This window comes from Phaseolus vulgaris, chromosome 6 (genome assembly GCF_000499845.2).
Source record: "Phaseolus vulgaris cultivar G19833 chromosome 6, P. vulgaris v2.0, whole genome shotgun sequence".
NCBI lineage: Eukaryota > Viridiplantae > Streptophyta > Magnoliopsida > Fabales > Fabaceae > Phaseolus > Phaseolus vulgaris.
The window spans coordinates 27,195,274-27,265,893 of record NC_023754.2 but is presented as its reverse complement, the minus strand read 5'-3'; the positions used below and the strand labels follow the sequence as shown (position 1 = coordinate 27,265,893).

The 70,620-nt window shown below is 29.4% G+C and overlaps 10 protein-coding genes and 1 non-coding gene across 13 annotated transcripts in view; 4 read left to right on the top strand and 7 right to left on the bottom strand.

Moving 5' to 3' along the window:
• Nucleotides 1-1,396, bottom strand: part of LOC137832430 (GDSL esterase/lipase At1g29670-like) — a 2,840-nt gene extending 1,444 nt beyond the window's left edge. Inside the window, exons 1-2 of the mRNA XM_068640591.1 lie at nt 1,080-1,396; nt 1-124 (exon numbers count right to left, since the gene is read on the bottom strand). The exon at nt 1-124 is cut by the window's left edge and continues 1 nt beyond it. Of these exons, the coding sequence (XP_068496692.1) occupies nt 1-124; nt 1,080-1,326 (371 nt within the window). The 5' untranslated portion in view covers nt 1,327-1,396. The remainder of the gene's footprint in view (nt 125-1,079) is intronic.
• A 6,187-nt stretch (nt 1,397-7,583) lies between these two features.
• LOC137832429 (GDSL esterase/lipase At4g18970-like) lies at nt 7,584-11,180 on the bottom strand. The gene is made up of 5 exons (XM_068640590.1): nt 10,571-11,180; nt 9,487-9,611; nt 9,132-9,377; nt 8,129-8,384; nt 7,584-8,019 (listed from the first exon to the last, which is right to left on the bottom strand). Exons 1-5 carry the CDS (start codon nt 10,797-10,799, stop codon nt 7,796-7,798), a joined length of 1,080 nt encoding a protein of 359 aa, XP_068496691.1. The 5' UTR covers nt 10,800-11,180; the 3' UTR covers nt 7,584-7,795.
• A 5,916-nt stretch (nt 11,181-17,096) lies between these two features.
• On the bottom strand, nt 17,097-19,060 carry LOC137832428 (uncharacterized). The gene is made up of 2 exons (XM_068640589.1): nt 18,327-19,060; nt 17,097-17,364 (listed from the first exon to the last, which is right to left on the bottom strand). Exons 1-2 carry the CDS (start codon nt 18,813-18,815, stop codon nt 17,197-17,199), a joined length of 657 nt encoding a protein of 218 aa, XP_068496690.1. The 5' UTR covers nt 18,816-19,060; the 3' UTR covers nt 17,097-17,196.
• Nucleotides 19,061-25,619: 6,559 nt separating this feature from the next.
• LOC137832427 (subtilisin-like protease SBT5.6) lies at nt 25,620-31,880 on the top strand. The gene is made up of 9 exons (XM_068640588.1): nt 25,620-25,830; nt 25,936-26,131; nt 26,238-26,429; nt 26,746-26,857; nt 28,852-29,413; nt 30,116-30,213; nt 30,305-30,662; nt 30,918-31,134; nt 31,264-31,880. Exons 1-9 carry the CDS (start codon nt 25,744-25,746, stop codon nt 31,803-31,805), a joined length of 2,364 nt encoding a protein of 787 aa, XP_068496689.1. The 5' UTR covers nt 25,620-25,743; the 3' UTR covers nt 31,806-31,880.
• A 962-nt stretch (nt 31,881-32,842) lies between these two features.
• LOC137833572 (uncharacterized) lies at nt 32,843-33,301 on the bottom strand. Its single transcript, XM_068641913.1, has one exon. The coding sequence runs from the start codon at nt 33,299-33,301 to the stop codon at nt 32,843-32,845; it is 459 nt and encodes a 152-aa protein (XP_068498014.1).
• Nucleotides 33,302-35,408: 2,107 nt separating this feature from the next.
• LOC137832426 (pentatricopeptide repeat-containing protein At4g18975, chloroplastic) lies at nt 35,409-38,930 on the bottom strand. The gene is made up of 8 exons (XM_068640586.1): nt 38,794-38,930; nt 37,742-37,880; nt 37,596-37,670; nt 37,442-37,512; nt 37,268-37,364; nt 36,337-36,480; nt 35,995-36,207; nt 35,409-35,881 (listed from the first exon to the last, which is right to left on the bottom strand). The coding sequence occupies exons 2-8, from the start codon at nt 37,802-37,804 to the stop codon at nt 35,675-35,677; spliced, it is 870 nt and encodes a 289-aa protein (XP_068496687.1). The 5' UTR covers nt 37,805-37,880; nt 38,794-38,930; the 3' UTR covers nt 35,409-35,674.
• A 1,165-nt stretch (nt 38,931-40,095) lies between these two features.
• Nucleotides 40,096-40,168, top strand: TRNAK-CUU (transfer RNA lysine (anticodon CUU)). The gene has a single exon. It is a non-coding gene; the product is annotated as a tRNA-Lys (tRNA).
• A 7,890-nt stretch (nt 40,169-48,058) lies between these two features.
• LOC137833571 (protein S40-3-like) lies at nt 48,059-48,671 on the top strand. Its single transcript, XM_068641912.1, has 2 exons — nt 48,059-48,334; nt 48,591-48,671. The coding sequence occupies exons 1-2, from the start codon at nt 48,059-48,061 to the stop codon at nt 48,669-48,671; spliced, it is 357 nt and encodes a 118-aa protein (XP_068498013.1).
• Nucleotides 48,672-54,580: 5,909 nt separating this feature from the next.
• On the top strand, nt 54,581-58,231 carry LOC137832425 (transcription factor GTE12-like). Of its 2 annotated transcripts, none has more exons than XM_068640585.1 (11): nt 54,581-54,738; nt 55,162-55,979; nt 56,138-56,198; nt 56,269-56,415; nt 56,494-56,558; nt 56,654-56,705; nt 56,799-56,882; nt 56,968-57,089; nt 57,201-57,267; nt 57,475-57,596; nt 57,682-58,231. In XM_068640585.1, the coding sequence occupies exons 2-11, from the start codon at nt 55,257-55,259 to the stop codon at nt 57,928-57,930; spliced, it is 1,692 nt and encodes a 563-aa protein (XP_068496686.1). In that variant the 5' UTR covers nt 54,581-54,738; nt 55,162-55,256; the 3' UTR covers nt 57,931-58,231. The 2 variants fall into 2 exon arrangements, with proteins under 2 accessions (XP_068496686.1, XP_068496685.1); XM_068640584.1 differs by having other exon boundaries at nt 54,597-54,738; nt 56,509-56,558.
• A 1,298-nt stretch (nt 58,232-59,529) lies between these two features.
• On the bottom strand, nt 59,530-61,810 carry LOC137832423 (eukaryotic translation initiation factor 4E-1). The gene is made up of 5 exons (XM_068640583.1): nt 61,304-61,810; nt 61,008-61,173; nt 60,525-60,650; nt 59,897-59,962; nt 59,530-59,806 (listed from the first exon to the last, which is right to left on the bottom strand). The coding sequence occupies exons 1-5, from the start codon at nt 61,585-61,587 to the stop codon at nt 59,756-59,758; spliced, it is 693 nt and encodes a 230-aa protein (XP_068496684.1). The 5' UTR covers nt 61,588-61,810; the 3' UTR covers nt 59,530-59,755.
• A 1,956-nt stretch (nt 61,811-63,766) lies between these two features.
• Nucleotides 63,767-68,162, bottom strand: LOC137832422 (serine hydroxymethyltransferase 3, chloroplastic). Of its 2 annotated transcripts, none has more exons than XM_068640581.1 (12): nt 67,960-68,162; nt 67,567-67,815; nt 66,942-67,137; nt 66,624-66,798; nt 66,411-66,528; nt 66,220-66,332; nt 65,999-66,121; nt 65,794-65,898; nt 65,564-65,650; nt 64,539-64,646; nt 64,297-64,369; nt 63,767-64,188 (listed from the first exon to the last, which is right to left on the bottom strand). In XM_068640581.1, exons 2-12 carry the CDS (start codon nt 67,772-67,774, stop codon nt 63,914-63,916), a joined length of 1,581 nt encoding a protein of 526 aa, XP_068496682.1. In that variant the 5' UTR covers nt 67,775-67,815; nt 67,960-68,162; the 3' UTR covers nt 63,767-63,913. The 2 variants fall into 2 exon arrangements, with proteins under 2 accessions (XP_068496682.1, XP_068496683.1); XM_068640582.1 differs by having other exon boundaries at nt 67,903-68,058.
• Nucleotides 68,163-70,620: the final 2,458 nt, after the last annotated feature.

Here is a 70,620-nt window from a genome sequence, read left to right as displayed (position 1 = left end):
AGTTGCTGTCCAGTTTCATCTCTAATGCCGGCAGCTGCAGAAGCATAATTGACTCCCCTAAGTATGTCTCGACCTCTAGCTGTTGCATAGGGACTTATGTAACCGTTGAACCCCAAAAGCTCAGCTGTTAAAGTTCAAGACAAAGTTAAGTTAGACAAGAGTACAATATTTCATATATGCAACTATTAAAGACTCCATTTCGTCCATTTCTAGAATACACAGCTCCTACTTTCCTCTTACCTTCTTTTTCTTTTTATTATTATACTATATCAGCATTTGGTTAATTTTTCTAGCTGCTGCTCTTTCCCTCTTTACTTCCCTCCTCTACCACACCAGTTAGGTCTTAGTCCAAGGACTACACCAGAACCAGACTGTCTTAAATTGCAAATTCAATGCAGCCAAACCAACCCATGTGCTTCATATTTGAGGGGTAGACATATAACTAAAGTCAAAGAGGAGTAGTAACATGCGCACAGTTTGAAAAACTTCACCAAAGTCAAATTTTTAGTTTCTGACAAAAAAAAATCTCATTTTATTTTATAAACTTTAATTCTAAGTTGGCACCGTGTAAATATTAGTGTTCACTTTAGGGTTTAATTTTGTTTTCTGATTTCTGTGAACTACTTTTTTTTATTCGATTTTATATTTTCAGTGGCAAGTGATGTGTGACAAAGATAGTCTGTGTCTTAAAGGCCTTTCTTAGTTAGAAGCAAAAATTAATATGCTGTGTTTTTTTTGCGTAAATTTAGCATCAATGCATCGTATAATTGTCGTCCAAGTTATTAAAGGTAATCTATGATCGAATACAAATGCATACATATTTATATAAGTTGAATTGAATTCACATGTATACCTGTCTTGACTGATTAAATAAAAAAAAGGGGAAAACAATATAAAAACATTATTGACATGAAGTAAAATCTTAAGTTGGATAAAGGGTGACCGAATTCTGCTCTCAAGTAGCATATGCAAGTTTGATAAGCTAGTTAAAAAGTGTTTGAACTTGAACAACTTATTAACTAGTACTATATGAAGTAAAAAAAGGAAAATGATTATTTTTGATAAATTAAGAAACTCACCGACTACATCAACAGTAGTTTTGCCATTGGAAAATCTTCCAGTTGGGCCACCACTGAAGTCAATCCCATAAGGAAGGTAATTAGCTTTGGCCAATGAGTTGAGCCGGTTGTTGTTGCCATTATCCACCAAAGAGTCTCCAAAAATAAAGTAGCAAGGTACTTGTTGTGCAAATCCAACCCCATTACTCCATAAAATCACAACCAACATCACTAACCCTATATTCATAATGTGCTTCCCAGATGCCATCGTCGCAAGAAATGAAGCTACAACTTGCGAACTATGTGGTTTGGGATTGAGTGGATGATGAACTTCTTAATGAACAAAACTATTTATAGTAGGAGATGGAAGAGAAAGGACCAAACTTGTAGTCTTTTACAGTTGGGATATTATTGTTACGAGCATTAAATTCACGCGGATATGTATAATGTGAAATTCAATGACCACAATCCCCTGCTTTATCACTCTACCCCTCCCATCATCTCTTTCTCTCCTCTTTCATGTGGAATTAATTGCTTTTTTCGTAGTGATGGGAATTTCGTTACCAAATATCTATATCAATATTACAGATGCCAAAGAGAATATTATAATACCCTTTTACTTATCTCTTAAAAATAATAGATAAATATAGAATTAGTGAATGTATTAAAAAATAGATTTTAAGCCTAACAGTTGTGGTCTAACACTTTCTCTTCACGTTGACACTGTCAACTCGTTTGATAACCGTCTGATAGTGGGTGATTTGACAAGATCAACAAACACTCACAATAATAAACTTAAAATGACTCTAATATCATATTAAGTCATATTAAGAAAAGAACTTTAAATCTAATTCAACCTCGTAAAGCTGACTTATAAAGTGAAATTTTCATTCACATATATAAAATGTAATAATCTCTAATTTATGGATCTCCAATAAATATAAAACTACTGTATCATTTACTTAAGTTCTAGAATACAGTTTATTAGGAATTTGTTTGAGTGTACGTATTTATCATAAGTATATTACTCACTGATGCCTAACTTGCTCTTAGATTACGCACACATGTTTTCGTAATAACATCTGCATAACTGCACTCGTGATGCGTGAACTGCAAGCACAAATTCAAATCCAAATTTGTCTGCAATTTTTTTTTATACAAAAAAAGTTCAGGTATATAAATCTAAGATCTGATGTAAGCTAGGCAAATTAAATAAAAGTTTTTTTTTATTCTATGGTCCAAATTATGAATGCAATATAGTGTATTAGATAAAGTGGAAGTAAATTGAGGCAAAGAGAAGGCCTTGTATATGAAGCGAGTCTCTTTCCTAATTAAGGGCATTCAATGTAAGGTCTGAACTTGTATCTTGCTTATTGGCTGCGTTCAATCGATGTAAGATATATGATAATGTGAATCTAAAATCAACGTCAATCATTTTCTTCCTTTATTAGTTTTATCTCCCTCATTCATTTCTTTTTCTTTTTTTATAAAACTGTCTGGATCTAGCTAGGTTACTTCCTTAAAAATTAAATAGAAATAAGATTGAGAATAATTAAGGAATTATTGAAGATATAGTTTAGATCTAATCATAGACCTTCTCTGCCACTCTTCATGCCTTTACTTTCTCTTCTGCTAGCTGTTAGCTAGTAGAAAATGGAGAACAGATAGTACTAATTAAACAATTTTGAATTTCCGAAAGGGAAATAAATGCTGATAAGAAAATGAAATGAATGCAGTGTCGGACAGCTTCATCCGGCTATGTCCCTAATCTACTCCACGTTTCAAAAAAATTATCCACAATGATTATTCAGAAGGTATTACTCACTCTTCTCCGTTTCACAAGAAATTGTTAGTATTCGCTTGAACTATTCGCCTTGGTATAGGTGAAGGTTTGGTCGTGAATTTACGCAAAGTCTCATTGTGCTTCCTTCGGGTATTCTAATTGGGTTTTGAATCCAGTGAATTGTATGATGATGATAATTTAATGTTTTCCTATAGTTAGTTTGGTTGTTCCTTAGATAGGAATATGGTAAGGTGTTTTGCTCTTTATGTATAAGGGTTGAACCGTCCCTGAAGTGGTTTACATTTATTTATTTTTTATTGCCGATAAAAAAAAAACAAGAAATTGTTAGTTGCTTTTAGAAAACATAATTTATATTTTTTATACAGATTTTATTTATTTTTGTTCTGGTTAAAGTTTTTAAAGGACAATGAGATCTAACTACTATAATTATATAGGCTGGAAGCATATTATAAAAGTATATGATAGGAACATATTATATTATATTACACAGTGGATTTTAATCTTAACCCAATCCTATAAAATCAGCTCATGAGGTGAAGTTTGCATTCACTTATATACAATGAAATATTTTTATTTCTAGTCGATGTAAGATCTCCAACACATCCCTCACGTCGAGAGTGACAATTCGTGCGTAAGACAACATATTATGGATGGTCCAATAACGACCTGATAGCGGGTGACACGATAGGCCCAACAAACACTCGCTAGGATATACTTTAAATGGCTCTGATACCATATTATAAAATAGAACCGAGATGAACAAAAGAGTAAAAAGGAAGGTAAAAGATATGATAATGAATATGTCTAATATTATTTCATTGAGATCAAAACAAATAGTTTGAATATATATAACCAATACACATTGTAGGTCTAGCCAAAGAGAGAAATAATCAATCAATAAATACTAGAATCATGACGGACAAAACAAAATAAAGGTTATTCACCACTATAAAGAAAAACAACTAATAATTATAAAAAACACAATTAATATTAGGATCTTTCTATAACTCTGATATCCATGTCCTTTAAATATTATATGTAAACCACTTTTTTTATTATTATTATTATTATTATTATTTGGATAGAGATAAATAAAGAAAAATAAGAACATATCCTTTTCGAGGATATAAGTATCACAAGAATAAATTTTAGTTTTTTCATTTTATATTTTTTGGATTAACAAAATGTAGAATTTGTCTTTTTTTTTACTTGGGTTACATTTGAACTTATGAAGCTTAAAAAGAGTTCCGAGATACGAACACGTGAGTACATACAATAAAGAAGCATGTGACTCATTCAAACTTAGTATATAGATCTATGATATTTTTTGCCAGAAGTAAACAAAGTTAAAGAAGAAGTGAGAGCATGAATGTGTGACACAAACATCAAAACATGAAGTTAATTCTAGCCTTTGATGTAAATCTAGGTTTAAAACTTATTTGAATCGGATAAAAAAACCATATGTTAAAAGTTGTTTGAATTTACTCTCAATAGAAGAAATAGACAGATATAATATATACAAAATATAATTAATTTAGAAATAATCTTCAATTAAATAAGTTATCTCTCACCTAACAGTTTTATTAAAAGGTTTTTTTATTAAACTTAACTCTATATCCTTTTCAACAGTGATTTCTTTGTTAGATATTTACCAATTAAAAATAAATTGTGAAATGTTCATTTACTTTAGACAAAGCAAATGACCAAAACCTGAGCAAGTTAAGCTACTAAGTAAGGAACCTTGAATTGATTTATCAATTATCACTTCTCATGTGTATTAATTCTTTGGTGATAAAAAAAAGTGAATTGACAGTCAAAAGAAGAAAGAGAAGATAGATTGTGATTAAAATCAACCTGAAGTCTACACTAAATTTTGCTTGAAACACCTCTTAATATTTAAAAAAAAAAAATCATTTAGTGTTGATAAAAAAGAAATAGGTCATTTCTAAAGAAGAATATAATACCTTAAGTTTTGCCAGTGATTTTTCAAATCATGGAAGTGATTGGGAAGGGACAAATATAGGTGTAGTGGTTTATCAAATCAAAAGTATGAAACTTTGTAAATTTCCTTTGCTTTTTGAACTTTTCTGGCCTGCATCAATGCTGATTTTTTTTATAAGAATTGGTACAATTGGACTTTTGTATTTTAAACCTTTTCTTTATATGGTTGAAGTAGCTTCAAATACTTCAATTTATTTATTTTATTTTTAACTGATAATTTTTTTTATTAAAATAAAGAAAATGAGAGAGAAAACTGTTGATGATGATTCAGTCATAACACTCGATATTTGAATAGTTAGTTATTTGGAGAATTAAAAGTAGGAGTAGGAGTATTGATGATGGTGGGTGGATAAGGCTTGGAAGATGTCAACTAAACATAAATGGCAGAAGATGGTGAATTCAATGATTTTTTGGCTTTCATACCGACTAACATAACAAGCTTGCATTTTTCAACACTCACTGCTAATACTTTATTGTTCATTCGGTCAACTTCTATGCAGCTTTGAGCAAGTTGTCGTTGACTTTTGAGTCGGTTGTGCACCAATTGTAATTGCAATTTGCAGTACAACCGTGTTTGCACTGCATGCTCCACAGGTCAATATAAAATATCGCTGCATCTTAGTAAGCAAAAGATCCTCTGCACTTTACACCTAATAGAAATCCAGTATCAATTATCTCACGGCTTAATCATAGTCAAAACGAGTTAAGTCTAATCCGGTAAATGATTCTGAGAAATTATTTAAGTCAATCAAAATCAGATCAAATAAAAAAATTGAAAAAAAACAAAATTTATTTATGTTGAAAATTCACGATAAAGATTAGACAATTTCATATTATATAAATGAGTATAAATTTCACTTATTACATAATTTTATAAGGTTGAATTAGATTTAAAATTAATTTCTTAATACAGTATCAAAGTCATTTAAAATATATTTTAATGAGAATTAATTAAATCGTCACTTACTATTATGTTATTATTAAATTATTCATAAATATATGATCATAAAATGATAGTTTCATGTTATAAACTGATTTTAAAAAATTGAATTAAATTTAAATTTTAATATTTAATAGTTTTAAGAGATAAATGCTTATGTATTTCTTTACTTAGTTTCATATCGTACCAATGATATAGTAGTAGGTAAAAGTTGGTGATGAAGTTTATCAATAACTATAAAGATGAGATGTTCCTTTGTTTAGAAGTTTTGAATTCCTAATAGGCGAAATTCATCGTGTACTATTGCTTTTATGACTGACTAATTGTGATTTCCTGTATGATATCACTTGCATTATGCTATGCATCATTCATAAATTATCTTTGTTTTTAACTTAACTTTTAGAAAAAAACAAAATCACTTTAACAAATAATCTATTATAATTAAATATAATTGATTATTTTTTTAATATCATTCATTATTATAAATAAGTTAATCAATTATTTTTATTAATATTAAGTTATCAAAAATTGTTTCAAACACAAATTTTACCATTAATCGATTATTATTTAAATAATTTATTAAATTGTTCTGGTTGAATTTTTATATTTAATAATGAATAAAATATTTGATTAGTCTTTAATATTAATTATGTCGAGCTTGATGAAAAATACAAAACTTTCATTTAATCGATTAACTTTCAAAATATAATCAATTAGATTGTTTTTGGTTAAGCTTTTTCCGTTGGTTATCCTGTTTATGGTCATGCAGTAGCTGTAATGGAGGATTTTGATGGGTTGTAAGACTGTTTTGTTATGTTTTAAATATATAAGTGGTGTATACAAGTTTAAATACTCCTTTATTTAATTTTATTTTTTTGTTAATAAAAAAATGGTATATTGAAATTATATTTTCAAAAAGAAAAAAGAATATAATTATCTTTATAAATAATTTATCTAAGTTAAAAATATTCCTGCCAAAAGTACTATTGAAGAGTAGGAACTAAAAAGAAACCTTCTAAATCGGATAAAAAGTTCAGTCTAAACAAAAATAAATTATCTTAACTAAACTAATTTTTAGAATATATATTAATTTTATATTTTTTTTTTAAATCCACAAAAGTATCAAATCTAAAATCATAGTAAATTACTATATAAGTATATTTTAATGGAATCTCCACCAGCTGTCCTCAGAGCATTATTCACCTTCCGCGTGGGTTGGTTTGAAGTAAGAGTGGAAAGCTTTATATTTGTTCTGTAATGTAATTTTTTTTAAAAACTAAATAATTAGTAGTTAAAATTTTGATGGTTAATTAAATACAAATTTAAAAATAATTAATAATAACAAAAATTAATTTAAAAATAAATAAAAAATTAATTTTTAAAATGATTTCTAATTTAATTATTATTAAAACTAATTATTTTTTATTTATAAATTTAATTTCTATTTTGTGATTTTTTTTTTAGTGTTTTATTTTGTTTGCGGGAAGAATTATTTATTGTAATGTTTTAAATGAGGGTCGGGGGTATAAGTAGTAAGTAGGGTTTTGGGTCTTTAAATTGTTTGGTTAAAAAATAAAATAATGTAAGCAATGAGAATGTGTATAACTAAGAAAAAGAAGGGGTTCCATTATAAAAAAAAATTCTTTTATCCCTTTTCTAAACTCTGAACTCTGAAAGATTATTATTATTACAGTTCTTCAATCCTCTTCTTCCTTCACCTTCATCCCTCACTATATAAATGAAAATACCAAGTAATAAAAAACCGAAGAAGGTCCCAGAATACTACAATATTTTCTATTCTCATATTTTCTTCCTATATTTATTTTATAATCAGAGTAGTTAAAGATCTCTCTTAATTAGTTCTCCTTAAATATTTTTATCAAACATTAACAATATAAATATTCCATCTCCTAAAATTACACATTAGAATGAAAGTTACTATGGCACAACTTATTGCAGTTACTAGAGAATTTTGCCACAAGTAGAAGGTCTTTAGATCCGAACTAAGCTATTGATATCAATAGGGTAAGCATCGGATGTAGATGGAGCGTTGTAAGCTCTCCTACCAATGATAGTATTGGCAGCCTCACTTAGATGGTATGCATCCCAAAACAATACCTCGTTCCTGTTAGAGCATGGAGGTTGCAGAGCCACACATGTATATTGACCATTGTTCCCTCCTGCCCTACAGCACCCAGCATTTATCACTCTGAAACCTGAGAATTCAAGAAGACCACATCCCAACAAAATGAGCACCAACTACAACTATGTACAAAAATTTGAGTCCCAACAAAATACCAAATGTTCTAGGCAGAAAATAATTACCAAGGGGTGATGGGTTAGTTCTGATGTTTTGGACGATACCATAAACGTTTACATAGGTGAATCTTGCATTCCGCAACTGGGTGTTGAGTTCATCAACCATAGATCTCAATCTGGTGTTGAATAATTGAATTGGAGAATTGATTCTTTCCACACATGTTATACCATCTGGGCTGTTTTGGGCCAATGCATAAGGGCTGCAACCTATTGGAGCAATCCCAAATAACACCATTTTCCTTGCCCCGTAGCCGTACAGAACCTGAATCACAAACACAACAATCAAGCTTTTAATTTGTTAACCCTTATTTGAGCTTCTTACCTGCACACTTTGTACAACAATCATTTCATTTTTTGTTGTTTCTTTTTACTAGACTTAATTTTACTTTATTGTCTCCTTAGTTTATCAGTTTTTGTTGATAAGTGGAATGTGAATATAGGAGCAGTTAGGGGGTGAGAAAGTAGAGGTCAACTTGTTGGTTTTCGCAGAAGCACATAGATGAAGGATGCAGGGGCACACTGCTGATAACTACGGTCAGAGAATCAAATCGTGAGGATGCAGGGGGCACATTGCTGATAGCTGCGTCCAGAGGATCAAATCATGGTCATGTCCATAATTTTCAAGTTGCCAGCAAGCTTCACTTACAGCAATACCAAAATTGTAGCATTTTTCATCTTGAAACTGAGGGCGTGTACGCTGCAGAGATAGCTCACTACATATTTTGTGATTAAGGAACTGTAATGTATGCTTCTATAATATTTTTGGTGGTAGTGGACTGTTTGTAACATAATGTGTAGGAGTTTTTAAGCTTCAAACACTTTTCTTATTGGATAGTTGTGTGTTATTAAAGAGTTTACAAATAGAAAATTTGCATTTCTTGTCAGAAAGATTGTAGATGCTAAATTTTATGTTTTCCTATTTGTATGTATTTGGTTGGAGAGATTGTTTTGTATTGTGTATAACAATAAGAGGGAAGGTAGTAGAAAATAGGCAAAATGATATACCAACCCTGAGGTATTGAGCATATTGTTGAATAAGAAGATTAGCATACTGATCTGATGAGTACTGAGTGCTGCTGCTATAGATTCGAGGCAAGAAGTAGTTGTTAAGATAATCTTCACTTCCCAATCCGATTGAATAAATGCACCTATTCAGGTAACCTGCAGTTCTGTTCCAATCTCTCACTAAATTTACCATATAGGACACTGTCCTTATGTGGTTTTGCACCTGCCCTCTAAAACTGGTTCGGCTTCCCTACAAAGTTCAGCACAAATCAACAATTATACAAAAAAATAAACACCATAAGACTACCAAATTAATGAAGAAAAAATAAATAAATAAATAAATAAATAAGTATAAGTACCAGGTGCTGTCCAGTTTCGTCTCTAATTCCGGCACCTGCTGAAGCATAATTGACTCCGTAAAATATGTCTCTGTCTATAACCCTTGAATATGGACGTATGTAACCGTTCAACCCCAATAACTCAGCTGTTAAATTTCAACACAAGGTTAGACAACATTTCATATATGTTTACATGCATATGTATCAGCTTTTTTTGTTAAGAAATCAAGGTGTCTGTTGAAATATATCTATCTGAAATATATCTATACCAGAATTAGACTCTTTACTTGCACATTCACTGCAACCAAACAAAACCATGTGCTTGGTTTGTATCGGAGAGTTAGGCAGACACCTAAGGAGGAATGACTCAAAGGGGCAATATGCTCACTTTTTCAAAACTTGAATGATAAAAAATAAAATAAAATATTTTCACTAAATTGTATAATTTTAAATTTCTTAAAATGGGTTCAAGATATAATCTGCGAATATTCTCCCAATCAAATGATTTTTTCCATCAAAATCCTATCATGCGTAATACTAAGCATAATAAGGTACATGTGAGACTGGTTTTAAGAGTTTGTAAGCAGTATGTTTTGGATTATGCGGTGATGTCAATGGCAAACCTTCATTAAGGGCATAATGGTGATTTATAAAACTAACTGAGTTAATTTTAGCATTCGGAGAAGGACTACATTATTGTATTTTTGTATTTTTAAAAGTTAAGGATGTTTGATTAAATTTTTTATTAATATGCAAAATAAATTTAATAAAAATAACTAAATAGTGTGGGGTTATGGATGAGTCCAATAACACGGTGAAGATAGACATGCTACTGATCTCTGAAAATAATAAAAAAATATTTTTATTTTTGGAGATAAACTGCGAAAATTAACTGAATATACAATATTCTAATTAAGACAGAACAACAACTCAATTAGAAAACACAGTATTTTTGCTAAATTAAATGTTCTAATCGAAAACACAGTATTTTTGCTAAACTAAATGTTCTAATCGGAAAACATCCTTCTTTACTAAAATAAATAAACTAAACAAATATAAAAAAGTAATTATATTACAGAAAAAGAGGATAAATTAAGAAACTGACCTACTACATCAACCAAAGTTTTGCCATTGGAAAACCTTCCAGTTGGGCCCTGAGGGTAGTCGATCCCATAAGGGAGGTAATTAGCTTTTGCATATGACCAAAGGTTGTTGTTGTTGCCACTATCTGCCAAAGAGTCTCCAAAAATAAAGTAGCATGGAGCTTGTTGTTGTGCACCTCCAATCCCACTCCACAAACCCACACCCACTATCACCATTACCACTATATTCATATTCAACTTCACCACTAACAAACCAAATTAACAACAATAATTTATATGCTATCTCATATCACCAAAACTATATATAGAAGGAAGACAAAAAACCAACCTTTCACCATTCGTATTTTTTTTATGAGCATTAAAATCACCCGGAGTTAATGTGAAATTCAATGACTTACATTATAGCCACAGTAGCCTTGTACCACTTATACCTATAACTAGTTCAAAACAATTAAAATCTAGTGACTAGTTACTTTTAAATTTTGTGTTTCGATCAAACTCTACTTATACACACTCAAATCAAAATAATATGGAGATTCCCAGACATCAAACTGTATATTTAAAGATACTTTAGAAAGTTACTTAGTGTTTAAGAATAATTTTGTGTTAAATGGCTAAACACCCCATGTATCTTTTTTATCTATTGATGATAAGTCTTCATATTTTCTACATCTTAAAATTTTGAAAATAATTTTTTTTTTAAATATTTTCAAAAATTAAATAGATTCTCACATTTATAGTGTTAAAGAAATATTTTTTTCTCTTGTGTTTAAGCGAACAATTACGGTTGTCAATGAATAAAAACACTAAATAAAAACAAAATAGCACGTTAATCGAAAAAAGTTTCTACGTACAACTTTTTTCCCATCAAAGTTATATTATATATATATACATATATATATATATATATATATATTAATTAATTAATTTTCATTTACCTTTTTATCCTTTTATTTTAAACTTAAATTTTTATTATTTTTATTTAAAATATAATTATTATTAAATAAAATATATAAACATTATAAAAAAATAATTATTATAAAAAAATAATTAATCATATTATATATAATAAATATAAATAATAATAAAAATATTTATATTTTTAATAATTTAAAAATAAATTTATATAATAATTATATTAATTAAAAAAAGTAAAGATAAAAATAATAATTTTATTTAATATAAAAATAATTTTTTATCAAATATTTATAATTATAAATATTTTAATAATATTTTAATTAAAAATAATTATAATTTATTAATAAATATATAAAATTAATTTTTAATTATTTCTAAATATAAGGATAAATTTGTAAACTTACATTTTTATCAATTAAAAAATATATAATTTCAATCACACTCATCATATCATTCACAAACCTTTACAAACTTTCCCCAAACTTTTAACTTTATTTATCTTAATCCAAACACCCTAAGGCTTTGTTTGGATTAGGGAGTGGAAATGAAGGAGTGAATTTGAGATGATTTGAAAAGAAAGTTAAGGTGTTTGGATTAAGGTAAATAAAGGAAAAGTGTAGGCAAAATTTATAAAAGTTTGTGAGTGATGTGATGGATGTGATTGAAATTGTATTTTTTTTAATTGATAAAAATGTAACTTTACATATTTACCCTTATATTTAAAAATTGATAAAAAAAATTAATTTGATTGATTATTTGTGAAGTTTTTATAAAGTTTTTTACTTGATTTTAGAAAAATTTAAAAATTTAAATATTTTGTATACTTATAATTATTTTATAAATTTAAACTGATATTTATAAAGTTTTTTACTTTATTTTTAGAAGAAAAAAATATTAAACATAAAAATATCAGAAAAAATTTAAATATTAATAAAAAAAATTAAGTACTAGAAAATTCATTCAAACTTTCATTAATGAAATGAAATTATTTCATTAATGCTCAATAATATACTCATGTGATTAAGAAAAAACTTTGAAATATCAAAGGCAGCAGTATTCTATTGACATAAATAAAATAAATTACAAATTGACAAATAGGTAGTAGGTGAGGTATGGGTAATATGTAATCTTCTCAACTCAACATAGAAGCCTATTTCACATACTTCGTTTTTCTTCGCTCTCTATTATCCACAAATTCTCAAATACAAACAAGCTATTCTTTCATTTTCAATCCGGGTGAACAATAATCATCCGGATACAAACAGAGGCTAACTTTCTTTACACTTTTCCTTTCAAATCATTACAAATCCACTCCCTCATTTCCACTCCCTAATCCAAACAAAGCCTGAAATAAGTTAGACAAGATATTTTAAAAAAACTAGATTAAATATTTACTTTAAAATATGTTTGTAGGAAAAAATTAATGAATATATCAATTTTAAAATGTACTACTTGATAGCAATAAAGTATCTTTTTTTACAGAATTTACTGTAATTTCATGTGCAAGTGTTTTTATGGGATAGTGTATAATTTTGTTTTGTTTTTAGTTTGTTATCATATTTTTTTCAATTATGTTTTTAGTATAAATATCTTTTAGTTTAGGTTGATGATGGATATCTATGGAAAATCTGATCGCAACTTCAATGGAATGTTTCTTTTCAATCGCATTTTTTACTCAATATAAGCTATTTAAAATTTTTATTATCAATCATACCAATTTATTACCTTTAAAGTTTCTATTATGTGATCCCTTTTGGGAAAGAATTTTTGAAAAAACCAAAATAAATACATTTGATTGATTTAGTTATTTAAATCTAAATATTTCTTTCTTAATCTCCAACCTTACATTTAAGTGTCTGAAAGAAAATTTAAAAAATAGATCACTGGAATGTTAAGGCACTGCGTTTACTTTTATCTTTCGTTGTTATTGTTCCACAGAAATTGGAAAATGGAGTACCAAACCATTTTGAATTTTGTAATGGAAAATTAAAGTTTGGAGGTTGCAGGAGTAACAGGGAATTTGAAACTAAGATCAAACGAACCCTATGCACGTAGGACAGCTTCATCACGCCAAGTCGTTGTCCTCTATTTACTAAGAATAATTATTTTTCTTTTTTTTTATGAAATATTAAGAAATTTAGAGTTTAGTATTCAATTTCGTAATAATCTTTTAAATATTTCTATTGAACTAAATATGCAGATCTAATAATTAAAAAATACTTTGAATATTCCAATAGAAAATAATTCAACTAAATATAATTAGTTTTAAAATTTGTGTTCTTTCAAAACCTTAGATAACCTTTATAACACTAAAACATGTTTTTCTTTTATAGATGAAATATACTTTCTTTTATCAAATATCAGTCTCTTCGAGTTGTTTGAACGGATTCAATAAGAAGTATTTGCAAAAAGACTATTAAATATTTTTTAAATTATTAAATAAATTTATTTAATATTTAATTTTGTATATTGTATATATATAATTATATTAATAATTATAATAGTTGTATTTATGAAATTATCAATGTCATTTCATACACTATTACAAAGTTATATTTTAAGGTTATTAACGTAAAATATTCATATCCAACGTAGACATCTTTCCAATCTTTACATATTTAAAAGAAATAAAAAAAAAGATGTAATTTGCTCTTTTGTTTGTACCCTCACATCCACATGTTCATCCAAACAAGGGATCATTCACTTGTTCATTCACGCTCTCACTACATTAAGAGATCCAAATATAACATATAATAAAGAATAGTGTATATATTTAGTTTTCACTCATTTAACAGAATTTTTATCTGCATGGAGTATCATCACTAATTTTTTATTGGTTATTTTCAAATATGATTAATAATACAAGTGTTTATTAACATGCAATAGGGATTTTAATGTATTAATTTTGTTATTTAAATGTTTTTTATAGACCGATTCTTTCTCATTTTTGTTTCATGTAATGTTATTTATGATAGTCGTTTAATAAGTTAGGATTTTGTTACCAATATCTTTCTTTTAGTTCAATTATAAAATTTAAGATGTTCTTGAAAATATTAGTTAAGGTAAAATGAAAGCGTGGAATTTTGAATGAAAAAGAAATTAATATTTATTATAATGAATACAATAATATTTTATAATTACTTTTTTCAACAATTAAAAGTGTTTTTGTAAAATAAATAAAACTATAGAAAGTAGTTCATACCACTTCATGCTAAACTTTAACTATTTTTGGTTGTGACATTTACTAACAAACTTGGATTTTCAGTATTAATAAATAAACAAATAAATACAATTTTATACTATCACTCTAATAATGTTTCTGCTGAGAAAAAAATAATGTTTCTACATAGAACATTTCTAGTTACACTAATATGGTGGAGTTGTTTAGCTCAGCTCAACAAGTCATATATAAGATTTAAAATTTTAACAAGTATTATTTGAATAAATAATTCTAATTAAAAACTTGTTTTTATCACTTTAAAATTTTGTTAATAGCATTGTTTATATGATAAACAATTCTTAATTTTTGAATGTGAGATTTATAATATTTGAGTTACCTCACTCCACCAAAAATAGTTGGAATGATGTGAGAGGTGGAAATTTATGGTAGCAATAGATATATAGGTATGGCTATAGACTATAGTGAAGGAAGAGAAGAGCAAGGGATGAGGGAAGCGCAACAATTGTATAGCCACTTACTTGTCAACTGCAATTGTAAAGTGTGACATATATAAGACTTGAAGCTTCTTTTAATTACTCCGCAACTTAGTTAATTAATTACATTTGGTACCAAATTTGACCATTTGCAGTTTCTGAAAGATTATGTGCTTCTACAAGTGACTAAGATTTTGGTATGTTAACCCACCCCTTATAGTAGGATCCTTCTCCTAAAGTTAATACTATTAACTATCTTGCAACAAATTCATTCTATGTTTCAACATCTTGATTCTTTCTGATATAGGATCTTAATAAATATATGCAGATAATAACATTTTTTTATGAAAAAAGTAATAATATATACTAATGATAATATTCAAATTAGTATGTAAAATATCAAAATCATACCATTACAATTCTAGAGGACTAATTAAGTTATTTTCTCTTTCGATTTTTAATCTCTCTCGAACTACATAAATAATAGGTATAGGTATGTGTTTTGTAATAAGTTTTACATGCTAAAAATAAATGTTATACAATATATTTTTTAAATTTGGGATTAGCTTCCAAATGTAAAGTTAGTCCCAAATTCTGAAAATACTTTAAATTATGTAATATAGAATATTCTCATAATAAAAAAAATCAGTATAGGAAGCTAATACAAGAAAAAAAATGAAATATTTTTTAAATCAGAATAAATAGTAGGATAAAAATCCTAGGTGAGATTTTAAGATTTATTTAATTTTTAACTAAAAGACAAAAAGGTAAATTACATAATTACTATAGGTGTCGCAAGAACTTATGAGGTTCAGGAAGAAACAGTGTCGGCTAACCTATTGGGAGTCAAGTTTGCCTTACAAGCTGATTCTTCCTCCACCTCCATAGCTTATCTGACATCTCTTTGGTCTTAAAAAAACAATTTTATTATTAAAAAATACATTCTGAATTTTAAAATATGTAAATATTTTTTTTCGATTTACATCTCACAATATTTTTAAATTCTACAATACAAAATATTTTTTTTCTTTAAAAAGATACCTTCTTATTGTCAGATTTAAGATTCTATCATCTAAAAATACCTTCATAATTTATAATGTATTTTATATGTTGGATCATTCATTCTGAAATGAAAAAAAATTAATAAAATAAAAAGTATTTTTAATATTTAAAAAAATATGGGGTGTCACACAAGACGCCATGGAGGTGCAGGAAGAAATAGCCCCCTTAGAAACATGAGTTTGCTTCAGCACTGTTTATTATATAATCCGAAAACCTTTTTTCATATGCATGATTAATTTTCGAATTGCATAATCTGAAAAGTCTTATTTAGCTTCCAGATTATGTAATCTGAAATTTTTTTTCAAATGAGTTTTCAGATTATATAATTCGAAAACTATTATATGAAGATGACATAAAAAGGATAAAAATATATTTTCATGTTGTGTATGGAGGTGACAGAAGAAAAAACAGTCATAGAATAAAATGTGGTGATCCAAGATTTTTAAAAAGGTACAGAAAGTTGAGAAAAATGCCTTGTATTCCTGTTTTTAAAAATTTTGGGCTCAAATATAAGAAATTTCTTTTATTTACTTCAACCATTAATTTTGAGGATTGGCCAGTGATTATGCTATTTATTTTCACACCAAATTGTTTTTGTTATTTTGATAATTATCTTGTTCTTTTTATATGCAAACCTGAAAGTTTGGAAATTCTGGAATGAATAACATTTTAACGTAAAGATAATTTGGGTCCAGAAAAATGAAAATGAAGCTGCGGATTCTGCCGTGAGCTTATTAAAATTTGCCTTAAAAGAGTTATGGCTCCAATTCAATAAAATCCATAACCAAGCTTTATAGAAAACATTTCACATTTAAAATTGCCTCATTCAATCGTTATAACAGTAAAATTAACTGTTAATTCCTGCTGAAACCTAGTATCCTAAGAAAAACAGAGTGAAAGCAAAAGAAAGAAATTGAATTTTGGACACGTATATGTTAAGCAGTTACACAATCCTTCAAGATTCTCTATGATCCAAATTCTTGCAAATTCCTAGCTATAGTTCAGAGTCTTTGCCTTGAACAGGAAAAAATTGGAGCAACAAATCTTTGACAACCTGAATCAAAGCCTTTAAATCATTGTTACCCAATTGTAGACAATCCCTGATTAATCCTCCTTCCACCACCTCTTTCTGAAACGTCTCCCCCATTTCCCTCATCACTCCCTGCCATTCCACATGCTAAAATTCATCACTAACGCAATAACCACAAATAATAAGGTTGTATCATAGCATACAACTAAGTTTAGTTACAAACTTAAACAAATAAATATCAAAAAAATTTAAAGGTTAAAGTGTTCTGATCCCTATAATAACCTTCATTTTAAGTTAAGAGTTTAGTCCCCTTTTTTTGGAGCAATTTGTCACTGTTAGAAAGAAAAACGCAGCTATTTTATACTGTGGGATACAGTTCTTTAATGTTAACAAGAAAGACCAAAACTTAGACAAACATACATTCGCATTAAAACTTACCATTTTTTTTCATATATAAACTAAAATAAAAACAAGAATAAACATACATGAGGATTCAAACATACCATTTATATATATGTGAACTAAAAAGGGTCAAATAAATAATTGATTGAATTATTTAATTAATTAACTGTGTTAATAGTTCCTATTGTCCTTTATAGTCTTTTTCTTTATAAAATATTTTATAATTTGTATGCAACATTAATTTCATTGTTTACTTTTATTAAATATTATAAATATGTGTCTTTTATCAATAAAAATTAATTTAATAAGTTATTAACAGTGACAGTACAAAATAACAAACTTGATATATTTACAACATTATTTAAAAAATTCAATGTAATTAACTAAGTTTTTTTTATTAATATATATAATTATGTTTTAGGAAATTTTTACTAAAGATATAAGAAAAATTTATTAAGTCAGAAGTCACTTATATATTAAAGACATTAGGAAGCATATAAAAACATCGTTGCAGTTTTTGTACACGAAACTTATTTATTATACATTTTGAATTTGTAAAAGGTTTAAAAAATTATGTTGATTTTATAAATATGAAAAATATAATTATTATTTAAATAATTTAATTTTTGTCTCAATCACACATTTAGAATTATTAAAAAATGTAAATAGAAGAAAACAAGCTTTTTACGTACCGACTGGCCAAATGCTTTGAGGAGCTTGCTGGAGAGCGATTTTGAGACGGTGAGGACACTCTGGTAATTTCGCGAAACCCAAGCGGACCGTTCCGCGACCGATTCCAAACGAGTCAACTCAGTCAAGCCCCTAAGCAACTCCTTCGTGTCCGAAACGACGCCGTAGAGGTCCGTGAAGGACAAATCCCTCCACGACCATGTCCAGAGGAGTTTCACGAAGCCGAAGACGGTTCCCCGATCGAGGCTGTTGGCGATGGCCCTAGCTCGCTCGGCGCCAACGACGTCGCCGCGCGCGGCCCGGAGGTTGGCGACGCCGATGAGAAGGGAATGCGAAAGGGAGAAGAGTTCTCGGTAACGGAAATAAGAGGAGAAAGATATGCATTGAGAAGGAGATGGTGCGGTTGTGAAGAGAATGAAAGCGACGAAGAAGACAGTGATCGAGTTTGATCGTACGGCTGCCATTGGATTTGGAGGTAAAGAAAAAATCATGGAATTGCGAAAAAGTTTTGTAAATAAAATTCACTGTTTATATCAGATCTGAGCGGTAGGGCGCTGCTTTGGTATACTTTGTCGGGTCGGGTCGGGTCATTATCTTTTCTACTCCTTTTCTTTTGTTTTACGAAATTCTTAAATTCGAATTAATACATAAAATAAAATCTTAACTTGTCCCAACAAATTTGTCATTTTTTATTTTTTCTTACATTACTTTTTCTGTAATTATATTATTGCTTAATCTTTTCATTTCATCCTCTCTTTTTTCATGAGCAATTAATTGTGAAGCTTCATGGTAATTTCGCCACAAGTGTAGAAATTCAATCATTTGTTATGTTAATATTGGGGATAGAGACAAGTTCAATTAATTGCTTAATTACTTATAACACTTCTACTGAACAAGAACAGCATAAGACATACCAATTTCTGAATGACAAGTAGAAGAATAGCAACAAAGGTGAAAATATCGGAGAACTAAAGTGCAAGCTTTTAAGTTCCATTAACTTGTTTAACTTAGAAGGTAGTATTGTCTCTTGGAAATTGTTCTGAGTCAAAGGTGTTTCTGGATTATGGTTTATGATGCGTTGAGTTTATCTTCTTCTCTCACTTTGAACCAGTCACGAATAAAAAATTTCATTTTCTTTCTTCTTAAGTTTCCTTATCTCTAGCACTCTTTTCTATCTTTCTGACACACTACGAACATATACTAGTTTAAGTTTTCAATTTTGTTAGTGTTCATGTTCTGGAAACTAAAAGAATGTTATTAACATTAAGGTTGTGTATGTTACACTGATATACGGTAGACGTGGATTAAAAAATGACGAAACTTAATGAAATGTGAGAATGAATGAAAGATAATTTTTATATCCTTTCACCATGGAAAATATAAAATTATACATTTATTCTTCAGGTTACCTCATAAATTTTTACTTTTATTTTTATGACAAAAAATAACATATATAACGTAAGGAGTAAAAATGACATCAAAATTTTATAATTTATTCTTCAGTTTACCTGATAAATTTTTACTTTTATTTTTTATGACAAAAATAACGTATATAAAAATGAGTTCAAGTATGTCACTACAGATTTTGAATTGATTGTGTTGGAAAAAATAAAAATATTTTAAATATGGATCAAATTAAACTTGAGTCACTTAATTTTTAGGTTAAACGAGTTTGAATTAGATTGGAGAAGAGTTGATTCATAACCCATCAAGACAATTTTTTTATTTTTTAAATATTTTTTTATTGTTTAAATTCTCTAACTATATAGGTTGACAATTTAATTTTTTAAAGATTAGAATATTTCTTTAATAATTTTTTAATAGTTTAGATATTTAATTTATTTGTTTACCTAATAAGTTAATATTTTGATTGTACTGATATAAATAATAAGTAGAGTTAATTTCTTTTGATTATACTATAATAAATATATAAAATAAGTTAGTAGAGCAAATCATGCTTAATTGAGTCAACTAGGAATGAAAAGTGAGTGAGTGTGGATTTGAGTGTCTCATCCATATTTTTAAAATAAATATTTTTTTTAAATATGATATTATTAAGTATTTAATATAAAAAAGATACACGCTTCTTTTTTTCAATATTAAATATCCATGAAAATATTATAATTGTATATCAAATAAGAGTATGAAATAAAAGTTTGACAAATATAAAATATTATAAAAAAAATAAAAATTATGAAATGTATAATATAAGTTTTTAGGATACCTAATAAATTAAAAATATTTTAGTAATTTAAAATAGGAAAGTGTATGAGACGAGTTCTAAGTGATGTCCACATATACTGATTCATTTATTATCTCTATACTAACCCTTAATAGATCAAATGGGTTTACAAAATCTCTAACTCACTAAAAAGTGAATTGAGTTAAGTCAACTCATTTTTAACTCAATGTATGTTAAAATTGATCAACTCATTTTAACACCTCGGTAACATAACATATTAATTATTATTATATAAACATGATCAATTATATATAACATAAGATAATCAATCATATTTATATGACATAATATAATTGATTATATTTATATGGTAATAGAGTATGTTACATTATAATATAAATGAATAAAAAAACATTAATAACTATAAAATAATAAAAACTAAAATAATAATAATAATAACAATAAACTCATAAATATGTGTATAAAATGATAATAATAAAATCAAAATTTAATATTTGATTAAAATTAATTTATACCTTTTTAATCTCTATATTAAGATCCAAAAATCAATTTTATTTCCTAGTTTCTAAAATATTTAATGAGGTCCTAACTATCTTTAAAACGAATTAACTTAGTCTCTTCTATTATATTGTTAAAAATCTGGGAACAATTTTATTGATGTGATCGATAAAATTAATTTTTTAATAAATAAATTTTGTAAAATTATTATTTTGTTTGTGTTTAAAATAAATTTAATATTAATGATTATACCTTATCTACATTTACTATCCTCATTTAGTTAAAGAATTATTCCCGTTTATGATATGCGAATTCGGTTATATATGTAAAAGTGTAGAAAAAGGATTTTCATAAAATGAAATTAAAAATAAAGTAAAATTTAAATAAATAATTATAAAACATTTAAACAAAATTTCAAATTACACAAAACTTCAAATAATATATATATATATAACACAATTAAATTACAATGTAAAATAAATAATAAGAAAAATAATAACAACAAAAAAATAACGTGAGTTTTTTTATTAATTTATTTTTAATATTATAAATTAGGTTTAATTACTATTTAGTCTCTATATTAAGGGTCACAAATCAATGTTATTTCTAGTTTCTAAAATATTCAATCTGATCTCAATTATTTTTAAAACGACTCATTATAATTGTCCTTAACAATGTTAAATGGATGATGTATTGACACAGAGAGTAATATACAGGATAGTTAATTTGGAATACATATGTAGTAGGATAAGATTTCCATTTTATGTAGTTACTATCTACACTTTTTTTAAATAAAATTTTTTATGTTAAGTATCACTATGCAACTTATCTCACTGACACATCAAGTAACAACAATCATTTTTCATCATCATGTCAATAAAATTATTCACATATTTTTAACAACTTTTTCATTTCCTTAACCTCTTCACTCTTACTCTTATTAAAATAAGGTCAATTTTCACTTTCTTTACATTATTATTTTTCTAAATAACGGCTTAAATTGTGTTGAAAGTGACATCAATCTAGCTATTAACAAGGAATCTAAAGTTGTGAATGATGTGAAAAGATTCAGAGTCTCTTAAAAGAACAGTTGAAAACACTAGGGGAAGGGTTGCTTATGCAAGCAATTGTGCCAACTTTGGTAAGAGAGAAATTTGAGCCTCACCACGTCTTTATCTTCCCTTTTCTAGAAAAAAAATGGATAAAATATTTTTTTTCATAGAACGGTTAAAGATAGAAAAATAAATCTATAATTAAATGTGAAATTTGTGTAATTATTCCTGTTATATAATAGTTAAGATCAATAACATTATATAATTATATATATATATAATAGTTTGGAGAAGGAAATGTTTTACTCCATTTAATTTTATCTTATTTCTCCACATTCATTGGACTCGAACCAATTGTTTTAAACTTCAAGTTATTTTCTTTTTTCTATTATTTTTATTTTTGATTTTTCTAGATGGAAAGAATAACATATTACAACCCAGAACCCTTTGTGCCTTCTTTGACCGCATGCCCTGTCAGACCTGACATTAGTACTTTCACCTCTATGATTCTGGAAATATTTTAACTTTGTTTTTAAAGCTTTTGTTTTTTTCCAATTAATTTTGTCTTTTTTATATATTCTCTTTGTGTATCCGAATAAAAAAAGTTAACTACTTTAGGTCTAACTGTTATACAAAATAAAAACTCTCCTTTTAAAAACAAAATTTCAAAAAAAAATTTAAATTATTTAATGTTCTACTTTTAATTTCCTATTTAAGTACAATGTAAAGTAAATAAAATTTTTAAATCATTTAAAATCTTAAATAAATACAGAGTCTAATTTATTTAGTGTACTATTTAAATAAAATATCAAATTTATAAAGTTTTTAAAATATTCAAAATTATAAATAAATATAAATTATAAACTATTTATTTTTTATTTAAATAAAAAACTGCAATATATAAAATTTTAAATTATTCAAAATCCAAAATAAATATAAATGTTAAATTATTTAATATCCAACTTAAATAAAAATATAAAATAAAAAAAAATTATTAAATTATTCAAAATAAAAAATAAATAAAAATTCTAAATTATTTAATTTCTTACTTGAATAAAAATATAAAATAAATAAAATTCCTAAATTATTCAAAATAAAAAATAAATGCAACTTATTAATTATTTAATGTCATACTTAAATAAAAATCTGAAATAAATAAAATTCCTAAATTGTTCAAAATCCAAAATAAATGCAAATCATAAATTATTAAATATCCTACTTATTTTTTTTAAATAAATAAAATTTATAAATGATTCAATAAAAAATAAATACAAATCTTAAATTATTAATATCCTACTTATTTTTTTTAAATAAATAAAATTTATAAATTATTCAACATAAAAAATAAATACAAATCTTAAATTATTAATATCTTACTTAAATAAAAATATGAAATAAAAAAAATCTTAAATTGTTTAAAATAAAATATAAATATAAACTTTAAATGATTTAATGACCTACTTAAATAAAAAAATTGAAATTAATAAAAAATTTATATTATTCAAAATAAAAAATAAATACAAAATTTTGAATTATTTAATGTTTTACTTAGATAAAAAAAAATTAAAATAAATATAATTATTAAATTATTCAAAGATATAAGATATATATAAATTCTAAATTATTTAATATCCTACTTAAATAAATTTTGGAAAAATATAAAATTCTTAAACTATTTAAAATCTTAAATAAATATAAATGTTTTAATATTTTATTTAAATAAAAATCTGAAATATATGAAATTTGAAATTTTTTTAAAATTCTAAATAAATAATTTTTAATTTAAATAAAAATTTGAAATTATTTTTTTAAAAATATTTAAAATTCTAAATAAATACAAATTGTTTTTATTCCTTCTTATGCTTTGTATTGAATATCAAGTATATCCTTGACTTTGTCATTGATATTCTAATATCATTGTGATTATCTGATTATGGTAAAGCAATAAATCTGACAAAGGATTCAAAATGCCATAGTCCTTTGAAGAATTTATTTGCAACTACAAAAGAATTTCTTAAAAAAAGAGAAGTGAAACGTGAAAAGGTCAGTGATCATACATGGGATTAATCCTAAAGAAGTTGTATCTCCTAATTAATCCAAAGAACAAGTTGACATATGTAATGGTGTTAACTAATTAATTTAAAATTTTATTTTATTTAATATAGAAAATATAAAATATATATATATATATATATATATATATATAATGAATAGTTACGAAATTTTAATAATGCTAATACCACATTTTTTCTCTTATTATCATTCTAAGTATTTAACTAATTTTTTAAATTTTTTTTCTAAGTATGTTTAGATTTAATTACATCAAAGAAAGTAAAATTCGATTCTAATTTTGTGACAATATTTACTCACAAATTAAAAATCCTAATAAATCTTAGATAAATAAATATTTTATTATTATTTTTATACCTTAATGTAAAAATTATACATAAATTAATTTTTGACAGAATTATACATTAAATAGATTTTTTTTCTCTAGGTGAGTTTTAGTTATTTTAAAATTAATACTTTACTATTTTTCATCTATACCATTCTTATATCCTTTACAATATAATGCATATATAATGTGCATAATCTTCATATAAGATACTAATACTGAATTACTTTTGATTAATAAAATTGTACGTGTGCATCCATTTCACGAGGAATATAAAGTTATCTATTATCTGTTTATTTTCTTAAGTGTTGTTTAAGATTTTTTTAAAAAAATATTTTTTATTAATCTAAATGAAATATTTATAAAATATTATTTTTTATAAAGAATAAACAAATATAATTAAATAGAGCATTCAAATGCTCTAAACCTCGTAAAAATATGTTTCTTAAAGAAGTTGTCAGTTATAGAAAACAGTTATGTGTGAGCAAAATTACTTATTATAAAATATTATTTTACTAATATGACTTTTACATCAATATAATAAATACATAACTACAATAGCTAATTAAAAACTAGGTGAGGAATCAAGGTATAAATAACAAAAAAGAATAATTAATGTCATCTGAAACTTTGAAAATAATAAATAAATAAAAACTAAAATATTTAAAAAGGGAAGAAAATGAAAATAATAGTTATAGATACTAATTTCTTTCTTAAATTTTCAAGCACCACAAATGGCACAAAATAACTTCATCCCTTTAAAATAATACCAAAAAAAGGACATATATTAGAATAATTTTTTTATATGATCAAAGGGTATAATAAATAGACTCTTTAAATATATTTTATTTCTAGTATGTATTTATGTTTCTCTTATTTACATTTCTAGTAATAAATAAATATGAATTTTATCAAAAACATAGAAATAAAGACGCATCTATAGTAGTTACACTTCCTTTTCCTAAAATACATTTAATCTATTAAATCCTTATAAATGTATCAAATCCTTCTGAATCATGCTAATATACAGGGAATCTTCGACAGAAACTAATTTAGTCCTACATAGTCAACATTTTATATATATATATATATATCACTGATCACGAGAGTTATGTCTTATAAGGAAAGACCTATGAAAATATCATTCCTTTAAAATCTTGTCGTTTAATCCCGAACCATACATTTAGGTTCAAACTCTAGAGATAAGAGCACTGAAACATTTGGTATAACCTCAATATAAATATCTCATTATCAAACTCATTTGTAGACAAATGGCAATTAAGGGCATTATTTCAGCAACTTACTTCTCACTTCTCCTCCTTCTACTTCCCTTGGCCTCATGCAGCAACACCAAGCAGGTCTTTCATTTTTCATCTACTATCCTTCTCAGTTTTTTTTTTTGTCTTCTGGTTTTCCATGTGGATTATAGTCTATGTGAAACAATTTTTCTCGGATTCTCTCAGGTTTATCTAGTTGAGTTGTTCGGAGATCACAGCAATAGTGATAAAACACATGAAGTTGAGAATACCCATCACGATTTTTTGCTTTCTGTAAAAGAAACTGAGGAGGAAGCACGAGCTTCCCTTCTTTATAGTTACAAACATAGTATCAATGGTTTTGCAGCATTGCTTACCCCAAAAGAAGCCAATGAGCTCTCAGGTAAAATTGGATAACTTTTTAACAGTTTTGATTTTAATTTTTAGTTCTTCTTAACCCTCTTTTTAGTTATATATTTGTCTAACTTTGGAAAGAAAAACATGGACAGAAATGGAGGGAGTGGTTTTTGTGCATAAAAACCAGGCAAGGATCTACTCTTTGCACACCACCAGATCATGGAAATTCGTGGGATTGGATAGGCATTTAAATCCAAGGGAAGAAATCTCCAATCACACAAATGGAGACTTGCAAAGCAGAGCACAATATGGGAAAGATATCATAGTAGGAATGATTGATAATGGTAATTTATCAGTATAAATGTCTTCCTTATATGTCTATGGTTTAATCTTGAAAATAATTAAACAAATATTAATGTTATTCATACAACATTTTTCCACAATGTTTATTTCTTTGTATCTCTAACTAACATCATATTACCTATATATTATTCGCATTTTTCTTTCCTTTCTTTCTGTGTAATAGCATTACTCTAATTATGGGTGTGGCTGTTCTCATTTTACTCTATTATATAACTAATCAGTAGCATCAAACCAGTGAGCATGTGAGTTAATTAGTATGTGCGTGTCAAAATGTGATGAGTGTGCTTCTACTTGCAGGTGTGTGGCCAGACTCAAAGAGCTTCAGTGATGAAGGGATGGAGCCTGTTCCAAAAAAATGGAAAGGAGAATGCCAAAATGGAACTGCTTTCGGTTCATCTCAGTGTAATAGGTGACGTTGCTTTTTCTTTATACCAAACCTGAACTTCTAATTTTTTTTTTGTATATATATATATATATATATATATATAATAATAGTTATGCAGACATATATTCAAACGTAAGTTATATTTCACAGGAAATAAATATAAGTAGTTTGATATTATTGCTTTTTCTTGAAGGGTAGTGATGGTAGTTTCTAAAATAGAGCCCTAAATTTGTTATTTCTGAATAAGCTATTAGTGTAGCTTTTTCATTATAGTTACATGTATTATAAAATGGCAAGACAATTGCCTTTTGATATGAAAGTTCTTCAATGAACTTTGGAACCTTTGAATGGTTTTCTTTATAAGTTTAGTCAGCACTAGTGGTCTCTTTCTTCATTTATTTAATCTTGAACTGAACACTAACGAATAGCTTAAATATTACTAAAGTAAAAGTTCAATTCACCATCCGTTGCTGCATAAATTATGATTATGTCATTGTCAAGGTGTATAATACTGTGAGATATTATATTTTTATAAAAAATAAAGAAAAACATATTTAACTGAAAGTAAAACATTATAGACCTACTGTTCTTAGAGAACCTTTGAGAAACATACAACTACATTTACATGGTTTTCTCTCTTTTTCTTTTCCTATACATATAGTATTAATTTTCTGAGAAAATGATAAAGAAGGTATTTTGAAATCCTTTAGCGATAGGTGGGGTTAAATTCTAAATAGAATATCTTAGAGGTTGTTAGTCTAGATACATATGATTTCTAGCTTTTTGTCCTTTTGACTTAATTGTTTTTGGCTTCTTTTATTCTGCATCTCGTGAGTTTCTCTACATGTATACCTGTGTTTGTGTATCTATCTCTTTCTTTCCTTTTTTCTTTTTGTTGTGTCAATGTCTTTTCTCTTGGCTTGTGGTGTGGACTATGCGTACCATTTCCATAGTCTAGAAGAAGATGATTGAAGGAAAAGAAAAATGTATAATTATTGAAAGCTCTACACTGAAATGGTCAGTGCATGCCAAAACACCAAAACATGTGACTGAGAGAGAAAAAAAGTGGCATGTAAACTAGGGGACAACATTTTCATCTGTATGTATTGGGATGATAGCCCTATGAAAATTATGCAGTTCTGACAAGTCTTTGTTTGGTGTTACTCGTGATGTTTCTGAATCTGACTGGGCCTTTTGACTGTGATATATTATATTTTTACAATAAAATCATATAGTAATTTCTGTAACTTTTTTCTGTATTTCTTTTTCCAGCACATTACCTATATAGAATGTCACTTTTCAATAAGAGTGACAAATTAGATAAATTTTATCTTACATAATTCATCAGATAAAAAAAACCATTAATCTATTTTATCCATCCCAATTCATTTCATAAAAATTCAATTTAATCCATAGCATTTTCTTATTGATAAATACTCAATCCATCTATACTATTTTTTTTAATTAAAAATAATTAACACATCAGTAATCATTTATAAATTAAACGGATGTACTTAACTTGATTTTTATATCTTGTATTTAATTAATTAATTTAGGTAGGACTCCATGAATAATGTATTATTATCTTTTTTTTTATTTGAATTATCTCTATAATTATATCTAATTGTGAATATATTTAATTTAATTCGTATTGAAATTAATTTTGATACATTTTAATCGCATTAAAAGATTGAAAATCAAAAGTATAAAAATAATCAAGTAAATAAAATGTTGTTCTCCTATTTACATTATTTCTGTTTAAACTCTTAAATTTAAAAGTCATTTTGGCTTCTTAAAATTTCTTTGCTATAGATTGATCATTCCATTAGTGTGTCATACTATTTTCATCAACTTAGCAAATATATGCAGAAAAGTCACGTGAAAGAGACATCCCATAATATAATAGTATGTTAAATAGTACTAATAGTACTTAATAAAAACAAGAGAGATTCTTAGCCTTTTTCCATGTGATTTTTTATGAATCCGTAATTAACATGAAGTTTGCATATTTGGTGCAGAAAGATTGTGGGAGCTCGTTACTACTTGCGTGGTTATGAAAGTCAATATGGGCCTCTAGATGAAAAAGAGGACTACAAATCAGCCCGTGACAAAGATGGTCATGGAACACACACAGCTTCAATAGTTGCGGGGCGTGCAGTGGCCCATGCCTCAGCCCTTGGAGGCTATGCCAAGGGCACAGCCATAGGTGGGGCCCCTTTGGCCCGTCTTGCCATATACAAAGCATGTTGGTCAATTAAGGGACAGTCAAAAGATGAAGGGAACGTATGCACAAACATTGACATGCTCAAAGCTATAGATGATGCCATTGGTGATGGTGTTGATGTTCTAAGCATTTCCATTGGCTTCAGTTCTCCACTTTCTTATGAAGAGGATGCGATTGCTAGGGGTGCATTGCATGCTGTGAGGAAAAACATTGTTGTAGTGTGCAGTGCAGGTAACTCTGGCCCTACACCTCAAACTTTGTCTAACCCTGCACCATGGATCATCACTGTTGGTGCCAGCACAGTGGATCGCTCCTTTCTTGCTCCTGTTAAGCTCAGCACTGGCACAGTCATTGAGGTAAACAGTTAAGTTTATAAATACTGTGTTTGGTTGCATGTCTATGTGAAGTAAAAATGGGTCAAATATATATACACATTGCTGGGAACACACTTGTTATTGTTTTTATTCGAAAATGGTGCATACACTTCTTTATCCACTTTATGTCTTAGGAAATCTTCATAAATTACTCTTCATTCTAAGATCAAACAGAACATTTGTAATAGAAGTTTGGCCCATCGTTCTTCGTTTTAATCATTATCAAATAAAGGAAAATAATATTACTCGTATACTTTATAAACCCAGATATTAGATGACGTGAAATTATCATTATAATTTTAGTTATGTAAAATTGGGTAGAGTTGATATACTGTTAGAATTTTGCTTTGATAAAAAAAATGAATCTATCGTTTTTAACAGTCAAAATTTTCTTTCAAAACACATATCGGTGAATTTTATCGGTCCAAAAATAAAAAATTTACGTGTTTATATTTTCAATAAAAAAATACGATAATTGGTAATTAAAGAACTCATAGGACCGGTTAAAAAGATTCCGATACTGAAAATTGAAACACAATTGGCCCAACGCTAATTCTATGTACAGAATTTCTCAAAATCACACGATCCATCTTGTTCAATTCTTGTAAAATACAAGATTCGAAAATGTATAGTGTATATGGGGCTACATGATTAACTTTGATTCGTTTTCCATGTTTATATCAGGGTCGATCAATTACTCCACTCCACATGGGAAACAAGTTTTACCCATTGGTTCTTGCTCATGATGTTGAACATCCAGGCTTGCCACGTAATAATTCTGGGTACATTTTCTGCACTTGGTGATTTTCTCTGATAGATTTTGATTATGTGACTAATATAAAATTGAAAAGGTTTGTTTAATTAACCATGTAGGTTCTGCTTGGACAATACTCTTGAACCTAACAAGACAAGGGGGAAGATAGTTCTCTGTCTTAGAGGGCAAGGTGGAAGGTTAAAAAAAGGCTTAGAAATTCAAAGGGCTGGGGGGGTTGGTTTGGTCCTTGGGAACAATCAACTAAATGGAAATGATGTACCCTCTGATCCTCATTTTATTCCAGCCACTGGAGTGTCCTATCATAATGCCTTAAAACTCATTCACTATATCCATTCTACCCCAAATCCAATGGTAAGATTTCTACCAGGAAAAACAGTGTTAAAAACAAGACCAGCACCCTTCATGGCCTCCTTCTCTAGCAGGGGTCCAAATATAATTGACCACAATATTCTCAAGGTACTAATTCCCTCATCATTTCTTCACTCTATCTATGTCCTTTTCTATTGTCTTTACAAAAATACTTTGATAACTACTCTGTCTCAATGTCCTTTGTTTTTTTTGGATAATATATCTGCCATAGTTGTCTCAAAATACTTCACTAAACATTACATTTGAAACCTTGTGTTGTGTCATCATGCAACTGATTTATCTTTATCTCCTGTGCATATATCAAAGTAACATCAAAATTCTTTAATCATTTTTCACTTTCAGCCTGATATTACAGCCCCAGGAGTAGACATATTAGCAGCATGGACCGCGGAAGATGGCCCCACACGAATGACATATAACGACAAACGAGTGGTGAAATACAACATCTTATCTGGAACTTCAATGTCTTGCCCTCATGTTGCTGCTGCAGCTGTTCTTCTCAAAGCCATACACCCTACTTGGAGCAGTGTTGCTATAAGATCTGCCCTCATGACTACAGGTAACTTCAACATGCTCATGATCCAACTCTTAATCTACCAAGTCTAAACTCTAACTTCATCATGCAATAAAAGTCTATAACAATAGCATTCCCAATTTTCCTGATCTGGATTCTTTTCTCTTCTTGCAGCCATTACAACGGACAACACTGGACATCCAATGGTTGATGAAAGTGGAAATCTTGCAACACCTTTTGCAATGGGATCTGGCCACTTCAACCCCAAAAGAGCAGCAGATCCTGGTCTAGTTTATGATGCCTCCTACAATGACTACTTTCTTTATACTTGTAGATTTGGAGAAACTAAAAAACTCAACATTACATATAACTGTCCAAAGTCACTTCCTGAATCCTTTGAACTCAACTATCCATCTATACAAATCCATCAACTCAATTACACTAGGACTATTAAGAGGACAGTCACCAATGTTGGTAGGAGAAGGAGTGTTTACAAGTTCAGTGCCTTTTCACCAAAGGAATTCTCCATTACAGCCACTCCAGATATCCTTAAATTTAAGGATGTTGGGCAGAAAAGGAAGTTCATCATCACAGTGACAGCAAACAGGGGTCAGATACTAACCAACCACGGCCAAGATGATTACTACTTTGGTTGGTATGCATGGACGCACGAACATACCGTTGTAAGAAGCCCAGTGGCAGTGTCTTTTATATAGAACTAGTCTTTGTACCCGTGGTTTTTTACAGGGAATTTAACATTCGTTAATAAAAAAAAATTATATTATATAAAAGTATCATACATAATATATAAAAATATCATCAAATTAAATATATTATATTTTATGAGGAAAATAAATTTATATATATAATAATGAAGACAAAGTGGTGGTATGATAAACGAAATGTGGATATCAAATGGTATGGAACATTGTAAAATTATTTGGCTTGCTTTTTTTTGTTGTTGTTTACACTCAATTTTTTTATATAGTTATATGAATATGTGTTTTGATAATTGAATATGTTAATCTTAAATTTTGCAATAGACAATATTTTGTAGTAGATGGTGAAGATAAAAGACTCATTTTATAATTTTATAATTTGATTTTGTTTGGAATTGTTTAAGAAACTAATTCATCAATATTTACAATATAAAAATAAATAAAAAAGATAATGACAAAATTATTTTGTTCTCGATAATGCAAATACTAAAACTAAATATTTAGATTTTCAATTTATTAAAATTGACTATGTTTAAAAAAAATGAAAAGTATTCATAATAGATTAAAAAATATATTTGCAATATTTATTTGAAAAATATATTTAGAAAAATATGGATTAATGATAAATCGAAAAAATAGACAAATAGAACATTTCATAAACCATCAAGATTTAATTATTTTCATTTTCTATATAATATTAGTTTGATTGAAGACCTTTTAAAAAAATATGTGTTTAGAAGATTAAGTTTAACTCTTGCGATAAAAAAAACTTTTATTCGTTGAGTACATTCATTAGATTGTCTAGCATGATGAACAATGTAGACTGGATGTCATGAACAAAATGTGTAGAAACTCAATTTTATGAGTGAAAACACAAGTTTTTTTTTTCTTATCAGCAATAAAAAATAAATAAATGGGAACTACTTCAGGAGTGGTCCAACCCTTATATATAAATAGCTAGCACCTTACCAACCTCCAACCAAGGAACACTTTCCTACTTAAATAAGGAACAACCAAAGCTACTCAAGAAAGCATTAAACAACCAGCCTCATACAATCCACTGGGTTCAAAACCCAGTTGGGGTACGTAAAGGAATTACAACAGGACTTTGCAAAAATCCAAGACCAAACATTTACCTGTACCAGTGCAAATACCTCGAGCGCATCTACCACGCCCCTGTCGAAGGTCACCGAGTTCCTATGTCTCCAAATTCCACTCACAACATCAACCCAAATCGCCCCCCAAACGTCATTAACCACATCAGAAGCCGAACACAACCTGAATTGTTGGAAGTTTACCAAAGGGTCCTTATGAATAACAAACGACACTCCAAGCCACTCAAAACAAAGACACCACATCCGCCAGGTAAACTCGCAGACGGAAAACAGATGACATGACGACTCTTCCACCTTCCCACACAAACCACACACCAGATTCTTTACCACCACCCCTCGCCTTTCCAAATTTACCCTAGTAGCAATCTTATTCTCCATCACCCTCCAAGCAGTGACCAAAGCGGAAGGCAAAGCTTTGCACCTCCACAACTTACTGTAAACTGGAGAAACCTCTCCAACTCTATCCTACCTAACCTGAAAATAGGCTGAGTTAACCATAAAAGTATGAAACCCCCTTGCCTTCCAAATCCAGCAATCTGCCTTCCCTGATTCCAACTTCGCCCCTTGTAGTAACTGAAAGAACTGCTCCACCAGAGGTTTCTCCCATTCAAAAAAGGGTCTACGCCATTCAAAGTGCCACACCCAAACACCATCAATCCAATTCCCTAATTCAGCTACCTTTGCACCTTTTGTCACACTAAGAGAGAAAATTCTCGGAAAAACACTCTTCAACGCTCCACAACTCAACCAATTGTCCTCCCAAAAAAGGATTTTAACACAAGTAGCACATTAAGTGTGAATTAATTGGAAAATTTTAACACAATGTGTATCAAAAACACATGTCCTAGACTATCAGAGGATGTAATTAGTATTGTAGAAACATGGTTTAAATTATCCAAGATACATGAAGGCATTACAATTTTTTTTGTTATCATGAAAAGCTTTTGGTTCAAGATATTAAAAAAATTACAATAATAAACTCATTATACTATACGATATGATATGTGATACACTAGATCAGTGAAAAACTTGTTAATACTTTTAAATACTTCTTTAATTGAATTCTTTTAATATTAAAACAATAATATAAATTAAATAAAATATGAATTTTTTTTAAGAAAACTTTAATATATTTATTATATGATTTTATTTTTAATATATATATATATATATATTAATTATGATGTTGTCTAAAACTTGTCTTTGTAAAATAAAATCTTAAATAATTTGTAATAAATTGTAACAAATATATAATTATTTGTCCGAAATTAATTTTAGTAAAAAGGCTTGATAAACTCATTCTATTTTGGAGTTAACCCCCTCCATTTCCCCACAACTATTCCTAATCCATTATGGTTTTCTGAAAATGTGGTTACGTAATAGCTGTTAGTTAAAGTGTCTGTGTATTTTGCAACTAGTTCCTTTATCATTTACATTGTTGCTGCAGAGCCTAATTTGAAGGAGTGGACTCTAAGGACAAAAATTTATGACATGTGATGAAACTGTGAGTGTCAAACTTCTCAAATATGTATCATCTAAAGAAAAAAAAAATATGTATATAGATATTGATTTATCTGAATAGTGGCCAATGTTGACCTTACAACCATTATTACGCTCCTCAGAGGTTAGAATTGCAATGGTTGGAAAATACATTGGCATTTCATATGCATATCTATCTGTTCTAAAGGTAACATACTTCTGATATGTATAAATGAAATGATTTGAAATTGTACAAACTGTTTGAAATGGTAATCTTTTACAATCTCCCTCTACCCCTTAAACCTAACGGTATCGAAGACTGTCTCCATGGAATTTGCAAGAAATTATTATGTGTTCTATCTGTAAGGTTTTTTGCCTTCTTTTTTGAAAAAAAAAAAAGAGATATGTACATCATATATTGCTGTAGTATATGTAAATGTTTAGACAACTTTGTGCCTATGTCTGCCTGTTTCATATGAGATGGCATTGCTCATACCTAATTCTGTGTATCACAATTGTTTATGTATTTTTGTATAAAGATTTTGATATATTTAAATGCAAAATATTGCTATAGAAAATACAATAGAAATAGAAGTTTGTGCAGCCAGAGAACATATCACAACTCTTCGTGTCTTAAAACACTGTTCTTTCAGCAGCCACGCACGGTTGTGCTGAAAATTGTATCAACTGTATCATTCTTTAGATTACTCCTAAAAGAATACTTTGGAAAGGACTAAGGACGGCGTTACTTTGGTTTTGGTTGCCTAAACGTAAAACGAAAATCCAACTTATGGAATCCAATCAGTAATCAGTGGTTTGGTTTTAAAAAGTATGAATCGAAAATCAATAGGGATCAGATTTAATCTGTTTGGTACAAGTTCGACACGATTGTGAAGTGAAAAACAAAAACACTTTAATTTGATTCAAATTGTCAGGTTCATTAGGTTGATCCAGTTTCAAGAATATACCTAAACACAAATTAGTATATGCAGAACTAAGAAACTAGTTTCGAGTGTAGATATCAAATATTATATATTCACAAGTTTTGCTCTGAATACATGCCTAGCTAACTAAGTATATATACATTACAACATTGTCGTTTTCAATTTCGGGTGCAGAGCCCCGATCCCTCAATTTAGTACAACCTCTGATTGATCAGTAGCTATGTTAGACCTGGATGAACAGCAATGAATCAGATTGATGAGCCACTGATGCAGCTGCAGTAGAACTTAACAAGTAGTATCCTCATCGGCACATATTGATATACATATTTCAATTGGTTGACTCATTATCTTCATATGCTTCTGTTCTAACTCTCACTCGTTCACGATTGAAGTGAATGTACTTCCATTTAATCCCATATCGTCTTGCAACCAATTTCCGCTTCTCTTCTTCGCCTAGTTCTGTAAAGGCTCTTGCTACTCTCCTGACCGTATCTTCATCAGGTTTTACCCGCAACTCCTCCATGTCTGCAAATACCTGAACTTACACGTGAGGCCGCAATTGTTTAGGCATAGAAGATTCAAGTTAAAATTGCAACAACAAAAAATTAATGCAAGGTGAAGTGAGATTAATGGTTCAAAGAAGGATACCTCTATGATCTTATCCGGCATATCATGATTATCATATATCGAGATCATCCTAGAAAACAGTCTCTTTGAGACAGAGCGCATGTGGGTATGTATGATCATATTCCACAATGATTCTGCCTCATCTACCCTCTGGTCCATATCAAATGCCAGAAGAAGGGTATCAAATGTTCCCATCGTTGCTCCTTGACCTTTGCTTAACATCCACTTCGCTACCTGTGATTTAACGAGGACTAATATCAGTAAGATTCTTTGCTGTCTAATATTCTTAAAAAATTCATAAAGGAAGACAAAGAGCTTGGTATGATACAGAACAGAAGCTCTTTAAAGTAGTTGTGTTCTTACTTGAATTACACGAACCCAATGACCCCTTTTCCTTAAGATTTTTAAAGCCTTAGCTGCTGCAATCACTGGGAACTCTGTTTCCCAAGCTATCCATTTGTCTAATGCCCCATAAACAGCTTCTTTCTCATTAGGGAGTTTAGAAACCTACCATTTCAAGTTCCATAAAGCACAAAATCAAAATCAACATGATACTTTAAGATGAAAAGAACCCTCCTTTGTTCTTTAATTAAATTATTTTCTTGGTACTTTTTTAATCAATTTACTCTATTTAATATATAGAGTAAATTTAAAGCCTTAGCTGCTGCAATCACTGGGAACTCTGTTTCCCAAGCTATCCATTTGTCTAATGCCCCATAAACAGCTTCTTTCTCATTAGGGAGTTTAGAAACCTACCATTTCAAGTTCCATAAAGCACAAAATCAAAACCAACATGATACTTTAAGATGAAAAGAACCCTCCTTTGTTCTTTAATTAAATTATTTTCTTGGTACTTTTTTAATCAATTTACTCTATTTAATAAATAGTTCATTTCCTATCCTGTATCACCAATTTCTCCACATTCATCTGTGCCTCCATATGATCCAATAACATGTAAAAAATGGAGAATCGGTAGAAGAATTGTGGAAAAGCTCAAGAAAACTCCAGAAACCAGAAGAAAAATAAGAGAAAGGAGATAAATCACTGTGTTAGAGGGAAATCGATGTGCCCAATCTATTAACCGATCACAACAGTAAGCTTTTAATAAAAAAAATGTAAGTTACAGTTGAAGATACTAACAAATGCAAACCAACCCGTACTGACAGAACAAGTTTAATTTTGAATCCACTAGGTGATAAAATATCAGATTATGGCAGTGCTGATGAATGTGGAGAATCCAGTAATACCCCCAAATCTAAAATTCTGACTAAAAGGATATAAAAGGGTGACATACAATTCTAACAAGAGTGAGGGCCTTTTGGCCAGACTGAGCTGAATCTCTACTTTTCCACAAGTGGTGCTCTTTCTTTCCTGTTGTCTTCTTCCCTTTTCTGCATTCCAGGTAAAACTAATAATTCACATAAACAAGAATTCTTTGAAAAATAATGAAAAATAGAATAAAACCTACTTCTTCTCCATGGGACCACCACCTTTTGGGCTAAATTTGGATCTCTTAATCAAGCAGTGGATAAAACTTCTCTACAATCAAAAGCAGAATATTACAATATTTCAAAAGCCAAATAAAAGAAATGCAATTATTATAAAAACTCTTTGTTGTTTACCTTCGGTGAGACGGTTATTGCATTTGTTGATAATTTATTGTCCCATACAAGGGCTCTTGTTGTATCCATCTTAACCTGAGTCAGAACAGAAGAATAAGAAATCACAACAAAAACAGCTCTTTTCTTGGTGAAAAGAACAGCATTACCTGACATATTCGTGACAGGAGAATAGGAGAAACAATTGAGCTTAAACATGTCATGGGCATCATGGTTTTCAAATTTGGAGATGTGTTATCACAGAGTCGAACCGATAAGTACCCTCTAGAGTTATCAAAACTGCACTCCCTGCAATTCAACAAACACCATCATTCCTTTTCGTTGAACAAGATCTACTGTAAAAGCTATGGCCTGTCATTTATCAGTATCTCTTCAGTTTCACGAATGCACTCCCTAAACTCATTCTTAGTGCTAAACTTTTTAAAAACAGCAACGAAGCGTGCTTACACTCCTTCAGACGAACACGAATTGGTAGTAAGTTTAAAGAACAATTTTCTTCATATTTCATAACTTTTATGCAGAATCTTTAAGTTGTTTTTCTGTTTAACACCACTATGCTGAGTACAGAACCTAATTATACATATAGCATGTATCTTCTACACATATCATGTTCAAAATTAAGAACTCACTCACTTTACTACCTAAGTATACACATAAAACGCATTAAATTTAGAATATAATAGCTATACACTGTCTGTGTAAAAATTTTACACTGTAAACCAATTAAAAACATCCTTCATAAGACTTCTGTAAGAGTTAACAAACCTGGCTGACATATATGAAGGTTTGTGATTAGAGTGTAAAAATTGTTTTACCCAGACAGAGAATAGTCTATTTTACCTTAAATTTTAAACCTGTAAAATTATCACATTTCAGAATACTTTGTTGTTATGTTTACGCCGAACAATTTAAATTGTCTTCAGTCGACAACCAAACTATTTAAAGATAAATAGTTCTCGCTTTTCAGTTTCATTTATGCATTCCTTCGAACACTTTATAGGCAATATAAAACCAACTCTTACTTATTCCAAAATTAATCATTTTGACAAGCTCGAGAAACCAGTGTTATAGCAACTGAAAATTGATCAAAACAGAAACAGCACAATAAGAACATGCACGAAACAAAATCATCGTAGAAGGAAACACACTTTGACCGACGCAATTGATTGCACAGTAAACTAATACTGCGGCTAATACTTACCCAATAAAATAAAATAAATAAAAAATTATTCTCCTCTGGGTCGATTTTTCCTTGGCGTCAGATATACGAATTTGCACGCACTATGGCATATTCTCTGAACTGATGCACTATTTTCGGCGCGCTGTTCTGTTAATTTCGTGTTTCTCTCTGCTGCAATTCTGCATGTTTGGGTATGGGCCTTTGGGCTCAGTTTGCTCTGGCCTTCTTTCTCGGCTGACCCATAAAAAGTAAAATATTATTTACACCTCCTTTGTTATTTATCATACCACCCTTCTCATAGTTTTCCAATATTTTCCTCCAAACACCCTTTTAATTTTAAAAATCCTCCATTCGAGCTTCTTTGCAAACCAATCTATCTACACACTTCTTTATATTGGATTCATGCCAAACTTCTCTTTAACTGCATTTCTTTTACATATATTTAGTTACTTGCATGCTCTTTTAGTATATTTGGATGAGTTTTTTCTATAAACTCTCCTTTTGAAGAAAAAAAATAGTTTGTCCGAAGTTAATTTATAAAATCTCTCATATAATTTTTCTAAATTTAATTTTTAGCTTTTGTACAAACTAATGTTATTTTGTAGAAAAGTTTGTTCTCTTCTAAAATTACTTAGGGAGAAGTTTTTTCTTAATTTATATTCCTTTTTTTCTGGTCAAAAACTAACTTTTATCATCATTAAATAAAGGTTTCTGCTTTAGAGAATGAATTATAAACCATGTATCATAACCCTTGGGTGCTTGAGCATCTGAAAATTCTATTTTATTTTGGAAATAAGTATAGGAAATAATAAAGATTGTGATTCAAAAAACTGGCATGGCACCACATTTCTTGAGCCTTACTTTAGAATTTGTACTTGGCAAACTTATTTCATGTCTGCCTTCCAAGTAACAACAGCTTCATCAGTTGAAAATTAAGACGTGGTTTTCTTCATAAGCATCTTACACCATCTGTAGTAGTATTAAACTAATATGTAATGTTATATCCCCTCAAAACAAGTGATTCAATGTTTTGGTAGTTCAAATATATTATACAGTACTATATGTCCAGCTCAATATTGAAAATAAAGTCAAACTTTTTGTTTATGTCCAACGTATTAGAGACTCAACAAAGCTACAAAAATAATAGTGCTAACCTTTATATAAATATGTAATTATAATTTAATATTTAATTCTTTTATAGTATATAAATATGTAAATTGGGAAAATGAAATTATATTTATCATTAATTTGAAGTTAAGAGTGTGAAGTATTCTGATTAGAAGTCAACATTCTAAATTACAGTTAGTTCAAATAAAATCAAAAGCCCGTCTAGCTCAGTTGGTAGAGCGCAAGGCTCTTAACCTTGTGGTCGTGGGTTCGAGCCCCACGGTGGGCGATTTCATTTTTAATTTTATAAATCACTCTGAAATTTTTCCTTCATTTTTCTTTCTTAAAGAACTTGTGACAAGTTTCTCCCTATAAATTTTAGAAAAAAAGTTTTAAAAGAAAGTAAGTTACTTATAAATTAAAATTGGTTTACATATTCTATTTACTTTATATATAAATTATTATTTTTCAATTTGTGAATAAATTTATTTTAACTCACGAGATATAAATTTTTTAAATATTTTTTACTCTTAAAAACCCTTATAAATAAGGTTTTGCCAGCACGTGTGGAGTATCTAACGAAGAGTATAAAGAAGGCGAATCCATTTCATTTACCAGTGTCACATGTTCACCATTTCTATGATTGTTGTACTGATAGAGAATACAATTTTAATAGATACCCATCACATGCATAATCAGATAAGCCTTTTTCGACAACCATGCATATTAGATGCCCCAAAGATTAATTATTTAGCACAGGTTAATCATTCACAAAAAAAGGGTAAAAATCTTTTATGTTACAATTATTATTGTCTTTCTCAGTTCCCACGTGCTAAGAACAGTTTTTATTTTTCATTTATTTGCTTAAAATGGAAGAACTTCAACTTTACAATTTTGTTATTTGTTGGCCAGATTTTAGCATTCCATGCAGTTCTTACAATTTTATGATGTTTTCCTAATTAAACAACGATGGTTGCGTTCCTTGAAAAACAACCAGGAGAATTTTAGATTTAATTTAATTTATCATTTATGCTGAATTTAACCTTACGAGATTGACTCGTTAAACAAAGGTTGTTGTTATTTATATATTATAATTTAAAATATGAGGCACTTGGATTATTTATTTTCATTTACATAGGATATAATATCCCTTTTTAAATTTCATGGGACCCATCAATGTGATACTTGCCTTTTTAACCATTCCTTTTAATTTGAAATGACTCCATAGCTTGAGTGCCTTCCTTATGTACTGCTACAAATAATTCATGAATTTGAACTCATAATCCTTTTACTTGTATTGTATCTCCTCTAACTTGTTTCTAACGTATTAATGTGTGACTTCATTAATTTTGTATGAAATGAATTCCCATACAAGGTTGAAAACGATATACGAAATATATATATATATATATATATATATATATATATATATATATATTGTTGTTTGTCTCTTGTCCATAACTTTAATTAAGAGCGCATCTGAATCGAACCCAACTCATGCAAAATAATAAAGTAATAACTAAGAAGTAATTGGATTTTTTTAATAAAATTGGTGTAATTTTTTCCAATTTTATTAAAATGACAAATTTTAAAATGTTACGAAAATAGATAAGCACAAAGAAGACAATTTCAAATTAAAAAAGTGCTTTTTAAAAACACGACTTTAACATTAAAATAAAAATCATACTTTGATTACGTAATTTTTATTTTTATTTCTTTTGTTTTCAGTTAAACAGTATATCTAACACACACAACTTCTATTTTTTTATTTTTTTTTTTAAGTTGTACTCTTAATGCACTGACTTTTTTGTTTCTAAAAAACATGCATGTATGTTTCGTGACAACTATATTTAAGAATTTTAGTAAATAGATTTCTCAATTTGAAAAATTTGTGCATTCAATTATTTTTAATAAAAATATAAGATAAAAGTATAATAAATGATGTATCCTTGAAGTACAAATAGAGAAGAATACTGCTGTCAAAAATAGATACAAATGGGTGAACAAATTAGGGTGTCCCTCTAGAAAGAAAAATCGAGTTTGTAAAAATGCAATTGTTTGTAATAATTGTTTTATCACGACACTACGAAACACGCCTTGATTAGTAATTAATAATTTAGATTTTACATCTTTTCTACGTAATCTTTCTTATCTTAGTTACAAAACCTATTATGTAACTTAAAATAGTTTTTTGTCATGATTAATTATTTAAAGAAAATTCCCTCAGATGAAGCATATACATGGGTTTTTGAAAAAAAATTGAAAACAGAAGTCATGGGTTAACTATATGATTTCGCTAAAAACAAAAGAAATAATACAAAAATGGTGTAATTAATTAAAACATGAGACTTCGTATTTTGAAATTGTATTCTCCAAAATTGACTTATATTTTGTTAAAATTGAAAAAGAAATTAGAGTGATTTTATTAAAAAAAAACAAGTAATTGCTTGACAATGGGGCGTTTGATAGAGTGATTAGATCCTGGGAAATAATTATGAGAAGAGGATTGGGCGATTAAGTTTGCAAAAGCAAGATCCTTGCGGAGAAAAGCAAGGGAACATTGCTTGGAGAAGTGAGTTGCGCAGCATATTAGAGAAAAACAGAGAGAAAACCGAAAAGAAAGTAAGATAAAATAAAAGGATTGAGATAAAGTTAAGAAAAATTGTAGTAGTGTTGTGGAGACTTGCACGAAAACAAAGAAACGACGTGGGGAACGTAGCAGCGAAGCAGGATTAATGATGAAGAGGAGAAACCCTGGGAGCACGTGGAAAAGTGGGGGCGTGACATCAGCACGGGACACGTGTTGCAAAATGAGTGGGCGGTGAGGTTGGAAATCCTGGTACGCAGAGGTGACAGGTATTATGTGGATGAGGTGTGGGGCCCACGGTGGCAGAGAGAGGATTGTGGCCTCGGGAAATGGAGGCTTGGCTTGAGATGCGCGAAGGTGTAGTAAAACACATACAGTTAGCTTTATCGCCACGCTTTTCACCCAATCAATCATTGTTGCGCTTTCCAATGCTGCTACCATACATAACATCTCATTAATAATATACTTTCCTATTTTATATAATCTTATTATTATATGCTCATTAATAACAACACAACATCTCTTTCTACACGTAAATATCAATTAACGTAGGATGTTTTTTTTACTTCTATTCTCAGTTTCTAACAACTTTTAGGTTGACTTCAATCTCGATGCTCTTTCTTCCGCTCTGCATTACCTAAACAAATATTTTCAACATTTCAACTTAGGATGTTAGTTTTGTCCGTAATAAATTTTTCAATTTAACAAATTAGTCTAAATGCCTTTTTTCTTTTCTGTCTCATCACTCATGTCTCATCACTCAGTTATAGACTATTCTATAATCTACATTATGAAGACACTATTGCAACACTATATTATAATTCAAACTTGTGACATAATCTCGTGAAGTCCAAACACAGAAACATTGAACTAAGAAAAAAGTTGCACCACTATACTTACATGAACTGTGTATATCTCAAACAGAGCATAGTGTTCAATAATGTTGCCCATAAATACACATTGAGGAAATATTGTCAATACTTAGATAGAAAAAAGGAAAACAAAGATCTTGGGACCACGGACTCATTTTCTCATCTAAAACGCAAATGAATGCACATCCAAAACATGGAAAGTAAATGCAATCTTTTTTTTTTCTTCTCTGCGATATTTATAAACTAAAAACTTCAAAAGAATTCAATTAATTAATAGTAGGGACCACCTGTGTACTGTTTTCCAAATATGGTTATGAATTATTTGGATTCAAAATTTCTAATTAATTACTATTTATTAAATTTACAAGTATTATCTACAACTATTTTAATTTAAAAAATGAGTAAAAAATATTATCTTCTTAAAATCTTTCCCATACCATAAAGAGTTAGTTAGTGTATCAATGGTGTAAATGAAGAATGTTTTATCCAGTAAGCTTGTTGACATGTATTATAATTATCTTAAATATTATATTAATGATAATTTTTCATTTATTAATATTGTGATTTTTCTATAATTTGGTACATATGCTGCTGATATATACAATATCACTAATTTTTTTTATAACTAGTTTTTGCTGAAAAAATTGATTAATAGTCTTAACGATGTATTATCTTCCAACTTTTTTTATTTACAAAATAAGAATTCAAAATATTATTATTATTTCAGAGAATCAAATTATGTACCACTAGAAGAACTAACTTATTCATAGGAAAATTAAATTTATTATAATAAATTAATGTAAAAAGATCTAAGATAAAATTATATAAATATATTATAACTTTTGGCACTCTAAATTTTTAAACTTTTATATATAGTATATATCACAAGTTAGAAAAAATAAAATAGTTTCTATTCTCACTCGTAATATCATATATCCTTGTATTAAATATGATTATAGTAGTTTGTAAATACATCTAAATATATATATATATATATATATATTTTAGTATTTTCACTAATACACGACAAATTACAATTTAATTGTTTATAAATAGGGATATAAGAATCATGAATTAGTGCATCTCAATGAGATTAAAAATTTGAAGGAAGGGAAGACTCACACTGTTCTCTAAATATGTTAATGTTGACTGTATTAGTGATAAAAAAATAATATATATATATATATATATATATAAATTGAGTATATTATTTTATTTTTTCCGTAATTGTTTGTCAATATTCAATCTTACATATCCTTCATCAAAACCTATGTAAAAGATTATAGCTTATCCATAAAGAGTTATAATATAAATCACATATAATGTAAAACTATAGCAAATATCTCATCATATTAATGGCGTCATGTCTTCAACTTTAACAGATGAATTATTATATGGTTAAGTGATCACACATTGCATTTAGACAAGAGAATATAATTATGAGGTAACTCTTGATTGAGTGGATTCTCGTTGTTTGAAAGATGTTACTTGTTGTATAATTAGTAAGTATTGATTTAACTCGATTTAGACACTTAAATTGAACAAATTAATTTTATTTTTTTTGTAAAATAAAAGGGTTACCAACTTAAAAATTCAAAAATGTTTATAATAAAAATAATTAATTACTTGAAGTTCTTTACCCATGTTAAATGATTTTTGTTAGAAGCAAGAAGTAGTTGAGTGGTTTTGAATCAATATAGAAAGTTTCCTATGAGCAAAGAAAATTGGCCATGAGCAAAACTAAGAAAGAAAACACCCCAAAATTTCACTTCAAAGTGTTAAGAGGAGATAAATGTTGCTAAGTGAACATGTTCTAAACAAATGTGCATTTTGAGCTCAAAATCTGATATATGAGTCGCAAATGCACTCAACACACGGAAGTCCTCAAAATGAAGAAAGGTAATTCGTTGAGCGAGTTACAAATGAGCTTAACACAAATGAAACCTTCAAATGAAGAATTGCAATGAGCTCAGCGAAACATTCAGGAGTTGAGTATAAGAAATCCACCAAAGACAAGTTGTTTGGTAGTATAAGAGAAGTTGTAATAATATAATGCATCTATGAAAAATAAATGCAAATTACTTTTCAAATCTCGTTCAAATCTAAATACATATTAAGGATTATAATAATTACATTAACAATTTTTTTTCAACTATATTATATTTATCTCGGTTCAATTATCGAAAGAAATTATCAATAATCTTATAATTTTAAAAATAATCACTCACCTTAGTTTCTCAACACCTCAACAATCACCTCTTTCTTAAGAAAAGATACTTAGTGCACACTCAAATAAGTTTCATTAACCTCATATACTATACACAATTTAGTTACAACATTTATAATATTTCAACTATCCTATTCTTCACATATCCAAATAATTATCAAACTAATTAAATACTAAAATTAACTTTCCTTGTTTTTTTAAACAGGATGCATACTTGTAAATTTTTTCATTATACTCTTCATAAAACTTAACTATAATTCCACAACTTAAATCATCTACATTAGTAACATAGATTCCTAACCGGAATCTCATAATAAGAAAGTTTCAAGTACAACTAAAAGCTTTATACTTAGTAGTAAGTAAAAAAAAATTCAACTTATTTTGATTTTCTCTTTATTACTTTTTCATAGTTCTATTCTTCCAATATAACATTTTCATGATTTCTAATAAAATAAAATATATAATATGTCTATAAAAAAATCATTTTCCATTTAAAATTTATTGTTAATAAAAATTTCAAATCTTATACCATATGCCAATTTTCTCAACATTATTTTTTTAAATGAGATAAATATATATATTTTTACATAAAATATATTATTTCACTCATAAAATATAGAATTACAGTACTAAGACGTGCATTATCGTATTAAAATGTCTACTAACAACTGAATTATGTAATTAAAATAATTTATAATGGAAAAAAATTGAATTCGTTGTACGATCATTCTGTAACTTTGTACTGTCCTTAACTGTGTACTTGGTCCTTCACTGCAACATATTCCTATTATGACATTTTTATTTTTTTATCAAATAAGATATTAAAATATATTATAAACCGGTTAAAAGAAATGGTCAGATGCATCCAAAATGACTGAAATGACAGGTAAGTTATGTTTTTTTTTTACCTAAAATACTTTCACTAATTTTTCTAATATTTTATAACAATATATTTATTTTTTTATTAATATTACAGTGTTTAATTTTACAGAGCACTCTACAGTTCTTTAATCAATAGTTTATTAAAAAAATTGTAGTTATTTATCCTCAAAGATTTTTAAATTATGTAAATTAATTACTGTTACTAACAATTAATTTTCAAATTATTAAAAAAAGTGTACCATATTTAAATGAATTATTGAAAAAATCCAATATTATAAAAAAAAATCATTGTCCTATCATAATTAAAGTTATTAATATTGAATTATTATTTTTAAAAGGAACATTAAGATTATTTTTAATTATTGGGTATTATAAAAGTTGTAACACTGACTGTACTTCAGAATTAACCTCTATCCATTTTTGTGTACATCTTATGGTACGAGTAATGTATTAAATAGTAAGATAAAAGAAAGCTTCATACTTATAAAAAAATTTGAAAAACATTAATTATCTTAAATTTATAATTTCTTATAAACACTTATTTTTGTGTGGTAATAACTACAACCGTGTAATAGTTAATGCAGTTTCAATTATAAAAAAAATGTTATAAAAGTGTCTATTTATATAATATTTTAATAGTTTAATATATAGAGATTCTATTACAGGATTTAATGTCGGGTCTATTCATCTACTTTGTCATCATTTGAAAAGGATTAAAAAGAAAAGAAAAAAGGTATTTTAGTAATACTTCGGCCAAAACACTCATAGCACATTGATTGTAGCAAAAAAAACAGCTACTTTTTCTAGTCTCTATGTCTTCTGTCAGAAATCTTACTTTGTATAAGTTACTATGGTTTGACACGCTAAGTTAAAATCCGTTTTAACTTTACGAGGTTTAGATAACGATGAAGCAGTAACCACGTATGTAAGCAATCACACTTATCGTCTACATTCATCTTAGTTATAGATAGTTAATTAACCGACAATTATCAATTATGATATGCAACAACAGTTGAAACAGCATCAAACCTTTGTGTATAAATTCATTTGTCTTTGGAAAATAACAGAATTCATAACCGATGCAGCAATCATTGAAATCATGCAGTTAGCATTTAGAAAACCATAAACTCTTAACTTAATTCAATATAGTTTTTTCTGGATAAACATTAAACCTCAGCATTGAACAAAGATGTAAATAAATAATTCATTAGATTCCGAAACATGAAATAAGGTAAAAAAGAGGAGAAATTCAACTTGGAACCACGTGTATAGTTAAGATAAGAGCATTGGTGTGATTTTAAATTGGGATTAACTAGAGAGAAGGCAGGGTAGGAGTTAATTGCAAGAAAAGGAAATGTGGTGGTATTGAAATGAAGAAAACAAAAAGTGGGACCCACAAGGGAGAAAATAAGGAGCTGGAAAATGAGCCGACTCAGTGAATGAAACAATCTATAATGACGCCATCTGACAACACAAACCAATCCAAGTGTACTATCTACGTTTCAAAAGGATCCCTTCCCCGTTCTTATAAATAAAACCCCAACCCTTCACTGTTTCATTCCCAAACCTCATTTAACCCCAAAATAATTCGTAAAATCTTAACCCAAACAAATGTCTGAGGAGTTCACGGAATCCGAGATTGTCTTCTCGGACCACAGCCTCCATCAAGAGGTCAAGTTGGGGGCCTCCCAGCCGCAGAGGGTGGTGATTTCAAAGCCTGTGAATATACCCGATGGAATGGTCCGGCGGGGGGACTCCAGCGAGGAGGAGGAGACGGAGGAGATGACGCCGCCGCATGAGATCGTGAGGCGGAGGGTGGCGGCAAAAATGGCGTTCTCAGTTTGCACCGGGAATGGGAGGACTTTGAAGGGACGAGATTTGAGTCAGGTTAGAAATTCGATCCTCAGGTTGACTGGGTTTCTGGAAGCGTGACATTTGAAGAAGCTGGAAAAACTGAAAGCAAAAACAACAAAACTTGTCTCCGTTCCTTGCTTTTGCTATTGATTGATTATTGGGTTAGCCTGAGATCTTTTTTTGAGTCTCCTTAATTGTTTGTAACAGCGAACATTTGAAGCTTAGAAATAAAATAAATTAATTTTCAGTTTTTAATTATGCTTTATTGTTTAATTTTATATGCATTCAGTTTTCTTCTTCGAGATTGCTTCTGCGTGTTGGATGTTCCAAGGTGTGCGCAGTGCACCCACTTCTTCTTCATCTTCTCTGATAGAAGATAAATTCAAAAGGAAGGCTTTTTCCTTCTTTTGAAGTTCAAACTTCAACACTCATGGTCTTCCCGTGTTGGGTGTTTCGCCATTAAAATGAAATCTTTGAACACTAAAAAGGAAAATTATAAAAAAAGGAAATATTTTAGTTTATAAGCACATTATCTTAATAATACACTTTGTTTTTGTTTTTTTTTATTTAGTTATGTGATGACATTTGGTTCAAATTTACTTTGGAAAAAAATAATTAATCCGAGTGAGATTGAACTCCAATAATTAAATTAAAAGAGTGAAGAACTCCAAGGGGTTCTAGTTTAAAGGTCTTAATAATCATTCAGTCAAGAAATTCAAAATATTTTTTTTTATCGGAGTGCATTAAAAATATACAGAGAATATACCATGGATAGAACTTCAATATACCTTTTTAACAAATACACAGTTATTTAATATTCTTTTAGGACTCATGTATAAAAATAATAATCAATTTTAGGCTAATTACAAAATAAATTAGTATAATTTAATTCTACTAATGATATTTTTTAAAAATATTTTTGGGGCTATATAATTAATTAAGATAAAAGTAATTAAAGTTTTAGTTACATGTAATAGAGTTTTAAGATAATTGTTACCTGTAATTATATATAGAGGCAGTATCTTGGTACAAAGGTGGTCAAAGTATAAAAAGTTATCTACGATACTTCTTTTGCCCTGTTATAAAAAGAAGTTTGATTTGGCTTTTCTTTATTATAATTAATTTAAAATGTTTTCTCAGTTAATTTTTTTTTGTCTATATTCCTTTAAAGTCTTATATCTATGGGAGTTTAACTTCTTGTGTGAAGACTATTTTGTAATATTGCCTTGATTATTCAAGTACATCATGAATTAAACTTAAAATAATAAATGTATTAAAACAAAATAACTTTAAAGAATTAAAACTAATAAAAAAAATAAAAACACGTCTCACTAATGGTCAATAAAGTTTAATGTCACTAATTAAAAAAAACTATTGTTTAATTATAACAAATTAATTAACTGGCTCTTATGATGAGTAATGAAAAAAATTCAGTTCCATTAAACATGTTTTTACTTTATGGATTTGAACATGTAAACACATGGAAAGGAAGCAGTATAAAATTTAATGAGATGCATTATTTTGGGTGGGCTCTTTGAAAAATAAATAGATAAAATAACATTTGGTTTTAATTATGAGAAAATAAACAGTAAAAGTACATGCATAAATTATTAGTTGCCTCTTTTTCTCTATAATGACAAAAGTAGATTCTTAATATATTAATAGTGTGATGACAAAATAGAATGGTTGATAACTTAATTTGGGATTCCATGTACACCCACCAATATTTTTTTTTCTCAACTACAAATTTGTTTCCTAAGCTAAGACATATGTGCTCAGTATAATTTTTGTCTTCAATATAAATTTTGAAATATTTGCTGTAATATTAATAATTAATAGTGTCATCATGTATTATAATTTTTAGTTGAATGAGAAGTAAACATTAAGATTGAGTAAGAGAGGTACACCAAAAAAAGAAGTTGAGTGAACAATGTACCAATTTGTACACTACGTCTAGATACAATGTCAACAATAGTGTTCCTTATCCTTTAACAGTTAACTTTTAATTAATTTTTAATTAAAACTTGTAGTGCATGTATATTGAATAGGTGGTTTAACCTCGTACGGCACATGTGAAAATAGAAGAACAAAAATTGTCTCTTCATATATTAACTATTAAACTATAAATTAGTAATTAAAGTGTCAAATAAAGAGGTGGCATTGAAGAGATTATTTTAAAGACAAATATTCAAAATGAACAGAAAAAAAAGAAAAAAAGTGATGATGATCGTAGAATGGTATCACATCATTGTGATGAAGTTTACTAGCACATCATGATTGAAATGAGATTGTGAACTATGTGGAGAATAGGAATTGCGCGTGACTATCTTTATCCTTGGGGTAAAAGACAAGTTCGATATTTTCTATGGTTACATTTGATTAATTTTTTAATGAAAGAAAGCTAGGACAAAGACCCATGAAGAAAGTTAAAAAGAATCATAAGAATGTTTCGGTGGCATTATCCATTTAGACAAATCCTTTGTTGTCGAAAGCATGCAAATTAAAGAGAATAAGTTTCGTGCGGGGAAAAGTGTACCAATGGCTTGGGGTACTTGGTAGGATTTTGGAAAGGTAGATTGGAAGATGGAATAAAAGTGATTAGAAAAGTTAGGGAAAATGATTTTGACGGACACGTATAAAGGGATTTCGCTTTCGGGCTTCACATTGGGATATGGTTTTCATGGCCCGTGATATTCCATCACATTTTCTTATTTTATTTGTCATACTTGGAGGATTGTACTTGTCTATAGCGCATCAGGGATCACTCTTTCTAGCTACTTCTTACTTACCTTAGAATTAAAGATTTCTTTTTTATGTTGAAATAATTAACCATTCTGAATTTTCATGTCTTTTCTACACTGTAAAACTTATCCTTGCTTATCTCATAACTACATCATAACATAACTAACTACAAACTTAGGATTAATTTACCTTGTAAAAAAGTTTGGCATAACCCAACTTTCTTTTAATACTACTAATAATAACAACTTTGTTTAATAATAATAAATAATATGACAAATATTTTATCTTATTGTTATTATTTGTAACTACACTCTTAGGTTGTATTTGGATGAAGGGTTCCTCAGTTGGCAAAGAAGAAAGATCGAGTGTGATGTTTGTTTGCTTCAAAATGAATGCGAGCGAGTGAAATGATGATTTAAGGGAGAGCGTTTCTCTCACATGAGTGAATTTCAAAGGAAAATCATCTAGGTGTCCTTTTGCATGTAATGTTTCATTTATCAACATTGATTTTGTTATATTTTTTCAACTATAATCGATTATCCTAAACTTTATTATTAATGCATAATTGATCATCCTTATATTTTGAGTTGATAATCAATTATGTCAATTTTTGTACGCGTTCTATGATCAGTAATGAGTTATATATTTGTGATGGATAAATGTTATATATTTTGTATGTTATGACTTTTGTGTATTAATTTTTTCTTAAATTTCATACTCATGTAGTTTTGAAATATTTTCATATTTTTAGATATTATGTAGTTTAATACATTTCAAATTATTTTTAAACATTTTTTTTATAATTTTTAATATTAAAATTTAATTTATAACTGAAAATTTTATTTATATGACAACTTTACATGTCTCGATAATGGTAAGTAACTCATTTTTTTTCAAAAACAAAAATAATTATTCAACGGTATTGAAAATAATTTACAAAATTTTAATTAACTAAAATATACACAAAAAATACCTTTTATTTTATTTTTTAATTATTTCTAAAGACAACGATAAATTTGTAAAGTTACATTTTGAACTTTTTTTAAACATCTAACATCCAACACATTGAATAATTTTTTTCCACAAATTCACTAAAGACATTTTAATCCAAACAATCTGACTTTCTTCACACTTTCTTCTCAACTCACTCCAAATTCACCCCTCAAATCCTCATACATATACTCCCTAATCAAAACAAAACAAATTAAAATTTATCAAAACAAAAGTCACAAAAATGTCAAATAAAAAATAAATTCACTTAGAAAGGGTCTACTGTATTTTATGAATAATTTTTTTATATGTATTATATTAAAGTATTTTATTTAAATATAATAAGGTCAGTTAACTTTAAATATTCGTTATAATGAATTTAGGACTCGTTGACTAAAAGAACTAAAATAATTTAGAAAAAAAATAGTCATGAAACTAAACTAAATATTTGAAGAGAAATGTATATTCAATATTGTATACTCAAAATGCATGTTGTGTGCCCTTTATTTCGGTGGACTACTTGGCTTTTGGACAAAATAACGAGTAAGGTTTAGTTTTTTTTAATATTTTTTTCGTTATTTTTTGGTATTTATTTTGTTATAATAAATTAAGTTGTTTGGGTGTTAAAGATTATAATATTAGTTATACACTTTACGAAAAATATTTTGTCACGTGCAAATATAAATAATTGTAATAAATATTTTGGTTAAACAACGAGAGGGAGAAGAAAAAAAAAATTGGAAAAAATTGAAGAAGGTGAGAATAATCAAATCATTAAAAAAATACTATGATGCAAAGAGACAAAGACTTATTGTGTTTATGGGACAAAGAGACAATTGAGATACTTGATTCATTCATTAACAATGGCTATGTAGGTGTTGAAGGGGAGTGGAAGAAAAAAAAGAAGGAAGATAGTGAAGTATATGAATGAATGGAGGGATGACATGAGAAAATCAATCTTAATAGAATGAATAATGGAAAGAGAGGAAGGTACAAGAAGAATTTTGGAAGATAGTAGTGTATTGTGAATTTATTATGTTTTTTTACTGTCTCTTATTTATTTGGTGGATTATTTTAATGACGACATTTGATTGGTGCATATGATAAATATTCTTTAATGGATATTGTATATTATATAAATATGTTAGCGTTTCTTTATGATTGTTATTAAATGGTTAATTTTGTTAGTTACTACTATAATTATTACGTGTGTTGTGTGTAAATGAACTTAACTAACTTGTAAAATAATTGGATTAACATGTATGTAATTTATCCTTAGTCATTCTTTTAATTATTTATTTCTTGATTGATACACTTTCACGCTTAAATAAATTGTCAAAAAGATTAAATGTTCAATAATAGATAATAAGTTAATAATAAGATTATAAATATATATACCTTTTGAATAAAGTTCTCTATTAAAGTTGAGGAAAATTCAAATAAGTTTAAAGCGAAAGCTTGACAAATGGAGATAGATAATATTATTATCTATACACTTGAAGCAACAATTGATATGCCTAATAAAAAAAGATAATATATACACAATATTTTAATAAAAGAAAAGTAAATAAAATTATATTTTTCACTATAATATCAAATATTCTACGTATCAAGGAAGATGATACATAAAATCTGAATGTAAATGTTGACAAATTATACTAAATAATCTAAAAAAGATTGTTAAGAAGTATATGATTTGAAAAAAATATGATAGAAAATAAAATAATTAATATATATATATATATATATATATATAAGTTTATCATTATTAAGATATCATAATAATAAAAAAGCTAAAAAGATAGTTCTCAAAAGGAAGAATTAAGGGTAAGAATAACGAGGAAGAATAGTTTCACTTGTTTTTTTATAATATTATGGAAGTAAACTTAATTTTAAAAGTCAATTTTAATTACAGTAATAACTCGATATGAATAATCAAGAATTAAAGATTTATTTATAGTACCAATTTGAACATAATAAAAAAACGTGATGGTGTGTGTATTTTAGAACGTGTTGATAGATGAAAAGGCGCCATATAAAGGTGTCACGTTCGTTTTGCAATTTGCCAGGCTGGCATCAAGAATTTCAAACGGGCCGAAGAAGCCCAAACTTTTACAGCCGCCGTATTCGTACCCAATTATTACCATTACATCACTCCTCGCCGTATATCTCGCGGCTTAAAATTGAACAGATCTCGAATATTGTGTTCAAGATAAAAATATATTAGATATTTCCTTTATTATGGCTAAATATTTTCCGTTGATAGATATTTCCTTTATTAAATCTAAATATTGACTCTTGATATATATTTCCTTTATTACAGCTAAATATTTTCTCTTGATAGATATTTCCTTTATTATAACTAAATATTGACTCTTGATAGATATTTTACGCTCACAAATCACATCACAGAATAATAAATAATAAAGCCATCATTATTTGATTTCCTTTCCCTTCTGAATAATAACAGTAATTAGAGAAAGAAAAAACACGGACTAAAGCCCACGAAAAAAAACAAGAGCCGTATCTATAAATAAAAGGGAAAATAAAAAGTCAAGGTCACTCGTCGATAAGCAAAAACCCTAGAAACCACAGTGCTACGCACACTCATCGCACACTGTGGCTTTGGCAGCGCGACTCCTCTCCCTTCCTCGCGTCGATCTGCGAGAGGGGCTTTCTAGCCCCCTCTCTCTTACGCAATTCAGGTATTGTTCGTTTCCAATCCAAATTTCGATTTAGTGCACAACTCGCTGGAATTCGGCGCGTTCTTTCTTTCTGTTTTTGTTTACTCAGTGGTTTTGGTTCGCTTCGTTGATTTGAAGAGCCTTATAGTATGCTTCTATTATTCGAATTTTGGTCGACGTTAATGGCGTGGGCTGTTTTTATTCATTTAGGAATTCCTGTCTTTTTTTTTTCTTTTCTTGTTCGCGAACTATAATAGTCTCGATACAATTCTTTTGAATTCTGGGTTGGGGAAATTGTTTAATTACTGTGAACGATTGTCGCCTTCAAGAGCCTACAGTGCATGCTCTTTTTGTATTTTGTAGTTTATCAATTTTTTGACAATACATTATATACTATGTTTCCACTACGATTTCTACTGTTTATATAGTTATTTGGGTATACAGGTGATTTGTCTTTTCAATTGGGAGCCTGGCCTGTTGACGGACGCCGTCCCTTTGTCTCTGAAGTTGGAATTTTCAGCTTTCTTTATTTCATCATCATGATTACCACGGAAACTCTATTACCTAGTGCTAAATTGAAGATCAAGTTCTCAACCAAAAGGATGGAGGTTGATTCTGGGCCTAAACGTGAATTTGGACAGGAAGTCTCTCACACTGATGAAAGAAGGCGTTTTAATTCGAATGGAAAATTGTCTGGGCTGAATTCCAACAAGAGGGGACCACCAGAGAGTTTTGATAGCCAAAAGGTGAAAAACCCGAGGGTTGATCGAAAAGGGTCAGTGCAGTGTGCTACAATACTGAAGAGTTTAATGTCTCATCCATATAGTTGGGTGTTTAGCAAGCCAGTAGACCCAGTAGCTTTGAATATTCCAGATTATTTTACCATCATATCTCATCCTATGGATTTTGGAACAATTAAAACTAAGCTGGAGAGGAACATTTATTCGGGCACTGAGGAGTTTGCAGATGATGTCAGACTGACCTTCTCAAATGCAATGAAATACAATCCTCCCAGTAATGATGTTCATTTGATGGCAAAGGAACTATGTAAAATATTCGATCGAAAATGGAAAGATTTGGTTAGGAAATTGAAGTGTGAAGATGAACACAGTAAAAGCGAGACTGAAACCATCAAGGAAACTAGTGGAAGAAGTCTTGACACAATGCATTCCCGACATAAGGAATCCTGGACCAAAAAGACACATGTATCTGAAAAGAAAGGAATTCAGAAGAGTATATCATCAGCATCCAAAGATGCTAGAGTAAGTAATATTCAACGATACAATATATTTTCTGGAGTTGAAATATTAATTGATATCTTCTAACCTTTTTCTCTGTGGTACTTTGTATGCCCCATGTTTCATTTGTTTATCTGGTGGTATATTTTCCATGTGTTATATTGGCATTGTTTAACTTGCAGGTGGAGGAACCTAAATTATCTCAGATTCTCTCCAAGTTTATTGAGAAAGACTTGCACAAAGGTATGATGCTTTAAGAGTACTGTGAAGGTTTTTGGCTCTGGAAGGGAGCTAATAACTGTGTATTCTATAGGCAGAAAACGTAGCCGTGATAGAGAACACTCTGCTGGGTCTCTCAAGGCCTGTTCTACAGTGTGCCTTGTCACATGCAAGTGTAACATTTGTGGTGATACCAACTGCCATTGTGTACTTCAAGGCAATTCAACACAACTGTCATCAGGTAGTTAGACAATCTTCTGGTTGCTTATCTGATGTGTCACTTGTTTCCTTATTGACTTGTATCTGTGTACTGATTTAGATATATCATCTGAAGGATCAGAAGGAAGGGACCTAATTGCATGTGGTGCTGATACTTTGAGACGGGTATTAAAAATAGTGTTATCATTATATTAGCCAAAATAGGTTTGAGAAATCTATTTTACTTCCAAATCTTAGAAGAAATTTATGTGTACTTCCAGGATTGCCTTGCTAAATCTTCTTCATCTGTGGAGAAGAAATCAGATTCTGATGGTGAGAATAATTTATAACTTCTAATAATTAGTTATCTTCTATCTTTTTCCATGCATGCTGATTTTATAATTTTGATGTTGATATTTTGCACAGGGGCTGTTAGTTCATTGGACAGTGAACATATTTGTCCTAGTTCTAAGCATGTAACTTTTAACACTGATGCCTCTTCTGGGGAAGGTCAGTTTCTCGCTTCCTATCAAGTAAGCTGCTACTACCGTTGTATTTGAATTGAGTTGATGCTAATGTATGTTTGTTGCATTAGTTTGGAGCACGCCTATTTTGCCTGTCCAGCTTTCTCCTAAAAGGGCTCTTCGTGCCGCTATGCTTAAAAGCCGCTTTGCAGATACAATATTGAAAGCACAGCAAAAGACCCTTCTTGAGCATGTAAGACGTTTATGAATGGTGTCTTGATAGCTGAACTTTCTCCTATTTCCTCGGTAAAGGATACTTTTGAATGTCGCGTGGTTTCCTAATTTTCATTATTTTGTTTATTAGGGTGATAAACGTAATCCTCAAAAAATGCTGCTGGAAAAGGAGAGGTTGGAAAGGATTCAGCGTGAAGGTGAGTGTGATTTATTAGTTTATATTTTTTGGGACATAGAAACTTTTTTTGGGTAGAAACATCTGTACTGTTTGAATTTTGAATGCTCTAGAGTAACATCGTATGTCCATATACCATTTATCATGTTTACTTTTTCTATATATGCCATCTGTATTCTAAAAGGAACCGTTTACTCATCTTATTCATTGTATGTTGCATGCTTAACAGAAAGAGCTAGAATCGAAGCTCAAATTAAAACTGCTGAAGCTGCTGCCAGATCGAGGGCTGAGGAAGAGTCAAGGCAACGAAGAGAAAAGGAAAGAGAAGCTGCACGAGTTGCAATAGAAAAGGTTTTACTCGTAATTTAAAAGTGTGGTTGTAAGTTAAATTTTCCGTAACTATGTAAATGAGTATTTAATTTGATGTGTTATGCAGATGAAAAAAACCGTTGATATAGAACATAATATGGAGATTATTAGAGAACTGGAAAGTTTGAGTGGATGCACTCTATCTTACAAGGCGGTGGGCGGCAGAAATGGCTACAAAGTTGCATTGGATACATGGGATAAACCTCAGCTGGAGAACCCATTGGAGCGGCTTGGTTTATTTATAAAGGAAGAGTACAGCGTAGAAGATGAGGAGTTTCTGAACGGAGCCAGAGAAGAAGGGGAAATTTTTAACTGATGCAGTTTCATACCTTTCTACCAACTCTAAGTGTTTATATTAGACAGGGAAATAGACCATTATTGTACATGCACTTACTCTCTCGAATCTAGTTTTTTTGAGTATAACTACCTTACTACCCTCTTTGTCTGGGAATTAGGTGAACCGCACGCTACCAATTTTGTTTACAATCTTAAATCATTCATTTGAACACACTTAGATCAGAATTTTTATACGTGTCTGTCTTCTGATGTAAATATGTAGATAAAGATCCCAAAAAACTATACTCTTGATTAAATCGTTGCTAAAATGTTTTTGTTTACGTTTGTGTTATACCTGTATGTATTCATTGTCGGTTATTGCTTTTACAAGTGGTGGGAACATACAAGGTCAAGTTTTTATCTCCTGCCATGGAATAAATTTTGATATTAGACCGAAGACGGTTGAGGGGTTTTTTTTTTTGTGTGTAGAAAATGTGAATTTAATATGCACAACTTAATTTGTTAAATTATTGTATTATTTCTTAAAGATAATTATTATATAAAAAATTTACCTGTGTAATCAGGATGAGTATGGATACCTTTTTTAACTAGTTATTTTCTAAAAACTATTTATATTAATTATTGGATTTATATAGGATAAATTCGGGGAATTTTCATTATTTATTTTGAAAGAATGATAAGTTAATTTGTGAAAGCTATTTTATATTAAGTTATTTGAAAGAAAAATTACCTGGTGTAATAACTTTGACAACATTTGAAAAAAATTATATTTATTTAGACGAAGAAATTTATGAAAAGAAGTTAATGGTATAGTTTACTAAAAAATATCTGGATTGCTCTTAAAATTCTATGTGCCTCATAAATATTTGATTGAAGCATTCAAAGCTTCACATTAAAACGCGTATATAGAAAATGAGTTGAAAACGTTCATACGAAAGCCATGTGTGTACATAAAATAAGATATTGCATAGAATTTAGTTGGCCTTATGAATTTAAATGTAATACCTTTTATATGGTATATTTGCTTGTATATGTTTAATTAGTGATGTTATAGATATCATCAATAAGAAACATTGTGACCAAAGAATTTTTATGTATGTGAATTCCGATACCTATTCCGACTAATCTAAAACTGATCCAGATTAATTTTTCGAAATAGATTTTTTTCCCGGTATATATAATGTATATTTCAGATTTCGGTATACAAATTTACATTAATGGTCTTTTTTTAGTTTATTTAGTATTATAATCTTATAGCACTACTTTGTTAGTGAAAAAAAAGAAACATGTAACGTCTACTGCTTCGCACATAGTATAACTTCTCAAACATATTAGATAGGTGTACCAAAAAAATATTAGCACCTAATATTAGATACCTGCAGGCCTCTAAGTTCCCTACTAGCCTGGTTATTTTTGAACTATCAACATGTTATATTTTCAAGATTTGATTCGTTAAGTTTTCTATTTCCAGTCGTTTGAAGAAGAACCTTGATAACTTGGATTTAAAAGTGGAGATTGGAGAGAAATATCAATTCAAGGATGTAAGCTTTTTCCCATTTTCGAACTATTGGTAAAAGCAATTATACCTAATCACTATATTAACTATTGGTAAAAGCAATTATACCTAATCACTATATTATTGATGACGAAACATCTTCAGTAGGAAATATTCTCCGAGCACAACAAATATGAGAGTACTACAAAGATAAAAGAGACCAAAAGGGCTTAGAATTCAGCTCAGCTACAGGTAGGTGGGAGGAAAGACAGCATCTAAAAGCAACTCTTCATGAAAGAAATGTACCGCATCCTTTCATTAGCCACCACTTAAAAAACCGCTATACACTTCATATGGCGTATTTATTTTTAGCACTTCTCTCATGCTTCTTTGCATCCTCCTGGAGATCATGGAGCAACACAAATTAAAAAAATAACGAAACAGATTAACCTAACTTGAGATTAGATAAACACAGATAGTTTCCACTCACATGGAATATAAAGCCTATTGGCTCATTGTAATCAAGAAACTCCTTCCACTGCTTTCCAATGCTCATCTGCATGAAGAAAATGTAGATACTCCTCAAGAAGCACAAGAATTTAAGAGAAGATTTAAGGGACATCTCGAAAGCATGCGAAAGTGGCTCGTGAACTTTCTAAAAATCATTTTTGACAAGCTTTGCGTAGAAACTTGCCTGTATAAGTTTTTAACAGCTTATCTCAGCAAGTTTCACAGTCAAACTCATTAACAAGCTCTCATTTGATATGAACTTGTTGGAAGGTACTTAATTAAATTTATCACCCAAACACGTCTTTGAGCAAGTAAAGCAAGACCCTCCTCACTCATAATGAGAACAAATATAGCATATGATCGAGTTTTATGTCGTTGCTCTTATTTAGTGCAATCACAGAAATTGATCTGGCGTGTTCAAAAGTAAATTAGATGGTGTGTTCAAGAGTAAATTAGATGAGGTATGCCAAATACACATTCCTCAATAATTCCGATAAAACATGAGGGTTTAATTTAGGTTAGCTACATCTCCCTCCAACTTGCAGAACCATAGACAATAAAGGGAAAGGACAAACAAAGCAAAACCAAATAGGTAAATAAAATGTCACCTGAGCAGCTTCATTTGAAGCATTCTTAGTCCAGATAGAAATTTTATCCTGCCTATTTCTGACATTCACAACAGCTCCACAAATCTCATCTCCGTAATCAAACTGTTCTCCAATCATTGCCAACAACTAGAGGCAACAATAACAGAGAAAACAACAACACCATTAGTTTGATCACAAATAAGTAACTTATTTTACATACACTCAATGTAAATTTTTTCACTCAAACATCCTTTAAGATTCGTTCATTTCCTGCATCATCCAAATCACAAATAGAATCTAAAATCCAAGCACTGTCACTACAAACTTTCTCCACTATCAAACAACCAGAAAATAATTTCAATTACGACTTTTAGAGCAACTGCTACAAAAAATAACTAGCAATACGTGACAACAGTAGCACATGCTATCAAATTCATAAGTTAAACTCCACACAGAAAATGAGCATTTTGGTATCACAAACAGGGGTTAATATAAAAACAATACCGTATACAACCAACTGGTATCAGATTTCCCCCTTTGGAACGTCATAGTCCATTTTCCACCATTGGCGCAGATAGGGTCCTCCCATTTGGGCTCAATCTTATGCTTGAAGCAGTGAAAGTCCGCCCCCACACCCAACTTGCTCGGGTGGTGAATGTTATTGTAAATGCTGAACCATTTTCATGTAAAAAAAACAAGGGTTAGCGTTTGCAAGAATCAAGAAAGAAGCAATTAGGTTAGGACCCGGAAGGAGGGAAATTGGAGGAACGGAAGGGAAGAAAAAAAGATCAAAGCTTAACCTCCAAAACTCTTCGACGGTGGAGAAAGTGTATATGGGTCGGATGGAACTGCCCCATGCGGCTTGTTTGGACTTGGCGGAAGGGTTGTCGAACCAGAAGGTCCAGGAATTCTCCAGAGGGTGGGGGTTGCGGAGGAAGGCGGACGGTGGCTTCGAGGCAGCGGAGGCGGCGTCGTCGGCATCTTCGAGGATCTCCCCATCTTCGAGATCGTCGTCGTCGTTGTCGACCCTGCTAGGGTTTTGCTCATCGGTGATAGTTGATTTTTGGGAATCTTCCACAACCATTTTTATGTCTCACACTTTTTCCTTTCTTTACTTCTCAACTCTTTGTGCTATGAGATGCAAATAGATGCGTGCATTTAGTTGGGAATCACTGATTATAGGTCGTTTTTAATGACAAATAAAAAGATAGAGGGGGAGACACCGGCGGGCTGGGCTCTGGCTTGGGCCGAGCCATTCACAATGCTTGGGTTTCAAGCCCCACTTGTAATGAGACTGCTTCTTCCTGCACCTCCGTATGTTATTGTACCACCTCCATATAAAACATGAAAAATACTTTTTTTTATCCTTTTTGTGTCACTTCCATATATAAAATTTATATATATATATATATATATATTTCAGATTATATAATCCGGAAGCTAATATCAGATGTGGAAATATATAGCTTATGAACTATGTAATCCAGAATATATTTTTAAAAAATGGTAATCCACATTATATAATTCGAAAGTATGGATTTGAGAGTAACTTTCGGATTATGTAATCCGGACACGTATATGAAAAAAGACTTCTAGATTACATAATCTGGAAGTTAATCTCATATTAGAAAAAACTTCTGAATTATATAATCCAGAAACTAATCATGCATCAGAGAAAAAAAAAGGCTTCTGAATTATGTAATTTATAAGCTAATTATAAATTTTTTGAAAAAAACTTTCGAATTATATAATTTGAAATATTAAAAAAAGAACATACGGAGGTAGAGGAAGAAACAGTCTTGTAATGAATGTCGGGCAAATTCTTCTTGCATCCTATTTCCTCCAGCACCTCCATGGGATGACAAAAAGACGATTTTATGCTTAATAAAAAACCCTATTCAGTACTCCCTTCATTTTTTCCTTTCTCACGCAGCACCCCTTCATCTTCTTCCTTTCGGCCTCTTACTTCGCTTTTTTTAAAACACTTCTTATGAGGAAATAAGAAGGAAGAAAGAAGCATAAGCAAGAAGAAGTTGAACGATGAATACCACAAAAATCCTAAACCCTAAATCATAAAATACATTTTACAAAAAACTTCTGGAACAAAAACTGTTTAATATACAAGAATCGTATAACATCAGAATAGAGACCGTCAAGGCAGGAATTGTCTAATACTAAAATAGAATTTGTCTAATATTAATATACATTATTCATCTAACACTAGAATACATAGACTCTTTAACGCTAAAACACAAAAGATCCTCTAAGGCTAGAATATTGATGGTCTAATACTAAAAGACAAAAGACAAAGAGTGAATTATATGGTATCGACATCCTGAGTTACATGAGTACGTAGGAAAGAGGTGAGGGTATAACTGATATACTAACTCACTCCTCTTAACCTCTGATATGAGAAAACTTAACAAGCTTAATTATTTGCCAGCTATTTTACATGAACTATATTTTTTTTTTCACTTTACGTCTTTAACACAATTACATATTTAAGACTTGAACCCAAGACTGCTAGTTAAACAGTTATATTCTCATTCCAGTTTACTAGCGGGAACAGTTATATATTAAATATCCATACTTATTTCATGCATACATTGTTTTACACGAATAGAGATACCCAAAGTTTTCTACAATTTTCTCACATCTTATGACCAGGACACAATTTCGTCACGTCCCAGAAGAACAGATTCCATTTGGTCTTACGGACATCTTAATATATTTTATGATGCTTTTATCTTCCATACACCCTGTAAGGGAGAAGCTGAAACTTCAATTACCTTTACCTTTTCTTTCTTAGATTTGGTTGGAATTCCCTTTTCCCCCTTTCTGAAGGGAGATTAGAAAGAAGGTTTCAACAAATTAGTTCTTTAAAAATTGTACTTATCACAATGTTATTCCTCTGATATTTTTAATGCCTAAATTAAGTTTCCAGATTATGAAACTGGTTGAAATCGTCTTTTTATGCAACTACTTCAAATCTTCCTAAAGGAAAAATGCTATTTTAATTTTCATATTCAAAAAATTGTTTAGAAATCTTTTAAGGGCCTAAACTCTAGAGGTGGTATTATTATAATACAAATACAAAGCTTTTTGAACCATAAGAAATTGGCTTACTCGCTTCCAATTTTCCATCCATCCAAAATACTACTTACTGCAAGCACGAAATGCTGCGAAGGTTTGTGTTTAAAAATCCATGACCTGCGGAATATTTGAAGGTGCAAGGATTGGTATGCCTCCAATTATAAATGAGGTAATCATAAAGTTGCTGCTGCAGCAGCAAACAGATTTTGCCATAAAATGTAACATACAAATTATTAGCATCATACATCGAAGCATGATTATTATACAAAATTTTTGAAGAGCGTCTCAGTTTTTAAGTGCTCATTAAGCAAGTACACTTAGACTCCCGGTATTGGATACTGAGTAGTAAGAGCTTCAACTTTCCTGCGCAATTCTGAAACCTTCTCTCCCAAAGGAAATTCTGAAGATGATACAAACTTCAAAAAATCCTGGAGCTTCGTTCCTGAGACCAAACTTTTGGCTTCATGACTTATTTGCACACCCTCATGAATTAAGTCTGCAATTAGTGCGAATTCTTTCTCACTAAGTCCCCTTGTTGTCATTGCAGGTGCCCCAATGCGAATGCCTCCCGGAACAAGGGCACTCTTATCACCTTTTATGGTAAGCACGTGTCAGAAATAACGGGACATAAATATCACGGTGAACAAGCATAAATGGCAAACTAATGCACGCAAGAAACAACGCAGCAATAAGATCTCACCAGGCACTGAATTTTTGTTGAGGGTTATGGAAGCCATGTCAAGAATTTTCTCCACCCGAGCACCATCAAGACCCTAACGGATATGAAACATAGTTAACGTACAAAAATGACCATATATCAACATGGATATCATGTCTTTTTGCATTGAAACATGTCAATCTATAATCGATGCGCGAGGGGAAGAAAATGGGGAACGAAGTATACTTTTTGTGACACATAAAAGAAAGGAACAAGAAGCTTACAGAAGGCCTTAGATCAACAAGAACCAAGTGATTGTCACTACCACCAGAAACCAATTTATATCCGTGCTCATTTAACCGCTGAGCAAGAGCCCTACAGTTGGCAACCACCTGCAGTATAGTATTTTTATGAGCGTCAGTAAGTGTCTTGTGTCAAACTCTATATATGGCTATGCACGGTTCACTTTTTTCTTTTTAAATCAAACCAAATCGAACCAAACCACTCAATGAACTGGTTTTGTCCAAATGGATCTTTGCCCAGGTCAAGTTCAGTGATAAATTAAAGTGACTTCAATGCTCTTTGATTCAAGAAGGTCTTCTGATAAAATGTAAACCAAGCATGCAAACTGTACACATATTAAGAAGCAATGCCTATTAACTCCAATTGGCTTCTAAAAGAATCTAAACTCTAATTTATTGCATTCATATATATATATATATATATAGTCTTTATCCAGACTTTTTTTGAAGTAGATTTTGGACCTTTTTGAGTGCCTACTGGGAATCTGCATTGTCACGTAAAATGGAAGGTCAGAAATGCTGACTAAGGCCTAAACTCGACTCTATCTTAATAACTGTGCTTTGGAAGCTAAACTTCTATTCGACACAAATGGGGTGGGCATCATAATTTTATTTTTCTCCTAAATTTTGAAGTTATTGATTCTATGATTATGAAGTGATAGGACGGGGCTACCTTCAAAACATACAAAAGAAATGGTAAAGCAAAATAGCACTAGCATTCTGCACTTCTTAATCCCACGCCTACATCCTCTAGTTTTGAACCGAAAGAGTTAGAACTACCAGTGAATCGTGCCTAATGTTGCATCTATCTTCATTCTGCATTTATTCCACAGGACCATGAGGATAATTCTAGGAATCAGATTGAGTGTGGAATAGCAATCTATTTTATTTCTTCTCAATACAGAGAAGCAACCTTGGTGGATTCAAAATTAAGCAGCAAAAGGCTGTTTAAAATGATAATGTACACACACACCTATGTCCAATGATGACATGGGCTATAGGTATACCTGATTCTGGTAATTTTTAAACTCTGGAGTCTGGGCATACTTCAAGCAAACTGCTAGTCCTCCAATTGTGTGGTTATGAGGACCCCCCTGGATAAATATATCACTATCAAAATCACAGAAGTAGGAAGGTAAAGAGGACACGTGCATCTTAACTCCATGGGAGCACAGGATCCATGCACCTCAAGTAGAATAGTTAAGATAAAACTAATAAGAGAATATTCTTAATTTACCTGTAGACCAGGAAAAACAGAATTGTTGATGGCGGGCTCCAGATCAACCCCATGCACAGGATCTTTCTTGAAGAATATCATACCACCTCTTGGACCTCTTAAAGACTGGAAGAAAATATCCAACAGACTAAGTCACAGTAATGCAAATTCTTCTCTTTTTCATTTTGAATGCAAAAGTGTGGCATAAAAATATCTCAAGGCAAACCTTGTGGGTTGTGGTGGTCACAATATCACAATAGTCAAAGGGATTAGCAAGTACAGATGCAGCAACAAGCCCACTTATATGAGCCATATCCATCATAAGAAAAGCACCTACTTCATCTGCAATCTTTCCATGCATAAAAGATGTAATTAGCTTCTTGCCAAGAAGAAAACCATATAATGAGCAATAATAATTCCAGATTAATGCATATATACAAAACATACTTTTCTCATGCGAGGGTAGTCAATGTCCCGAGGATAAGCACTAGCCCCAGCAATAATGAGTTTTGGCCGGAAGAGTTTAGCAGTTTTCTCCAGCATATCATAATCAATAAGACCTATTGTGATTCCAACATGGGTTAAAAAATGAGTCATCTCACAAATTTCAAATAATTTTAATGAGAAAACAAAAGCACCTGTTGATTCATCAAGTCGATAAGGCATAGATTCAAAATAAATTGATGTAGCAGATACACGTTTTTTAGGCGTCATGAATCCATGAGACAAATGTCCACCATGAGGCAAGTCCAAACCCTGGTAACAAACCATTGTACATTAGAACAATTACAATAATGGGCTGGAAATTGGAATAGTCAAACAAAATCAAGGGTAGGTCAAATAGTTTTTACCATAATCCGATCGTGTGGTTTAAGAACTGCAGTGTATACTGCAAAATTAGCTGGGGAACCAGATAATGGTTGAACATTGACACCCCATTTATTTCCATCCACATGAAATGCAGCCAGTGCCCTTTGTTGGCATAGGGTTTCAAGCTCATCAATGTACTCATTCCCACCATAGTACCTTCCATGTAAAATGAGATTGAATGAAATTTTAATTATTGAAAATGAATAAATCAAACACAGTTTCTCCTTTTCCATGAACAAAGTCTGGATACCAAAACAAACATATAAAAAAATGTTTTCTTATATCAAAGAGATCCTTACCTTTTACCCGGCAATCCTTCTGAATACTTGTTTGTGAGGCATGAACCAACTGCTTCCATCACAGCTCTAGATGTAAAATTCTCAGAAGCAATAAGCTCAAGACTTTTAAATTGTCGGTCCTTCTCCTTGTCAATAATTACACGAACCTCAGGATCGGCTTCAGTCAAACCATAGTCCAGGAAGCTACTTCCATCACCTAATATTCGCAATTGCATGTGATTCCATGGACAAAAGCAATCATTTAGTCATAAACTCAATTACCAATATACTGGAACCAAGTCAAGATACTAAACATCAAAACAGAGAAAATTAGATACAAACAAAAATTCTAAACTCCAAAGTTATTCTATTATTGTGAGAGAGATCTGCTCAACCCGTAAGTCTCAAATACACTATACAACATGTTGAAATTTTCATACATACATCACTTGATTATCACAACAAACTGAGGGCCATTTTTAATACCCTGCCAAATATCAAGGAAGAACAAAAATAGCGAAGAAGTTCAAACACAAATAAAAAGAAAAGGAACCTATAGGGCATAGCAACACCCTTAATCATTTCAAATGAAAAAGAAAAAAATATCAGTCATTCGGACAAGACAACTTTTCAAAAAGATGGTTACCTCCAATTTCAGGAACAGAGAAAGACAGAGATGACGGCTTTCCAGTGACTAAACTTCCTTCGACAGGAGAGGCTTTGCACGGCTTCATGTTGCAGAACTTCACTTCAGGTACAAACCCGTTGTTACTGCCATACCCCTTAGCAGGGAAATTCATCCCCTTAGTCCAAACGGATTGTTGCAGAGAACCCATCATTGCACACGCTTGCATCTTTGGCTTCAGAACTTACAAAGGAGAATCACACCCCTTCCCTACATAGTGCAGTAAAATAGAAAAAGGTACAGATTAATACACAACATGCTACAAACGTTACTGTAAAATAAGGATTGAGACAATACTTCAAAACATGCATGCATATAAATTGAACAGTGTAGTTTTGAATAGAGAATTGGTACCAAAGGAAGATGACACCAAAATCAATTATATGTTGAGGGGGAGAGTGAGAGGGGCAACTATTGCACAGTGGCCCCTTGGCTCAGACTTGTTAGGGTTTCAATTCAAGAATTTCGAAGTTGAGAGAGCTTAAAAGACACAACAAATAAAATAAACAAAACACACGAAAACGACATCATATATATTAAGACACGGGAAAGAAGGTGGATTTATCATATTTATGGTTTAGGTATATTTTATTCTATTAAATTTAAAATAAATTTTGTTTTGAATTTTATTCAAAAATAATCTTTGTAATTCGAAGTGTTTATTTTAATGAATATACTTAAAATATTAATAGAAAAATTCTCTCGCAATACTAATAATTGTTGGAAGGTGTTTATATGCCCAAATTTTATCATTTATCATTTTTATTCTCAAATAACTAAATATACGTTGATTTTCTTCAAACTATTCATTTATGACGTTTACCAATTGGTTTTTCATAGTAACCATAAGATAATTGGTTGGTGAGATTAAAATAATTTGTTTCCAAATTAAAAACTATAAAAACAGTTTTAAATTTAAGAAAAAACAAATTTAATTTAAATTTAAATACTAAAATATATTTAAGAATTTGCCTATCAGGTTTAATTACTTGTTTAATCTCTATAATTATGTCAAATTTATTTTTTTAATTTATATACTTACCAAACACGGCTCAATTCCCTATCTAGCACCATTTACATCTTTATTTCCTTATCTAGCACCCTTTTGTTTTTATTTCCCTATCTAGCAGCCTTTTGTTTTTATTTCCCTATCTAGCACTCTTTTATTTTTTATTTCCCTATCTAGCACCATTTTAAAAATAAATAAATAAATAATAAATTATTATTTTTTTAATAATTTTAATTTTGAATGCATTAAAAAATAAATATTTTTAATGTTTAAAATAATTAGAAATATAATTAATGAATAAATAAATGAGTTTTTACAAAATAAAAATAAAAAAGTAATAAATTAAAAATATTTAGTTTAAATTTTTTTTTTTTACAAATGTTACACTTATTTTATTGTTGTTGTTTTTATTTTCTAGACTTATTTATTTTTGCATTTTTTTCTTCTCATTTTTAAGCATTAAGTGTAACATTTGTATTAGTTTTTTTTAGAATTTTGCATTTAGGTAAACACTTCAATATTATTTATGTGTCCACTATTAATTAATACTAATTGACTTTGGTTTTTTTATAAATATGTCCTGTATTTTTTAGTTGAAATTAACATGATTACATCATCAATAATAATCAAAATAAATAGTAATTTATGTTTATAGATTCAACTTTTATGTTGTTGTAAAGTTTAATTTTTTATTTTCTTCATTTAAAAAAAATAAATTTTAAACTAAACATTTTTAATTTATTACTTTTTTTATTTTTATTTTGTAAAAACTCATTTATTTATTCATTAATTATATTTCTAATTATTTTAAACATTAAAAATATTTATTTTTTAATGCATTCAGTGTAGCATTAAGTGTAGCATTTGCATTAGTTTTTTTTTTAGACTTTTGCATTTAGGGTAGACACTTCAATATTATTTGTGTGTCCACTATTAATTAATACTAATTGACTTTGATTTTTTTTATAATTATGTCCGGTATCTTTTACTTGAAATTAACATGATTACATTATCAATAATAATAAAAATAAATATTAATTTATGTTTATAGATTCAACTTTTATGTTGTTGTAGAGTTTAATTTTTTATTTTCTTCATTCTTAAAAAAAGTTTAAACTAAACATTTTTAATTTATTACTTTTTTATTTTTATTTTGTAAAAACTCATTTATTTATTCATTAATTATATTTCTAATTATTTTAAACATTAAAAATATTTATTTTTTAATGCATTCAAAATTAAAATTATTAAAAAAATAATAATTTATTATTTATTTATTTATTTTTAAAATGGTGCTAGATAGGGAAATAAAAAATAAAAGAGTGCTAGATAGGGAAATAAAAACAAAAGAGTGCTAGATAGGAAAATAAAAACAAAAGGGTGCTAGATAGGGAAATAAAAACAAAAGGGTGCTAGATAGGAAAATAAAGATGTAAATGGTGCTAGATAGGGAATTGAGCCTACCAAACACTCGTTTTATTCTTGCACATATATTTAAAAAAAAGGTAGGGTTTGTTTGTTTCCGCATGAATATTGTTCATGCGGATAGAAAAGGAAAGAAGGATTGTGTTTGTATCCATTCAAATGTAAGGAAAGAAAGGCAAGGATTTGTGGGAGAAGGATAAATTCAGCCCCCTCTATGTAGCAAAGAAAAGCAAAGAAAAATAAAGCAATTCACACAAAAAGTCAAAATTACCCTCATTCTTTTATACACATAAAATAACACTATTTTATATATTACAATAAAAAATATTATATATATTTATATTATAATAAAGATAAAATAATTAATTATAAATTTTATAACATAATAAATTAAATAAATTAATTGATTCTGAAAATCGATTATTTTTTAAAAGTTTGTAACATACTATGTTATAAATTTGATAATATTATACTTAATTATTATAATAATATAATATAATATAATAATAAAATAAATATATTTGTATAATAACAATATCAGTATATTTATATAATAATAATAATATCAATATATTTATATA

Coding starts and splice junctions, on each gene's coding strand:
- LOC137832428 (XM_068640589.1), bottom strand. CDS start 18,815: ATGATTTTTTCTTTACCTCCAAATCCAATGGCAGCCGTACGATCAAAC. Junction 17,365..18,326: donor TCAAAGCATTTGGCCAGTCG/GTACGTAAAAAG, acceptor GTGGAATGGCAG/GGAGTGATGAGGGAAATGGG.
- LOC137832423 (XM_068640583.1), bottom strand. CDS start 61,587: ATGGTTGTGGAAGATTCCCAAAAATCAACTATCACCGATGAGCAAAAC. Junction 60,651..61,007: donor ATACCAGTTGGTTGTATACG/GTATTGTTTTTA, acceptor TGTTGCCTCTAG/TTGTTGGCAATGATTGGAGA. Junction 59,963..60,524: donor CTTCAAATGAAGCTGCTCAG/GTGACATTTTAT, acceptor TTCTTCATGCAG/ATGAGCATTGGAAAGCAGTG.
- LOC137832422 (XM_068640581.1), bottom strand. CDS start 67,774: ATGCAAGCGTGTGCAATGATGGGTTCTCTGCAACAATCCGTTTGGACT. Junction 64,647..65,563: donor TTAAAAATTACCAGAATCAG/GTATACCTATAG, acceptor ACTATACTGCAG/GTGGTTGCCAACTGTAGGGC. Junction 64,189..64,296: donor CAACAAAAATTCAGTGCCTG/GTGAGATCTTAT, acceptor TTACCATAAAAG/GTGATAAGAGTGCCCTTGTT.
- LOC137832426 (XM_068640586.1), bottom strand. CDS start 37,804: ATGATGCCCATGACATGTTTAAGCTCAATTGTTTCTCCTATTCTCCTG. Junction 37,671..37,741: donor TCCTGTCACGAATATGTCAG/GTAATGCTGTTC, acceptor GTTCTGACTCAG/GTTAAGATGGATACAACAAG. Junction 37,513..37,595: donor CAATAACCGTCTCACCGAAG/GTAAACAACAAA, acceptor TTTTGATTGTAG/AGAAGTTTTATCCACTGCTT.
- LOC137833571 (XM_068641912.1), top strand. CDS start 48,059: ATGTCTGAGGAGTTCACGGAATCCGAGATTGTCTTCTCGGACCACAGC. Junction 48,335..48,590: donor AGGGACGAGATTTGAGTCAG/GTTAGAAATTCG, acceptor ATATGCATTCAG/TTTTCTTCTTCGAGATTGCT.
- LOC137832425 (XM_068640585.1), top strand. CDS start 55,257: ATGATTACCACGGAAACTCTATTACCTAGTGCTAAATTGAAGATCAAG. Junction 56,706..56,798: donor GAAGAAATCAGATTCTGATG/GTGAGAATAATT, acceptor TATTTTGCACAG/GGGCTGTTAGTTCATTGGAC. Junction 57,268..57,474: donor GGAAAGGATTCAGCGTGAAG/GTGAGTGTGATT, acceptor CATGCTTAACAG/AAAGAGCTAGAATCGAAGCT.
- LOC137832429 (XM_068640590.1), bottom strand. CDS start 10,799: ATGAATATAGTGGTAATGGTGATAGTGGGTGTGGGTTTGTGGAGTGGG. Junction 9,612..10,570: donor AACTTTGGTTGATGTAGTAG/GTCAGTTTCTTA, acceptor GAAATTTAACAG/CTGAGTTATTGGGGTTGAAC. Junction 8,385..9,131: donor AATATGCTCAATACCTCAGG/GTTGGTATATCA, acceptor TTTGTGATTCAG/GTTCTGTACGGCTACGGGGC.
- LOC137832427 (XM_068640588.1), top strand. CDS start 25,744: ATGGCAATTAAGGGCATTATTTCAGCAACTTACTTCTCACTTCTCCTC. Junction 26,132..26,237: donor AGAAGCCAATGAGCTCTCAG/GTAAAATTGGAT, acceptor AAACATGGACAG/AAATGGAGGGAGTGGTTTTT. Junction 30,663..30,917: donor TTGACCACAATATTCTCAAG/GTACTAATTCCC, acceptor TTTCACTTTCAG/CCTGATATTACAGCCCCAGG.
- LOC137833572 (XM_068641913.1), bottom strand. CDS start 33,301: ATGGAGAATAAGATTGCTACTAGGGTAAATTTGGAAAGGCGAGGGGTG.